At 47.2% G+C, this 60,948-nt stretch overlaps 2 protein-coding genes across 3 annotated transcripts; one reads left to right on the top strand and one right to left on the bottom strand.

Moving 5' to 3' along the window:
* Positions 1–2,658: 2,658 nt before the first annotated feature.
* PLAT (plasminogen activator, tissue type) lies at positions 2,659–25,885 on the top strand. Its single transcript, XM_060085787.1, has 14 exons — positions 2,659–2,754; positions 13,490–13,585; positions 14,601–14,649; positions 16,243–16,380; positions 16,736–16,846; positions 17,158–17,332; positions 18,001–18,092; positions 19,298–19,472; positions 19,915–20,000; positions 20,849–21,044; positions 21,137–21,273; positions 21,411–21,551; positions 22,445–22,611; positions 25,047–25,885. Exons 2-14 carry the CDS (start codon positions 13,511–13,513, stop codon positions 25,203–25,205), a joined length of 1,701 nt encoding a protein of 566 aa, XP_059941770.1. The 5' UTR covers positions 2,659–2,754; positions 13,490–13,510; the 3' UTR covers positions 25,206–25,885.
* A 3,868-nt stretch (positions 25,886–29,753) lies between these two features.
* Positions 29,754–50,182, bottom strand: AP3M2 (adaptor related protein complex 3 subunit mu 2). Of its 2 annotated transcripts, none has more exons than XM_060085848.1 (9): positions 50,126–50,182; positions 48,344–48,681; positions 44,236–44,407; positions 40,503–40,640; positions 35,186–35,271; positions 34,801–34,934; positions 32,984–33,191; positions 32,582–32,726; positions 29,754–31,426 (listed from the first exon to the last, which is right to left on the bottom strand). In XM_060085848.1, the coding sequence occupies exons 2-9, from the start codon at positions 48,614–48,616 to the stop codon at positions 31,326–31,328; spliced, it is 1,257 nt and encodes a 418-aa protein (XP_059941831.1). In that variant the 5' UTR covers positions 48,617–48,681; positions 50,126–50,182; the 3' UTR covers positions 29,754–31,325. The 2 variants fall into 2 exon arrangements, with proteins under 2 accessions (XP_059941831.1, XP_059941830.1); XM_060085847.1 differs by lacking the exon at positions 50,126–50,182 and adding an exon at positions 48,766–48,799.
* Between the last annotated feature and the right edge of the window lie 10,766 nt (positions 50,183–60,948).

The following is a 60,948-nucleotide window of genomic DNA, read 5'->3' as shown; positions in this document are numbered from 1 at the left end:
AAACTCTCTCCTTTCAATCCACAGCTCTTGGTCCACCTCAAGACCCCAGGCCATCCCGGGCCCAGCAGACAGCTCCTCCCTACTGGAGGCCACTTTGAAGGTTAACTGATCCAATTTGCATTTAATTGGGGCCTTAAAACCTAAGGGATCGTGTTTCTCTTTTTAATTTAATTTTTATTTTATGTTACAGTATACAGTAGTTGATTTACAATGTTGTGTTAGTTTCAGGTGTGCAGCAAAGTGATTCAGTTATACATATATCCATCCTTTTTCAGATTCTTTTCCCATATAGCTTATTACAGAATATTGAGCAGAGTTCCCTATGCTATACATTAGGTCCTTGTTGATTATCTATTTATATACAGTAGTGTATACATGTTAATCCCAAATTCCTAATTTATCCCTCCGCCCACCTTCCCCTTTGGTAATCATAAGTTTGTTTTTGAAGTCTGTGAGTCTGTTTCTGTTTTGTAAATAAGTTCATTTGTATCGTTTGTTTAGATTCCACGTATAAGTGATATCATACGATATTCATCTTTCTCAGTCTGACTTCTAAAAAAATTTTAATTAATTAATTAATTAATTAATTAATTTAGGCTGCGCCAGGTCTTAGTTGTGGCATGTGGGATCTTTTTTTTTTTTTTTTTTTTTAGTTGCAGCTTGTGGACTTCTTAGTTACAGCATGTGGACCCTTAGTTGCGGCATGTGGACTCTTATTTGCAGCACGTGGACTCCTAGTTGCGGCATGCCTGCGGGATCTAGTTCTCTGGCCAGGGATCAAACCCGGGCCCCCTGCATTGGGAGCATGAAGTCTTACCCACTGGACCACCAGGGAAGTCCCCTGACTTACTTCACTTAGTAGGATAATCTCTAGGTCCATCCATGTTGCTGCAAATGGCATTATTTCATTCTTTTTTATGGCTACGTACTATTCCAGTGTATATATGTACTAAGGAATCATGTTTCTAAAGGTGAAGTTGCAGGCGCCCTGGCAGGGGTGGGGGTGGGGTAGAATGGGGGGAGGACTCTCCCTAAGCCCTCTTTAACCACATCCTGCCCCTCATCCCCTCCCCAGGAGGGTCTCTGCCCTGGCTTTCTGAGCCCTTACCCAGAATGCTGTCTCTATGTGATCTAAGCATTTAAATGGGATCATTCATCCTCTACGGGAGCCCAAATTAAAGTCCTAGTACCACCTCCCTTCCACCCTGCTGAATAGAAATGCCAAAAAAAAAAAAAAACCTCCAAGCATCATCATGGCAAATCATGTTACAGGAAAGTAGACCGTCTCGAGGCACAGCCCCTTCTTACTGCTGCAGCTTATCCAATGCTTGTCTGCAGATAATGCTTATCTGCAGCTTGCCTGGCTCCAATGCGCCAGCGTACCTGACTCGGTCCCCCATTGCCCCTTTCCTGTAACAGCCATTGGCGGACCTATGGCTTGATAAAAATATGGAAAACCAGTTCAACGTTGTCTATGACTGACTTACTGTCCAACCTCGAAAGCAGCTCTCAGCACCTGACAAATACGAGCATAGTTAGGATCAGAATACAGGACATCCGGCCAGTCATCCCACACTTTCCTCATCCAGCCTCCTGCATCCTCTCTGGCACCCTTTCTCTTACTTTTCTCTCACCATAATGGTGCCTGGTGTTGGCTAGACATCGACATAACACATGCCACCGACTGCACCCTGGGATGTGCCAGGGATCTCGTGTGCAGTGTCTCTCTCTAAGCCATACATGACATCAGATGCGAAAGTGCAGCGTAATTGAAAAACTTGACTGAGGTCACATCCCTCATTCCTGATAGAGCTGATTCAGGCATGGCCCATTTCCCCTACACGGTGCGCCCTCATTTATGACTCCTCTGCAAGGGGTTACCAAGCCCAACGGGGGCATTTACATTTAAGAACAAACTCCTGAACACTGAAACGCTTCCCCGGTGTCAGGGGTGGGGGGGGGGAGGGGTGGAATTTCCGGCGTGCGCAGCCACGTTTAGGCAGAGCATCGACTCAGCGCCCCAACCTGTATCCACAGCCCAGCTGGAGAGCTCGGGAGCCGAAAAGACCTCAGCGACCACGGATTCACTTTACAGAATGATTTCCCCGAAAATGACAGCGCTGGGGAGTGGCTGATTCCAGGCTGAGCGCTTTCCACTGCAGGTGAGGAGGTGGACCCCACCCACCTGTTACCTGTGTCCCCACCCCCCAGGCGCTCCAGCTCTGGCATTTCCTCTGCCCGGAGGGCAGCCGGTCCGCCAGTGTAGCCGTTCCACCTCTTGTGTCCGGAGCGGTAGTTACTTCTGGAGATTCCAGAAGAACCCTGTCCCCTCCGCGGGTGTTTGTTTAGAATTGTAAACGCCTATTTTCCCCGTGGGGGTCTTAGAGCTAGCAGATCCTCAGGGTCCCTTTAGGAGTTCGAGACTAGGATTCTTCAGGTCCCGTCCAACTCCCAAACTGCTGTGATTCAAAGACATCAGAACAGTGAATAATCAGCCTGGCCTCAAGCCAGGATGGGCAGTGCTGCTTCCTTGGGGAATTCCTCCCCCTCTTTATACAAACAGGCCCGCCCTGGTTTGCCTCCTGTGGCCTTGTCCGCTGGGCATCCTCCAGCCACAGAGAAGCCCGCCCACCCGGGGCCACAGACCCCACCCCCTGCCTCGAAATTTAAAGGAGGCGGGAGCTGTGCAGGGGCCGCAGAGCCTGGGGCTGAAGAGGTCGCCTCTCGGAGGACGGGAGAAGGCTCGCGGCGGTGGTAGGTTGGATTCTGCGCCTTTCTGTACCCCAGCCCCTGTTCTCTCTCTTAAAAGTCTTTCTGAGCCAGTGAAGGAATGTTTACACCGAGGGGCCGACTTTGTAATTCAGGCCAAAAGGGGATTAGCTAGAATCCTCGTCCAGGGGGAGATTTCTTTTTGAATGTGCATCTCGTTGGGATGGGCTGAAGTGTTTGCAGGGGCCAGGTCGTCAGGGGAAGAGAGAAGATAGAACGCTTGTGTTTCCTGGAGAGGAAATCTCTGCTTGCAAACGGGAAAGTGAAAAGAATGATACAGAAATGCTCTGAATAGTCAATGGGCACACCTTGTGACTCACGGGCAAGAAATGTGAAGTGGGCTGATGGGGTCAGAGCCGGGAGGGTCCCTGGTGGTGGTGGGGGGCGGTCTGAGCCCATGGGGAAACTGAGGCTGGGCTGGGCAGTGAGTGAATCGCCCCCAGAGGATTTACCGGGAGGGAAGTGCTGGGCGAGAGAAGTGGAGGACAGTCCCGGGGAGGCCTCTGATCTCCCCCCTCGTCCACCACCTCCACGGCAGGTTTCGTCCTCTGGCTTTTTGCCTGGGGTGCAAGGGGTGGGGCTCTTGGAGGACTTTTCGATTACAGGGGAGAGTAACAGCAATGTCTTCTATTCCCAGAGCACTCTGCAGGGACCGTATCAGGCTCTCTAGGCTTTCAGTGCTATTATCTTTATTTTCATAACCTCCCAGGGAGGGAGGGTAGGAGGCAAAGGGAAAGGAAGGAGCTGTCAGGTAACTGAGGACACACTCAAGCCCAGAGCCGTGTGGTAGTGATGACCGATGTGGATAGCAAGGGTGGTCTCCTGCAGCAGCTGGTGGATGACAGAAAAAGATTACGTGTGTGTGTGTACGTGTGTGCAATCCCATGAAGAAATTCTGAAACACAACCGTTCCGTGGAATTCCCTCCAAAGGACTACCTAGCAATTCTTGCCAGTGGACAGGAGACTCATCCCGGGATCTAGACACTGACTGGTCCAGAATCAATAGATGACGGTCAGAGTGAGCTTCCGGGTAAGTGCTTCCTGTGAGAGTAAAGCCAGACGGGGCACCAGCAGAGATGCCGTGAATATTGAAATAGAAATAGCTCCGTCCTACCCATCAACTGAGTCCACCTAAAACGTTCTCAGAGACACCAGCCTTGAATTGCTCTTGTCACGAGCCAGTGAGAGGCTGCTCTCTGCCTGAATGGCTCAGTCTCTGTGCAGACGCTCCAGGACCGTCTCAGTTTATTTCGTGGATCCCCATAGCAGAGTCTCCCCGTGACGGTGCTGCTCTCAGGTGTTTCTGCACCAGCCTGGAAGAGTTCTGGCTTCGAGGGGAAGATAAATGATCCTGTTACTAGTTTTTGCTCATGGAGGCGGAACTCTTGGACCTGGGGACCTAGCATGTTGGTGAGCAGAGCTGGTGATCAGTATATTTCAGATGATTGTAACAAGCAACCCAGCCACACCCCTGGTGGTGTGACTTGAAGCCACCATCACCATGTAAGGCTTTTTGTAAATGGGTGGCCAGGACCACAGAGCATCTGGGGAAGTTACAGCCCAGGGGTCTGTCCCTAATCCACCTACAGGAGTTCCTCTGGTCCTGGGGTTTTACAGCAGTGTAAGGGGCCCTTTGGCTAGATGATCATTTGGGAGGCGTAGTGCTGGCTTTAGATCTTCCAAAGCTTCCAGAGTTTGGGCAGGTTATTTGGATCAGAGGTTGAGGTGGCAGCGTGACTCATGGCGTTAATAGTGGGCTTAGTTCCAGTCAAAATTCAAAATCCACGTGCTTCTCTGAATACCGAGTATCTGGTGGGGAGGGAACATTTGGGTTCTGAGCTAAAGTGTTCAGTTTCGATGACTCTTTGGCATCTGCAGTCTCAGAATAAAATTCCTATTTGCTACGAGTGATTTTCAGCTCTGTTCTGATAAGACGGCCAGGATGGACAATGAGTGACCAGAATATTCTGTCCGTCCCTTCTCTGGGACACTCGCTTTGCACAGAGAAAAATTCTTTCGCTAGTGTCAGGTGGTAAACCTCACCCTAGTCGACCAGCTCACAAAACCAAGTGGTGAGTCTCCAGTGAAGCCAGATAAAAAGCGAGGATGATTTAGACTCACGGAAAGTTCCAGCTAGAAAGAATCCTCAAGACCATCTGCCCTGGCTCAACCCCAAGTCCAGCTACATGGTCTCCTGCTGTTGGCTTAGGTGTCTATTTACATATAAGGACAGCACATTCTCTTAGTGATATTTTGTGCATTTTACATTCCACTTTCCTTCCTGGGAAAAGGACTTCTGTAGAAGGGTGTAGAGCGAAGGATAAGCCTTTTGATCTCCTGAAAGTTAAGACCTATGATGAAGGGAAAAGGAACCAGGTGCCGAGTCCATAGCAGGCATTTCATAAACAAGTTTTTGAAGGCACGACTCAGGCAAGCTCTGGTTCTGATCATGATTCCCCAGGAAATGCTAGCGGCTGTTCTTCTTGTGGAACTGATACAGTCAAGGGTCCTTAGCAGCTGCCCACACCGTCCACACCAATGGCCATGATCTGGGAGGTGAGTCTTGGCCATGGGTTCAGCTGAGCTGCCCAGGAGGGCTACGTGACGCTCCTGATACATACCCAGTGGCTTGGAGAGGTTTGGCCTGATTCCACCTGAAGCCTCTGAAAGACCACTTCAGGGTCAGGCTGAACCCAGATACTAGGAGATCTTTGTATTAAAAGCCTTTTTTGTTTCTTATATAGTCGCAAGGATTCCTTTAACTTACAGTTAGGCATTAGGGAATCCAAGTTGAACTCCTCTCCCAAGGCCCCTACACCCCTAGGACTCTTGGGCTTTCCAAGCCACACTTCCTCCTAGGGACACCCTCCAAGGGAGAGCCTGGGGTGTGTGACTCAGACTCCTTTGCCCAAAGAAAGGTGTTCGTGCTGAAGGTTAAGAGGCTCTGGCTGCCTGCTGCCGCTACCCGGGGCCCCAAACAATGGGCCCATCTTGGGGCTATGCTTTGCCAGCGACACCTCTCCAGTGCCTGGCTCACTCCTGCCTTTGTTCGACAAACAGCTTATATAGTGTCCATTCCAGAAAGCCCACTTCGACCAGCGCCCACCTCACCAAGAGTGACCTGCATCCCTTCCTTCACATCCCAGCAGGACGCCTTCTTCCTCTGTGTGCCCACCTTCCACCCACCCGACCCCCGCATGTCACAGCACCGATCTGCGGGGTGTGCTTGTCTAGTTACTTGTCTGTCCCCTTCCTAGACTATGAGGTTTTGTGGATGGAGCGTATGTGTCTTTATAGCACAGAGCCCGTGCCTGGTGCATGGTTGGTGCTCAGGTTTGTTGATGATACACAGAGTAAGTCATCACCTGTGAATTCAGGAAGAGAGGAAACCAGAATAAGCCAGGGCTCGGGTCAAGGTGGATGGGATGGGGGATCTGATGGAAACCAGGAGGATGGCACCCAGGTGGCTCTCAAGCCCCTTGGTTAGAGACCTCTGCAGAGGCAGTTCCTTGAAGGCGCGCGGGGAGGGGCTCGGCAGGATGCTAAACCCGGTATCCTACTATGAATAATGTAAAACAGAAAGCCCACCAATAACTGGTCTCTGCTGGTTATTCACATGTGGTCATGTTCACACAAAAGAGGAATTTGCTTTAATTTGCAGAAAGAGCCGGTGTCTGCCACCTGGGCTGCAGAGAGAAAGGGGAGATCTGGTTTGGTTTTGGTTTGTTTTCTGAGAAGCTCCAGTTTCCTTACTTTTCTTGCCTAATGTCTCTGGGTTTCAAACATTTGCATGGTCTGCATCAGACAGCCCTTATCAGCACTGAGGGCCTGACCTTCCAGCTGCCTCGGCCGCAAACTCCACCTTCCCCATAGAGGCCAGAGTGGCCCTGGTGTGTGTGGTGTAAGTAGGCCTGGGAAAGATGAACCAACAAACAGATTGAAAATCGGATAAAAGACATCACCCCATAATCCAGGAAATAAGGGCTCCAGTTAATACAGATCTGTGCACATAGCTGAAGGGCATGAAACTTGACTTCAGTCGTAAAGAATCCAGTTAGAGGTTATCGCAAGATCTCCAGATGATCTAGGAGACAGGATTTGGTATTAACACTTGACCTTGATGATGACCCCATAGAACTTGGCTTCCCTTCTAGTCAACGTTCCAAGCAGAAGCTGTAAACTTTGGCGCTCCCCCGTCCAAAGGGCGCTCCTGGCCGTAAGTATGGTACAGTTTACTCTGCTGTGCGCAGGCCAGCAACTGGGGGCTTCACCTGCTTCTTCGCTAGTTGTCATCATCACAGTCAGGCAGGGTGGAAAGGACTAGCCCATTAGAAAACCGGGAACCGCATACAGCCTGTAAGCGGTGGTTAGAGTTTGAACTAAGGCCCCAGAGGCTATGCTCCCTGAGTTCCAACCAGCAGGTCCGCTCCACAGCAACTCTGAGCACACAACACGACAGTCCGGCATCAGGACCCAGTAAGAGTCGTGGAAAGAGCGAGTGTTGGGTTTTCGGTAGAACCGGGTGTCTTGAGACCCTACTCCTCCCTTTCCCAGACGTGTCACGTCAGAGCAAGTTCCTTATACTTTTTTGAAGTTCAGTTCTCTCGTCCGCAAACATGAGATAACAACATTGACTTAAATGATTCAAGGGATGCCTGGCAAGGGGTCACAACTCCCATACCAGGTGAGTAAGTGGCATTCATCCACACGCGTTTCTCAAAACTATGCTAATCACAGTCACTTTCACGTGAGCCTCATAAAATGTGGACAAAGTTCCGCATGTAGTGATACAAGGAAAGCCGCTGATCATTTTTTCCTGATTGACGTGTGTTGAAATCTGGAAGGAGACTGAAGAATTATCAAATGATTGTGTATTTCATTCCTCGTAGTAGTGATGCTTGCTTTAGGGAGTGGAAGGAACAGGCGAAACTAGCTCATGGCTGAACAAGATCCTCCCTTAGATAACCATTCGATTGCAGGTTTGTTGAGATTCAGACTTGGGGATGACACGTCCTTGCACTGACTCGTGAAGTTAGCTTTGCCAGCTGAACCTTCTGTTTTCTTTGCAAGGGTCTAAGTTTATAAGGAAAGGACTTCTTTTGTTTTTACTGTACAGGAGGCAAGATGGACTTCTATTTTCCTAGACCCACAGCTGCACTCCCTGCGTTCCTCCAGATAAGCAGGGTTACCTGGCAGACGGTGGAGAGGGGAGACAATGGCAGTGATCAGGACAGATTGTTCTGAGTAGGCTGATGTCGTATAAAACTTGGACACAGGTCATGTGCTTATATTTTGAAGATGTTTTGCAGGGAATTCTGCTGAGTAACAGAGTGGAGGTGGGAGTGGATGGGAGGTGCCAGGAGAGTATTTTTATCCTATTTACCTCACTGGAATCAATCCAGTTAGATAAGAAACAGACTCCTCTCTTTTTCCTTAGTTATAAAGAGTTCTGTTCAGGAAGAGAAGAAATAAGCTTTGGCATATAGAAAATTACTTAAAAAAATTTTATTGGAGTCTAGCTGATTTACAGTGTTGTGCTAGTTTCAGGTGTACAGCATAGTGATTCAGTTTATGTATACATATACACACATTCTTTTTCAGCTTCTTTTCCCCTATAGGTTATTACAGAATATTGAATAGAGTTCCCTGTGCTATACAGTAGGTCCTTATTAGTTATCTATTGATATTTTATATATAGTAGTGTGTGTATGCTGATCCCAAGCTCCTAATTTTTCCCTCTCCCCTCCATGTTTCCCCTTTGGTAACCTTAAGTTTGTTTTCAAAATCTGTGAGTATGTTTCTGTTTTGTAAATAAGTTCATTTATATCATTATTTAAAATTAGATTCCACATGTGAGTGATATCATATGGTATTTGTCTTTCGCTGTCTGACTTACTTCACTTAGTATGATCATCTCTAGGGAAAAGCTAAGAATTGCTTCTGTGATGGCAGTTTTGGGAAATGGTTTTTATTCTGAGAGCATGAGCTCTATAAAAAGCAGGACCTGTATAGGTGGGACCGGTGGGACCAAAGCTACCAAGCTAACGGCTCCGGCCCCGGGCTCTGACGCTGGTCCAGACACAGGTGGGCTTTTCGGGGAGCTCAACCCCCTTTCCAAAGCCTGCTTCCTCCTCCCATCTCACTTCATCTCTTGCCCTGACTTAGTGACATGCCTTTGCTGTTCCAAGGCGTTCTGACCTACCGCTTCTTTTCTAATTTGTTGGCATCCCTCCTGGGCATGGTGGTTGCCCGGGGCAGGGGGGAGGGGAGGGCGGGTCGGGGAAGGTGTTGTTTGTCTTAAGGTCCTGAGTCATTCTGGAGTATTGGTGTCCTTGGAGACTGACTTTCTCTTACTCAGATTTCCAGAGAGAAGCTTTGCAAAGCAATAACATCCCAAGAATCCTCTTTACCAAAAATAAAGGTAGCAAACCTTGCACACTGGTGCAAAATTTGCTAACAGTTTCAACTTACCTTCATCTTTCCCTTGCAATTTCCATGGTCCTCCAGCTTGCTCACGTTTCTGCCTTTTTCTTGCTGCCAACAGTAGACACTGCAAGTCCTCAAGTTCTTTAACTTCCGGGCAATTGCACTGTTTGTACCTAGAATCACAGAACTCGATTGATTGACTGCATTGGTCCAGACCTTTATTGCAGGTCATGTTACGGGATGTGGTTGAGTGTTTACATGAAAGTACTTATCCCCATGTGTACATGTTTGACAGTTCACACAGCGTCTGTTCTCACAATAGAAACCACAGAACATCAGCCCTGGAGGAAGCCTTGAGAGTCTAGCCCTCTTGGTATTTGCATCCCTGGGAGCAGATTTGATGTCTCAAAATATAGATGCTTTTTGGAAGAGCAGCACATGCATTTTTACGCAGTCACACCATATGCGAATGAGCGTATCTGTTCTTTTCCTAAGAGCAGAAATTTCTAGGGGCAGGTGGACAGAACGGGTCATTGCAAGGGACAGTGAAAGACCCTGAGGACAAGCCTCCACCGCATTTCCCCAGACCCTTCCTCTGGCTGTCCTGCTGCCCTTCCCATGGCCTCACCACCCTCAGACTCCAGCCGTTACGAACTGGTGCCCATCAATCAGCATTCCCCGTGTCACCACTGCCGAAAGGAACCCTGTGCTTCTAGCTGGCGTGATTAGTTTCCCAGCCACAGTGGCACCCTTGGCTCCTAGAGACTAACCCTCCTCCCTGGTTACCACACTATTGTTCTCCCCTGGAGCAGTCCTCATTCACAGTTGTTCAGAGGTCAGAGAACAGAGTCACTTTGTCTCTGCAGCCAAGCAGGATCCAGCACCACTTCTAGGCAGGTCGGGGGACGCCCTGGAGGCAGAGGCTGCAGGCTGGTCCCACACAAGGATGCCCGCCAGTGCAGCCTGCGAATCCAGGCCACGCTTTATTTGCCACGTGTCCTGATGTTTCTAATTTGCGCAGATTCTCTGTCAACTTGCCAAGCTCTGCATCTGCTGAACTCCATCCGCTGAGAGGGTGCCTTGTGCAAATCTGCAAAACTTGACTTTATGTGCCAGGGTGGGCTGCCAGGGCTGGGGCCTTGGGAGCGTGGAGACCACGGGCCTTAGAATCATTCCATACTCCCCGCCATACAGTGATGCTTCCAGTGACTCAGGAATTCTAGTCCCACAAAAGTCTGTCATCCTCATGGTCTTCTTTTTCCTTGTCTTTCCTCCCTCCCTCCGTCCCTCCTTCCTTCCTTCTTTCCTTCCTTTCTCCTCTTGCTTCCTTACTTTTTTCGTTCTTTGATTCTGGGAAACTATTAAATACAGCAAAAGGAAAAGAGCACAGAAAAAATTACAAGTATTACAAGTATGTATAACGTGAACCTCCAAAGGTCTTCTTATGCTTATTCCTCAGATCCCCCGCTCCTACTGGCCTCACATGGGCAACCGGCGCCTCTCCCTTTGGTGGGAGCTTGCGGTCCAGGGTTGAGGTCCGCCCTGGCATGGGCCCCAGGGTCCTGGGTCCAGTCTGCTTTTCTGGGGTCACTTGTTCTTTGTCCAGGCGCTGCCCCCAGACCTCCACACCCCCTGCCAGCTCTACCAAGGCAAAACCAGGACACAGTTTCCCTCCTTCCCGCTCACTCCCTTGTCCTGGGAAGGCACTGCTTGTCTGCAGGCGGGATGACTCATTTCTTTGTCATCCTCTCACCCCACTTGGCCGGTCCAGCTGCTTCCATCCCCTTTGTGCAGTGAGTATGGAGCCATCATGTGGTTTGTGTGAGGCTCTTAGGCACTGGATCAGCTCCAGGCCCAGCAAGGCCAAACGAAGCAGGGGCCTGATAAGGGTTGATAGAAGAGAGACAGGCTCCAACTGTCCCAGAGCAGAAGACAAAAATACACTCCTTCTGCTGATTCTTTAGCTGCAAAAGGGTCTGAGGCCATGCAGCTGTTGGCGCCTTTACACGCAGCCCTCAGTGCATCCCTCCCCCCACCTGGCCCCCCTTCCCCCACTTGTCCAGGGAATGCAAATGTCTTAATGCTCCACTTGGCTCTTTGCAATTTTCCAACCTCTAGACTTGTGCTCCACTTAGGATGGCCTTGAGTTCTTGAAATTACACAGTAACTTGACGGGCATCCACCGTGTACGAGGGGAATGAATTTGCTGGAAGCCCCGGCTGGTTGGCAGGCGAGATGAAGAAGAATCAAATTCCCTGTTCGCGGGCTCGATCATTGTTTGATTCAGAATTTGCTCGTAAAGTCCTGAGAGGGCACAGCTCTCCCGTCGCCAAGGCTTGGCTGCGATAATGCAGCTGGGACAACCTATAAACGTGAAAAATGATTAACAGCAGGAAGAGAGAGGGGGAATGTGTTTAAGAAGACCTATTTTAAAAGGTTATAAGTACTGGGTTCAAATTAAGACAGGGAATTGAAGAGGAATTTGGGGAAATTTTGGCAAAGGGGAAATTCGAGGAACACTGAGCAAGAAATTCTGGAATGATGGCCTGGGATCAAAAGGCTCCCCCGCGGGCTCCTGTTCGGATGCCCTTGACCCCCTAGTTATTCCTTCTGAAACTGCCTGGAACCAGTGTGTCGCAGCAAGCTTCCTGCAATGAGTGAGAAAAGGGCCCCCAAGAAGCGCACACCGCCCTGCCCTGCCCGGGAAGGGGCCCTGGGCAGGCCACATTGGAACAAAGACCCAGATCCTGGCTTCCTTCTGTTTCCTTCGCAGTAGGGGAGGGGTGTGCTGCCTGGCAGGACGCCCTCTGAGCCCGAGGAAACTCTCTGCCCGGACTGTCCGGCCCCCTCCCCTCCCCCCCACAGCTCCGTGCCCTCCTCTGCCTGTCACCAGCGGCCCCAGAAGGTCACTGGGGCACAGAGCCTCTCCCACCATCTCCCTCTATGTTTTCATCCTCGCTCTGAAGGGAGCTTGTGGTTGAGGGGACTGCACCTCGGACAGGAAAGGAGCCCGAGCCAGCGCCAGGGTCCAAGTCCCGGATGTCTCTGAATCCGAGGGACCCTTCGGATGCTTGGGATGAGGGGGAGGGATGGGACCAGAGTTGTTGTGACTGAGGGGAAGTGAGTCAAGGGAAGAAAAGCCCTGATTTAATTCTTGCGGACGAGGGAGTGAGTGGAGCTGCCAGACCACAAAATAACACCCCAACCCACGAACCCACTTTGGGCTGCTGAGGGTGAGAGCACCAGGGCAAGGCACACGGAACCAGGGATGTGGGTCCAGGAAGATCTGAGTCTGATGACCAGACCAGATGTCACCCCTCCTTTCTGCAAAGCTGCACTTCACGGGCCCCGTCTATAAAAAAGAGGCCGGTTTCCCAATGGAGCCGGGGGGCTGGGGGGGAGTTGGTGGCGGGAGACTTTCCTTTGTTGGACGAGGAGGCGTGGATGTTCTAAGTGGGAGAGCTCAGGCCATCTGAGGCAGGCTGGCTCTGAGATGTGCCAGCAACAAAATTCCTATGGTTTCCTCTAAAAAAGTCAGAGATGAGACATTAGTCAACCCCAGGGCAGCAACTGAGTCCATCTAGTCAACCCCAGGGCAGCAACTCACTTCAAGGGAAACCAAACCAGCACCCTAAGGTCCCAGGCTGCCAAGAAGTGCCAGAGGTGGTCTCAGCCTTCAGCCCACAGAAATGTCTGGGCAAAATCATCTTCCAGCAACCCATGGCCATCATCAGATGGATGGATAAACAAGATGTGGTCCATGCAGATGGTGGCATATTATCCAGCCTTAAAAAGGAAGGAAATTCTGACCCATGCTATGATATGGATGGACCTTGAGAGCATTATGCCCAGTGAAATAAGTCAGACACAAAAGGACAAACACTATATAATAAGCCCATTTATATGAGGTACCTGGAACAGTCAGATTCATAGAAATAGTAAGTAGGATGGTAGTTGCCAGGGGAACAGGGAGTTCGGGTTTACCCGGTACAGAGCTTCAGTTTGGGAAGATGAAAGTTTGGAGATGGATGGTGGTGACGGCTGCATGACTGTGTGAAGGAACTTAATGCCGGTGAACTTACACTTAGAAATGGTTAAAATGGTAAATTTTGTTATGTGTGTTTTACCACAATAAAAAAGGTATACGATAAGAAGACACCATCCTTCAGACACTCGCCGTGGCCTCTCCTGCTGTGGGAGCCGACGCTGGGGGGGCTGGCAGACTCCTGCACTTCGTTCTCCTCTTGGTCCTCTCTCATCACACGGTTAAGGGTTTTTTCCCTCTTCTTCCAGAATTTAAGGGACACTGAGGAAATGATGAACGCAGTGAAGAGAGAGCTCTTGTGTGTGCTGCTGCTGTGTGGAGCTGTCTTCAGTTCACCCAGCCAGGTGGGTGTGCCCTCTTGTCTGTGCTGACACACACCTGGACACACTCCCCGTGGTGGACAATGCTTGGGATCCAGGCTTCCAGGGGAACCCTAGGCACTCGTTCTGACTTGAGTAAACACTGCCTCTCAATGCCTCCTTTGGGGCTGGGTTTTTTTTTTTTTTTGCGGTACGCAGGCCTCTCACTGTTGCGGCCTCTCCCGTTGCGGAGCACAGGCTCCAGAGGCGCAGGCCCAGCGGCCATGGCTCACAGGCCCAGCCGCTCTGCGGCATGTGGGATCTTCCCGGACCGGGGCACGAACCCGTGTCCCCTGCATTGGCAGGCGGACTCTCAATCACTGCGCCACCAGGGAAGCCCTTTGGGGCTGTTTTTAAAGGATGTGTCTGAATGAGTCCATAAAGTATTTATAAAAGACAGTACAGGTGCTGTGAGCCATGGAAGCAGGCCAACTGCCCGTGTACCGTGTACTATCTACTTGGGATGGAAGCTACACAACACACGTGCTCTCTGCAGATGCCTGGCAGCTCAGGGCATCATTCAGGCCATGTGAGCGATGCCCGCACAGCAGGATTTTAGAGAAGGGAGAGTCGGGGCAGCTACTTGGAGGGGATGGGATCGCGGGGGTGGGGGGTGCCTACAACCCCACTAACCCACATGTGCCTATTTTAATTTAAAATTAATTAAAGTTAAATAAAATTTAAAATTCACTTCAGTCACACCACATTTGAAGTGCTCAGTCATCACATGTGACCAGTGGCTACTGCACCGCACGGCCCAGATGTTAAACAGTTCCATCATTCAGAAAGTCCTTTTGGACAGGACTAGTCTAGAAGCGGGGAAAGAATTAGACAGGAAGGCAGGTGATGGACATTCCACCTGGGCCCATTATCTGAGGGGGATACTCTGGGCAGGTGGCCTCTGATTGGTGGGTTGATGGTGGTCTTCTGGTTTGACCACCCTTATTCCTAAGACACCCAGCATGTGCTGACTCTTCCTCCCCCCCCGGTTTCTTTGCAGGAAATCCACAGGCGACTCAGGAGAGGAGCCAGATCGCACAGAGGTGGAGGTGAGATGTCACTGGGGTGGAGGCAAGTCAGGCTCAAGGTCAGGGTCAGGGTCAGGGTGCTTTAGGCTCCAGCGGGGATTTTTTTCCACGTGACCTGCTTACTCAAGGTCCGTGAAGGTGAGACTCTGCTAAGATGCTTTTGTCCTGTCTCGCCACTCACACAGGCTCTGAGGGGACAGGAACAGGTCCTCAAGGGGTCAGGATGCCCGGGAGTCGCTCGCTGCTGGGAGCCTGCAAGCCCAATAGCACAAAAGAAAACGGATTAGAATATTACACCGATGAGAACAGAGCCCAGAGAGGCGGAGTGACTTGCCCAGGGTCACACAGCCGCCAGGCCACACGGTCCTGGTCCTCCAGGGCCTTTCCCTGGGCTGTGATCCCCACCACCTCGCACTCCATTCAGCATCTTTGTTAACTAGCTTCTCTGTGCCTCTGTTTCTTCGGTTGGTAACTCAGGGATGACTAACCTGGGGTGCTTCACGAAAGTGCTGTGGGAAGACCATCTCTGTGAGGCCGTGTCTAGAGCTGAGACTAGAAACCCAAGGAATGTTCCCACTAGGATCCCAAGAATAAAACGTGCTCACGACCCGATTGTCTTGACTCTGATCTAAAGAGCTGCAGGCCCCGCTGCAGGTCCCAGATCATCCCTCCTCCCTCGTGACCTACGTCTTTGGGGGCTAGAAGGCTCTGCAACACCCATTTAAGGTGGAAGTTTCCCCAGAGTGAGTCACAGCTTCACTCTCACTGCTTCCGCGGTCGGGTAGCACAGTGCTTCCTGCAAGCGTACCCTGGCCCCGAAGGCCCTCTAAAGGAACAGCAGTATTGTTGACAGGGAACGTATGTCACTGCTTCAATTCATTAAAAGTTAAAGATGTCTTAAGTTCACATTCTGGGTTGCAAACAGAGAGAGAGAAAAGGAGAGTGTATTAATGGGAGTACTTCAACTATTTTCATTATACCAAAGTACTAATGGAAGTAGCAAATTTTCTGCACAGACTAAAATGTCAGTTTTCTTTGTTTGGGACCAGAAATGCATCATCTCAATGTGGTAATGCTAATGTGGATCCAAAATTCTGGTAGGCAGTTGTGTACATGTGCATATTTTTGATGAACTAAAATGAAAACTTAGAGTATTACCTAATAAATGTGTTTTGATAGATAAACTCTTTCAAAACAAGGGCCCATCAGAGGAAAAACAATAAAAGGGGTCTTTTTTATTGTTTTTCATAAGTGTATTTCATATTTCATTGAAACTAAAATAAGGAAATAGTAGAAATACACCATTATATTCTATTATATATTTCAAGAAAATAACTGATTTTCATAGGAAATTGAATGCAAAGATCACACAGTCATATGGAAAGTAATATTGGCACTGCCCCCGAATAAATTGAATCTGAAATTGTTTTTGAAAGCTGAAAGGGGTCTTTGGTGACAAAATATGGGGTATTTGTTGTCTTCTGGCTGAGAGCAAGGAAGGAGTAAAGGACGGATTATCCCCAAAGTGAGCAGGATTACGGGGGGGGGGTTGGGGGGTGGCGTCAGTTTGGGGTGAGTCGGGCCCTAAAGAGGCTGGCCTGTCTGTCATTACAGTGACCTGCAGAGACGAGAAAACACAGATGACGTACCTGCAACATGAGTCCTGGCTGCGGCCCCTGCTCAGGGGCAACAGGGTGGAGCACTGCTGGTGCAACGGTGGCCGGGCCCAGTGCCACTCGGTGCCCGTCAACAGTACGTGTCCACCCAAGCCAGGCTGTGAGCCCCGAGTCCAGTCTCACGGCCCCAGCCCTGTCTGTCACGGTCCCGGGCCTGTCTACCCTTCAACTGGGGCTGCAGTCACGCTCTGCCCTAGGCCAAGGTGAAGGTGCCGAGCAGAAAGCCTGAGGCTGTGAGCCTCAGTTTGCTCATCTGTAAAATGGGACAACAGTCGTTCAGACTTCGTGGTCGGCTGTGAGGAGTCAATGAGTTCGTTTTTGTGGAGTGCTCGGAATCGTGTGTGCATGCAGACAGCACGCTTCAACTTTGACTCATATATTCTTGGGCTGCTTGGAAAGTAATTAGGGGTCCCCTTGCTTCTACTTGACAGGTTGCAGCAAACCTCGGTGCTTCAACAGGGGGACATGTTGGCAGGCCCTCTATTCCTCAGAGTTTGTCTGCCAGTGCCCTGAAGGGTTCTTCGGGAAACGCTGTGAAATAGGTGAGTGATAGGTGGGTGGCTGTGAGACAGGGACCCACCAGGGTGAAATCCCACCTGCAAAGCTACCGAAAAAGGAAAGCAAGTGTGCAGTGATGGGGGAAGGATTGGGGTGGGATGGGATGGATCATCCGAGGGTGGTTAGGGCCTCGGGCACAAATCTGGAGCCTGGCGCGGTCCCCGTCAGCGGGGTGACCCAGTCACCCAGGCAGCTCAGCAGCTCCTGCCTCGGTGGTTTGAGGTGAGACCCCCTTTGGAAACTAAATGAAAGGAGGATTCACACGGGAGGTGTTGTGTGTCCGGTTTCCCCTCAGATGCCAGAGCCACATGCTACAAGGACCGGGGCGTCACCTACAGAGGCACGTGGAGCACAGCGGAGAGCGGGGCCGAGTGCGTCAACTGGAACAGCAGCAGCCTGGCCACGAAGCCCTACAGTGGGCGCAGGCCTGATGCCATCAGGCTGGGCCTCGGGAATCACAACTACTGCAGGTGAGAGGGCCGCCTGCCCCGCCCTGGAGGATCTTCTCTGCTGAGAAGCTGCCACAGTCGGGGAAAGACCTGCGTCAGCTCTGTCAGGGTTTCCAGAGAAGTAATAGGAGATGTGTATACATAAAGAGATTTATTTTAAGGAATTGGCTCGCGTGATTGTGGGAGCTGGTAGGTCTGGAATCTGTAGGCAGGCTCCCCAAGCTGGAAACTCAGACCCGAGTCGATACTGCAGTCCTGAGACAGAACTTCTTCTCAGCTTTTACTCTTAGTACCTTCAACTGATTAGATGCAGCTCACCCACACTATGGAGGAGAAACTCCTTTACTTAAAGTCTGCTGACTGCAGATGTGAACCACATTGACCCAGCCCTTCCCAGCACCACCTAGGTTGGTGTTTGATCAAAAACTGGGCGCAGTAGCCAAGTTAACCCATAAAGCTCACCATCACGGTGCACCCCTTGTCAACGTGGCAGCCACGTGCACCTCCGTAAACCACGCTTAATTTCCAAATAAAGACGACTGCAAGGTCGTACCTCCACCCAACACGATCTGACTCTCCTGTGTACAACAAACACGCGTAACTCTATCCCCGGAAGAGGTGCAGAGCCCTTGGCCCGAGAGGCGGGCCTCAGTCTTCACCTCCCCTGGCTTTCCTGGCTGATTTTTCAGAAACCCAGACCGAGACTCAAAGCCCTGGTGCTACATCTTCAAGGCAGGGAAGTACATCTCCGAGTTCTGCAGCACGCCAGCCTGCGGCGAGGGTAAGTACAGCCTCCCCATGGCCTCTGTGGCCTCACGGGGGGAAGGGTCTGGAGGACAGCGCTGACGGTCCTTCTGCAAACGAGGAAACAAAGGACTGGGCTGGTAGTTAATCATTTCGGTGTCAGAGGGAAGGAAGTCAAGAGGCTTAGGTCCTCGCCCAAGCTTGGCATCAAACTAGCTGTTTGACCTTGAGCTCATCTCTGCACAGCTCTGACCCTCTGTTTCCTCATCAGCAGAGAAGACGGGGCTGTACTGGTGATTTCCAGTCCCTTTGAGAAGGCATGGAGGTTCTCTCTTTTTTGATTAATGGACCTGTTTCTCAAGATCTCTCTCTGTCTCTGTAAAGACTTTTAATGTGAGAAAATTTCCCAGATTGAAAAAACACTCAGTTACAAAAAGGTACTGTGAATTCAGTGGTGCTTTTGCAAATGACGATAACTGACTATTTATCACAATAGTAGGGAAAATGTGTTTTAAAGTTCTAAATATGCATTTACAAAAATTGTGTACATTCAGTCTACAGGTGACGCTGATATTCCTGTGAATTTGAGAACTCTTTAGAGTAACTCTAAAGCATCCTCCCCACCCCCCAGCTCTGGTATAACTTGGGAGTCACTGGTCCCGATGATGTTAAAGGTCCCTTATCACTATGCTATCTGTGCATGGTAGTATACTTTGTCAGTTTCAAGTGGGGAGAAAAGAGGGTAAAATGGGACAAATACGCAGCATTTGAAGGTTCATACTCTCCCTTCCTTCCCAAGTGCAGCAAATCCTTCAGGTCCCTAGCGGACAATATCTGAGAAAACTAGGTCTGCCCACGTGTCCCCCCACTGAAGCACCCAGGTTCCCAGCAGCCTGTCAAGTATACACAAGGAAGCCCCTAACTGCTTTCCAAGCAGCTCCAGGAATAATCCCTGCTAGCTGCACTCAGCACCCTTTTCTGCCGAACCTGAATATTCCTCAGAGTCTCTCTTAACACAGCCATCAAGGAAGCCACAGCCCACGATGGAGGCTGGGCTGGCACCGGATGGAAGCCACTTACCACCCTGTGTGAAAGGGCTTGAAGGACAGAAAAAGGGTGGTGGGCCGGCTTGCCTTGGGCGTCCCAGGCCGGCAGCTCTGCTTTAGGCCCTGCTGCAAACCCCACTTGCCTGCTTTAGCATTTAAGTGGCTTTGTTTCAGTTTGAGATTTCCTGTGTTCCAGAAAAAGATGGGGAGTGCTACCAGGGGAAAGGGCTGGCATACCGCGGCACCCACAGCCTCACCACGTCTGGGGCCTCCTGCCTTCCGTGGAGTTCCATGATCCTGATGGGCAAGATTTACACCGCCTGGAAGAGCAATGCACAGGCCCTGGGCCTGGGCAAGCACAATCACTGCCGGTGCGCAGCACAGGGTCCGGGGCGTCTGCGCAGAGGGCGGGGTTGGAGCGGGTTGGGAGGGGTCTGATGCTGAAAGTTACATGAAAGACCCAGTGGGTGGGAGGGAACCATGGATGTGACCCAGCCCAACCTATTCATTTGCACCTGTCGTGAAAAGGAAAGTCCTCCGGTTTCTTGACCCAAATCCCATGTTAGAGGGTCTGTCCTCATCTGTGCTGTCCTCACGTGGCCCCTTTGTTCCGTCCTAAGAGTCTTCTCCCGGCACAGCTGGGAGATGAAGACGTAATGTTAATGACAGAAGAAAAATGTTACAGTCATTTCCCTCTGGTGGGGTCTGTGGCTGAGCCCAGCCCGGGGCTCAGGGTCCTCCTTCCCAGCTGGGCAGCCTTCCCCTCTTCCCTGGCTTGTGATGTGATTGGAAACCTTCCCTGCTTATGACTAGGAACCCAGATGGGGACGCCCAGCCTTGGTGCCACGTGCTGAAGGATCGCCAGCTGACGTGGGAGTATTGCGACGTGCCCCAGTGTGGTAAGGCCAGCTGTGGCCACCTCCCCGTGCCCAGCCTCACTCCTGACCGTGTCCTCTGCTGCTTCCCGTGTCTTCCAGGCTGCTCTCCCGCCTTCTCCCAGAAGCCAGTTAACACAGGGGGAGGGGGTTACCCAGAGGGGGTGGAGACCGAGAGAAATGCAAGTTGGCACACTTTGCTAAAAAGTGAAACTTTAGAAATCGGCTGAGAACCGATTGTTAGTACTCGGTTCCTGTGAACACACAGATCAGCCAGACTGTTCCTCAGGGCACATAGAGTTTAACTGGGCAGGTAAGACACATAACCCAGGTCACACACGGCGCATCCTCAGCGGGCAGTACCGGTGGGCTGGCAGTATTAGGAAAACTTCGTGAGGGGGCAGCCTGTCCCGTGGGCCTGGAAGGATGGAGACGGCTGAGTCGATGGGAAAGCCATGGGGTAGACATTCCCCGGGAAGAAGCTGCAACGCCTCGTTGTTTCTTAAGCCAGGAAGTGGCTGCAGGAGAAAAGCAGAGGTAACAAAGCATCGCAGAAAGACCCCCGGCTGTGGAGTCAGATCTGGGTTCTAATCCAGGTGCCATTGCGGCCTTGGCAAAAAGGTCCCGGCCTCTCTGAAGCTGAGTGCTGTGAGGGTTAAGGATAGTGTCTATACAGTGCTTAGCTCGTCCTGGATACTCACCGCATGCAGGCTCTGGATTTATTGCCGTGGGGATGGCTCCATCCCTCTGTTCAGCCTGCAGAAGTGCATCGGGGGTAGAAACCTGGGTTCCAAGTCAAGACACCAGGATGGGGCTCAGGGACCTCGCCCAGGCCCACAGGTCTGACCCCGGCTCTGCACTTCCCTCCCCAGTCACCTGTGGCCTCAGACAGTACAAGCAGCCCCAGCTGCGCATCAAAGGAGGCCTCTTCGCAGACATCACCTCCCACCCGTGGCAGGCCGCCATCTTCGCCAGGAACAGGAGGTCCCCAGGGGAGCGGTTTCTGTGTGGGGGGATCCTGATCAGCTCCTGTTGGGTGCTGTCGGCCGCCCACTGCTTCCAGGAAAGGTAGGGATGAGAACCCGGCGGGCCCTCCTCCTCTCTAAGGCCTTAGACCAGGCCCATTAGAGAAGAGCATCCTCGAGCCGTCTCTCCATCAGGTATCCTCCCAACCATCTCAAGGTGGTCCTGGGCAGGACGTACCGGCTGGTCCCTGGAAAGGAGGAGCAGACGTTTGAAGTAGAAAAATACATCGTCCATAAGGAATTCGATGATGACACTTACAACAATGACATAGGTAAGATGTCTGGCTCTCCCTGCTGCCGTGCGAACTCCAGACCCACGCGTGTGCAATCCCACCTCCTCCCCCCAGACCCCCGCCCCCTCCCTCCTCTCTCCTGAAACCCTCGCCCTCTTCCTCGCCCCGCCTCCCAGCGCTGCTGCAGCTGAAATCGGACTCACCGACCTGCGCCGTGGAGAGCGACACCGTCCGCACCGTCTGCCTCCCGGACGCCGGCCTGCAGCTGCCCGACTGGACAGAGTGTGAGCTGTCTGGCTACGGGAAGCACGAGGCCTGTGAGTGGGAGGACGTCTCGGCCCCGGCCTGTCCGTCTGGGGGTGGACCGGGGCACAAGCGCTGACCAGAGGGAGGAAAGAGTGGTCCCACAAGTGTCCACCCTGGGGACAGGCTCCGCCGCCGTGACCGTGACCGTGAGGGCAGGTTCCTGCCTAGCGAGGCCCCAGCGTCTGCCCTCCCAGCCTCACAGGGTGGCCGTGCAGGTCAAGAGGGGTCTGAGTAGCACAAGGGTTTTTTTTTTTTTTTTTTTTTTTCCACAAGGGTTTTAAGAGCCTAAGATTTCAAGGAGGTTCTGATAAGAAGTGGAGTGAGCTTAGTTAAGGGTGGGGTGCCTGGACTCTGCCGTCGGGTAGCCCTGAGTTCAGCTCCTTGCCCTGCACCTTGCAAGCAGTGTGATCCGGACATGGATCTTTATTCCATGGTGCTCCAAGCCTCCGTTTACTCAGTGGCAAGAAAAGGGTAGATGATGGGGTTTAAATAAGATACTAGGTTAAGCCGGTGGTTCTCAACTGGGGTGATTTTGCCCCTCAGGAAACACTTGGCAATGTCAGTTATTGTGACAACTCAGGATGGAGGTTTATACCAGCCTTTAGTGAGTAGAAGGTAAGGACGCTGCCGAACATCTACAATGCACGGGACAGCCCCCCGCAAAAACATTAACTGGCCCCAATGTCACTCGTGCCGCTGTTGAGAAACCCTGGGTGAAACTCTATGAAACTGCTGTTTCTGTAGGTCAAAAGAAGAAAATATTGGCCATTTCATAGGATTCAACTTCATACGTGTAAAAGGTTGATAAACGTTAGCTCTTATTGGAAAGTTCGGCTTTCTCTTTCCAAAAGGTTTATAAATAACTTTCCGTAAAACCACAAGATGCCTTCCTCTTCTGTTTCAGCTTCTCCATTCTTTTCCGAGCGCCTGAAGGAGGCCCATGTCAGGTTGTACCCATCCAGCCGCTGCACTTCCCAGTATTTGTTTAACAGGACTGTCACCAAAAACATGCTGTGTGCCGGAGACACACGAAGCGGTGGGGACCAAGCAAACCTGCATGACGCCTGCCAGGTAAACACGAGCGTCTCTCCTCCCCTGAGCCTCCCCCTCCAAGGGCAGAAGTGCTCCTTGGCCGACAGGTTCTTAACCAAGAAAGAAAGTGATAGCCGGAAAGCAGTGATTCATCTCAGTGAGGTGCTGGGGATCTAGATGAGGACCTCAGAGAATAAAGCAACTGGAGCAAGATCAAAGTCACCCAAACTCGGGGCTTCCCTGGTGGCACAGTGGTTGAGAGTCCGCCTGCCGATGCAGGGGACACGGGTTCATGCCCTGGTCCGGGAAGATCCCACATGCCGCGGAGCGGCTGGGCCCGTGAGCCATGGCCACTGAGCCTGCGCGTCCGGAGCCTGTGCTCCGCAACGGGAGAGGCCACAGCAGTGAGAGGCCCGCGCACTGCAAAAAAAAAAAAAAAAAAAAAAAAAAGTCTCCCAAACTCAAGAAATTCTAAGCTGCAGGAAATTTCCCCAGTGTCCGCACCGGAACCACCACCTGGTACAGGATTTCCTGTAAGCCCAGGCAATTAAAAGACTATCAAAGTGATGGATAAAGCAACACAAATTAAGACATCTTTGACTTCTGTGGGTGCTGGGGAACTGGAGTCCATTGTGTGGAGGGGGAAAGAGGAATGGCAGCTTCCTGGGAAGGAGGACACAGATGATTTGTGAGATAAGTTTTAGGAACTCAAGTTCAGCCCTCAGGTGAGGGGTTTCCCCTGGGAAAGCACACTCTTTTGGGGTCTCTGTGTTAGCATCCCTATCAGAGCTAGTATGTACTTGTATTTCCTGATAACTGGGTGTAAGACACAGACCAACCTGTGTACTTAGGACCTAAATAGAGCCAGGGAGCCATCCATGCTGGGCTGTTTTCGTGCCCACAGTGTGCCGGGCTCCCCACTGAGGCTGGGGAGCAGGGGATAGAGGCAGCAAGGCCGGGCTCTTGCACTGAGGACTGTAGGCTTAGTTCTCATGCGGAGACCACACCAGCTTCTCCCCCTCTTAGCTCCTTGACAGCCTCTGGTCCCTCTTTGAAAGGTTTTTTCAGACACCTCCACCACCTAGCTCGACAGTCACAAAAGGTTGTATGCAAGGTGAAACCGTGATCTATCAGCTAGTGTTACCCACCGGGTGCTTGGCCTCCTTAATCAATGGAAATTGATCAGAGGCCTGACAAGAAATTCAGGCAAGGCTTTACTGGGGACCCTGCAGCTGCAGGGGGGAGCGAGAACAAACAACAGGTTCCCTTGCTCGCTTGCTCGCTGAGGCGGGGAGAGCTGGTCCCTTATAGGAGGAGAGGGTAGCGTCGGGTCCAGGGGTTGGGCAGGAGGGGGCACTTAGGTGGTCTGCCCACCCCTTAGGTGGTGTTTTGTGCAGGGGGGCATGTGTAGTACCCTGCTTTTGCTCCCGGCTCTTCAGAAGTGGCCATTGAGTTTTTTGGTCTTTTGTATCTTTTTGTCTATAATTTGCCCCAACTGTGCATGCACACAGCTATTTTTAGTCCCATACAGTTTCTTTGTATTTTGTTGCTCCAGCAGAGGTGTATCCAGATGCAGGCATTGCAGCAAAGGGTCCCCGGTCCCAGCCTGTCTCACTAGTAGCAAGTTAAAAACGAAACCAGAAATCATTTCGATTCAATAGGACGACAACAGCTAACAATTACCAGGAGTTTTACTAATGCCACACGTTGTTCTCAGAGCTTTTCAAACTTTCTCTCAATTAATTCCCACAACCTTACAAGGGAGGCAGTATGATTTCTATTTTAGATTATTATTATCCAGTATCATTCAGGTAAGAATACTGAAGCCCAGTTAGCCTGGGGCTGCACAGCTAGTAAGTGGTGGAGTTACAGCCTGGGTGGGGACCTGAAATGTACAAGCAATGATCTCAATTCCGCTTTACCATGTAGCTACAACCTGATTCTGTAAAGGCCCAAGGTCACGGAGATAAAATTTCCCTCCCCGAACTGAGCACTTTGAAGAATACATAGGAAGGGCTGCCCTGGTGGCGCAGGGGTTAAGAATCCGCCTGCCAATGCAGGAAACACGGGGTCGAACCCTGGTCCGGGAAGATCCCACATGCCGCGGAGCAGCTAAGCCCATGCGCCACAACTGCTGAGCCTGCGCTCTAGAGCCCGCGAGGCACAACTACTGAGCCCACGTGCCACAACTATTGAAGCCCGCGCGTCTAGAGCCCGTGCTCCGCAACAAGAGAAGCTACTGCAGTGAGAGGCCCGCGCACCGCAACGAAGAGTAGCCCCCGTTCGCCGCAGCTAGAGAAAGCCCGCGCGCGTGCATCAACAAAGACCCAACGCAGCCAAAATAAGTAAAAATAAAATAAATAAATTTATTTAAAAAAAAAAAGAATACATAGGAACACTACAAACATTCACCCTAACCTCCCCCCAAGGAGTCTGCATTTTTGCAAAGAGCTGACCTGTTCTCCCTTCTGCAGGGTGACTCGGGCGGCCCCCTGGTGTGTATGAAGGACAACCACATGACCTTGGTCGGCATCATCAGCTGGGGCCTCGGCTGTGGCCAGAAGGGCATTCCGGGCGTGTACACCAAGGTTACTAATTACCTGGACTGGGTTCGGGACAACACACGACCATGACCAGGGGCACCGGTTCCCTGCATCACGGAGACCCTGCTTCCTTCACCTCCCAGGATGCACTGCGGCGGGGGCGAGTTCTTCACGCAGCACAAGCGGGGGAGGATGGATTTCCATAGGTACTTTCCGTTTTGGAAGTGTTCAGGGCTTCAGGTCTGAAACGTACTCTGTCAGACGGGAAGAGGGGTACACGCCAGCCCCTCCTGGAATCCCAGTCCCCAGGGCAGAAGCCCACCTCCTCTGTCCACGCGAGCAGCTTTAGAAACGGGACCGCAAAGGTGAAAGCGTGTGTCAGTAGGCAAAGATAACTCGATCCTTCAAGAAGGAAGGGTTAGAAATATTCTATTAGGAATAGAATGTCTATTTCTAGTCACAAGGAAGCCCAGCAGGAGCCTCCTAATAAGGGATGGGCTGGCTGGCCACATCATGTTCCTCAAATCCAGCCTTCAAATCAAGGGTCGGGTTTTCCCTTTCTCCGGCTGTAGCTCTTGGAAGGAATCCTGTTGTGTAGGGTGTAATTTTTTTTCTTTATAAATTTCATCATAGGACAGGAGACATGTATCATTTTAATAACTAATAAACTAGGCTCTAGCATATTTATATCAGTTCATTTTTGTTTACACTCTGTTGGCACACCTGTATGATACTGTACTGGAATAATAAATTGATATATTTTTCACATATTTTCTCCGAATCAGAGTGGAATCGTCCTGTTACATGCAGTATCCGACAGCTTTTATTCATGTTACTTGTGTCCACGTTCTTTGACTCGTTGGAAATATTTCCTTTCATTCATTCAGAATAGCTGCGGCATACAAGGCCCTGTGCCGGGTGATGTAATGGTACAAAGGGGGAAGAAAGGAGCTCTTGGTTTGACAGGAAGATAGGGATTTAGAGAAATAAGAAGGCTGAATGGAGATGGACCACAAAATAGCAGACAGAAAGTTTTACTGAAATTCATTTGCAGGAAGGATTCAAGAACCTTTGAATTCTTGAGACGCAAGAGGGAGGAGATTATATGTATATGTACAGCTGATTCACTTTGTTATAAAGTAAAAAAAAAATTTAAAAAAAATCTTAAGGAAAAAATAGAATTAGGTAGGCTTTTCAAAAACTGGGCAAGATTTGGGCTGGTGGAGAGGGGTGGGAAAGGCATTCTTTTTAAAATTTTTTTTGAAATTCTATTTTATTGAAGTACAGTTGATTTACAATGTTGTTAATTTCTACTGCACAGCAAAGGGATTCAGTTATACATATATACACGTTCTTTTTCATACTCTTTTCCATTGTGGTTTGTCATAGGATATTGAATATAGTTCCCGAGGCAAGGAATATCACTGCATGAAAATCTAAAGATCTGGAGGGCAAAACAGGCAGGGGGAGTCTGGGGAGGAACTGAGTTATAGTTTGTCCAAAGTGAAGTTCATGAGGAAGCATGTAGGCTGGAATTTAATTACGGCGCTTTGAATGCCAAGCCGAGCTTTGGACTGAATTCTGTTGGCAACAGGGAACCACAGAGGCTTGGGCTAGGGGAGTGATGGACCGAGCGAGGCTCGGGGAAGTTAGCCCTGCGAGCAGACTAGGTAGGGAGACGCCCTGGGTGGGATCCAAGTATAAAGGAGGAATGAGGGGTAAGAAGATGCTAAGCATGACCTTGTGGACACAGCGACATCCCAATTGTTAGTCCAGACTAGGAGCTAGTATTAGGGCCATTTTTTCCCAGTCCATTTTGCTTTTCTGCTCATTAGAAAGAATTCACTCCCAGACCAGTCCACACAAGTATGTTACTTAAGTAATGCTGCTTTCTGACTCTCTTAGACTTTCTTAACTACATTAGAAAGAATTCACTCCCAGACCAGTCCACACAAGTATGTTACCTAAGTAATGATGCTTTCTGCCTTAGACTTTAACTACTCTTGAGATGCAACCCATACTCCTGGCTGCTGCCTGACAGTTTTTGTTATCACTGACACCCCAGATACAAGCATAAATATGATGCCATTCTTGCTGTTGGGTAAGTGCCGACTGTTCCTTGGAGCAAACGTGGTCATAGCTATCTCAAGATCTTGAGAGGCTGTCAAAACTGCTCAGCTTAGAGGTTCTTAGAAGAAAAGTAGTTTCAACTCACAAAGGAAAGAGACTCTCTAAAGCCCAAGAGCTTGGTTCAGGGGGGAAAACACCAATTTCCCTGAAATGCTAAAGTCCCTGGACCAGTTCCATAAACGTGGGTCACAGGAATGTAAGTCACAGATTTCCTGACTTCAGCCTGATGGCTTACAAGTTCCCCTGTGAAAGTGGCAGGTTTTGTCTTAGACAGATGTGCATCTTAGCCATTTCGGGAAAATCACTGCTGGAGGACAGCAGTAAGGAAGACCCCGAGCATCTCTGGCCAGAGTTGAGCTGGTTTCAGCCCCTCCCTCCTTGCAGGACAAGCTTTTCTTTGGGTAGTTGGGTTAATGAAATGAACTGAAGCAGTGAGGGCTCCTTTGATGGAAATGCAAAGTTAAAAGGCCCCAACATTCCTCTGAGTGAAGTCCTGGAAACCAAAGGCTGCATAAAGACAGGTGCTCAGCAGAGGCCAGTGACTGAGCTCCAGGCAGAGTCCCAGCCCTGCAGGACTGATTCATGTGGATGAGGCTAAAACACACTCAAAGCACAACACATCATTACCCGGTGTGGGTGAGAAAAGTCAGGGTAAACTGTCTGGGACTTGTCGGGGGAAGGAAATGGGTATAAGGGGAAATTAAGTAGTATTTCTTTACTATCCCCAGCTGGTTCATACTGATAAAACAGATAGATGCTAATAGACCCAAAGAACAAAAAAGATTCTCAGATAATTGTGCAAATTGTTTTAATGGGTAAAGGCCTAGAGGAACTCAAATGATTGAAACTCTGACCCCCCTGGAGCCCCAATCTTAAGTCAGGTTGTCAAAAGAGTGTCACAAACTTTGGTTCCACATTTAACTCTGAAAGCCAAAGACCCAAAGTCCCCAGTACTTGGGATCTTGGGGGAAAGTTTAAGCTTTTCAAATTCAATTCCCTTTTAAAAATTCTAACCATTAGAAAAATTAATGTCATCGCTGGCACTGAGTCACCACCTACTGGCCACAGAGGAAAGTACAAATGTTATAAAATGTCCCCGGTCACACGACAAGGTTAGGGAAGCAGCCCGACCAAAGGAAGAGACGCGAACGACTGAAACAGATAGGTTGGGGTAGTAATAAACACTCAACAACACTTGTGGTTAGAAAACAGAAAGAAGTCTTAGTCTCCCCCAGGCCACGAGGGACCTAGAGAAGGAAATCAGGACAGACGTAGGAGAAGGACCCTTGTCTACACTTCACAGGAGACTCCGGGAAATCTCCACTACAATTAGGATGACTGGGACCTCGGAGCCCTGTTTCACGCCCTGATTAATCAACCCAGGAAGATCGAGAGAAAGGGAAAAACACTAGAATAGACGCCAGCAGTTTGGATGGTTTTGTCTTTCACACGCTAGGCGGGACATAACTTGATGGCTCTGGACCTTTGTTCTCACAACCTTCAAAATGACATATGGCTTCAGGTCTGCTGGTTGGAAAGTGCAGAAGCAGTGAGATCACCATGAACTGGCTTCTTTCTTCCTGCTTCCACTGGGGCGTGTGGGCACGGCATCACCGCTGGTCCTAGTAACAAGACCCTCAGGACATGAAGGACTGTTAACACTCAACTTAATTAAACATTTAAACACAGCAGATGCTTCTGCACGTTAAACACATATGGAACCGTATGGAACCGAGCGGCTCAGCAGAGGCGCCCGGCCCCGCCTATGCTAACACACCACCGGCTGGAGGGGGTGGCCAGGGGTCTGCAGCCCAGGGGTGCCTCCCATGCAAAGGCCTGTGGGTCCCACAGCCCCGGTGCTTTATTTCTCCTTAAGTTCTTCCCTTGAAATTAGGATGAGCTGCCCTGGAGGGACAGCTGGACTTATAAACCTAAGAATATTCAGGGACCAATACTGGTTGTTTCCTATGACCGAGGAAACCCTGAAATCCTCCAGAGCCCTCGGGAGAAGCAGCTCCGGTATTCTGGAATCCACAGGCAGAGGCGTCTCCCTTCCATGGCAGGTGTGTATGGGACCTGGGAATCCAGGACAAATTCTGGAGTGATGGTGTATGAGACCCATGTGCTGGTTGTCCACAGCACAACTGACCCCAGAGGAAAACCATAAAGCAACGGTATTCTGCAGCAAAAACAAGTCCAGGAAGTAGGAAGAGAAGAAAACTAGAACAAAAAAATTGCTGAAGTATCTGCAAACAAGGTTTTAGAGAAAAATTGTAGGGTTTGGAGAGTACAAGGTCTTCATTTTCCTCCCTGCACGAAGCCGGGTGCAGTATCGCTCCTAAAGGGATAATCTTAAAAACCTGTCTTTTCTATAAATATTTCAATGGGTAATGGGCCTATTACACTAGAGTAAAAATTCCCTGCTGGGGACACCTGAGGTCTGCCTTCAGTTGCCCGTGTTTCTTAAACCAGGCTACACAGGATCAACACAGCCCATCTTCCTACAACATCAGTTTTATTCAACGATTCAGGAGATTTTTTTGTCTTAAAACAAAAACCGACTGGTCGATATACATTGTTAATACATATATAGTAGAGACTCCGAGGAAATCACTTTCCTGGGCAGCTCCCAGGACTGGCCGTGCCCTCAGCGGTCAGCATCCTTTTCACTTAGGGTCACCACTGGAAAAGCTGCAGACGGGAAGGTTGGACTGCAGCACCAGGGCGGCGCTGACAGACAGGAACAAGGAACCACTGGGTCACAGAGGTGGCATGAGGGGGCCATCTACACTCCGATACCATGACACACAACCTGCTGCCCTGGGGGTGATGGGACCGGCTTCTCTGAAGCGCTCCTCGGGGAGCAGGAATTCTGTAGAGTGAAGTGAGTGGAGCCGTTGGGGGGTTAGGGAAAGAGGCATTTCAGGCAACACCCCCTGGAAGAGGGCAGCTCATCCTCGCTGAAGATGCCAGGCCACGTGCTGGAGGCATGCAGCGGTCAGTATTGGAAAACCGGTCGGAGAGCACCGTAGTCTTTAAGGGAAAATCGGATTCTCCTGGGGTTTCCGAGTCAACGGTGCACTCGAATTTAAGAAGTTTCCAGTGCATTTCCAGAAGTACGAATTTTTATGTTTGTATGAAAGCAGATGGGTCAAAAAGAAAGTCACTCAACCCTGTTCCTCCCAGCCGCCCTGCAGGTGGAGCTGGACAGCTCCTCCCGCCTTCCTCACTTCAGTGTGCGGTGCGCACGTGTGCTTCACGCCGCCCCGAGAACAGAGCCTTCCTCGGCCCTTCCTTGGCTAACGGTCCTTTTCTTCCAAGCTTGCTCTTTCTAATCTTTCTTCCCAGCTTGAAATACAAAAACAGGACTTGCCTGGTGATGCGGTGGTTAAGAATCCGCCTGCCAATGCAGGGGACACGGGTTCAAGTGCTGGTCCCGGAAGATCCCACATGACGCGGAGCAACTAAGCCCGTGCGCCACACCTACTGAGCCTGCGCTCTAGAGCCCGCGAGCCACAACTACAGAGCCCGTGTGCCACAACTACTGAAGCCTGCGTGTGCCTAGAGCTCGTGCACCACAACAAGAGAAGCCACTGCAGTGAGAAGCCAGTGCACTGTAATGAAGAGTAGCCCCTGCTCGCCTCAACCAGAGAAAGCCCGTGCGCAGCAACAAAGACCCAACGCAGCCAAAAATAACTAAAAATAAATAAATTAAAAAAAAAAAAACTAAAGACGTCTTTCCTTGGCTTAAGATAATTAAAGCCAAGCGAGTTAACAAATGCTGGTCTCTTCCTGTGGTAACCATGTCACAAGTAGTTACATACGGCATCAAGTACCTCCCCCTGCATCGCACGCCTCTGCTTTGAGAACTGACTTGGTGCTGCTGGTGTGTGGGTTCTGCGCAGGCCTCCCTGGCGGCCTGGCCTCCCTTTGTTAGCTCCGGGGCACTGAAGCTACGGGAATACAGGAGCAGGTGGTCCAGAGTGGGCAGTGACCTAGGAGAGGGCTGACAGTTTTTACTTTTAGACAAGTAAGCAATGAAAAAGTGTTCGTGGCTGTTCCCTTTGCAGAACTCTCCCTTCAGGTTCGAACTTGGAACTTGCCAGCTTTGGTCATGTATTTTATGCCCTTAAAGGGTTTGTACTTCTCTCCATACATATCCAGACGATTCACTTTGAGTCCTGGAAGGAAGGAAGAACAAGACATAAGCATTATTCAAAAGAAGCAGGTAGAAGAACTGTTTAGGTTCGTTTCAACTCAAAGAGATCCGTGGGCTAGAAAAAGCTGCAACAGTGAACTGGAAAATACCTGCCCTTACTTATATCACTTAAACGCAGCCGACAGATACTTCACTCTTGGTATACAGGCTGAAAATAAAACCCTGCCCCAATGAAAAGCTAGCCTATTCGGAGACCTATTCCTCAAGTGGAAAGGGCAGAAAGTTACACGCAGGCTGAAATGAGGGTAAGGGAAAATGAAGACCGCTCCAGATTTTTCTCAAGTTATGGGGTTGAACATATGAATTAATAATAACAAAATTAACAAATTCATAATCAAATAAAGGTATAACTAAATGAATAAATTAATGATGAAAAGTGATGAATTAATACCTGGTGCTTGCTAAATATTCTCACTATACTAAGAAAGGAACATTTTATACTGTGCAGAGCTTTAAAGTTTATTAAGTATTTTAAGATGAAAGAGCTTATCATTTAAATGAATTCTAATCACTTAAACTAGACAAGGCCCGTTGGTAAAAAAAAAAACAGGAACTTCATATAAAGCTGAAGTCATCTCCTATCCATCTGAAAGGGTTGGTCTAAGGACTAAATAAGAAAATAGATGAAAAGAGCTTAAACGAGTGCCTGGCACATAGTAAACGTCCGCTAAGGGGTAACCTGCGGGGTGTAGACTATAGTCAATGACTCGGATTGGCCCGAGGGTTCCCAATGATAACAGCACCTGTGAAATCTTCTGAAACTGGGGGAAAGGAATTCTTCTTTCAGTCACCAGCTGAGAATGCGGACACATGCCTCTACTGAAAGCCCTGGGACCCCAATCAGCAGGCCCAGGGTGACTCAGCCTCGTCCTGTGAACGCTTCTGTCTCCGATACCGTTTCCTTCTCACATGTGTCTCAGACGCTTTTATTCACGTCACTTAAGCCAACTTTGAGGTGAGGATTACGGACTTTCTCCAGAAATGTGCTAGGAAAGATCTGCCTAAAGATCACGTATCCGGTAACGAAACACAACTCTGCAGACAGGGAGGCTTTGTGATGTCGCTCGCTGCCTTGGCCACTTGCCCGCCCCACAACCTTGGGCTGGGTGTCACTCACCAGAAATGGCCAGCTGCTGGATCTTAAACTGCAGGTTAATCGTGGGGTTCTCATCGGGTTTGGAAGCTCCAGCCTGAAGACTCATGGTCCCCTTCAAACTGGGGAGCTTTTGGGGATTTATTTTTCCTACATCCCAAGACAGCATCTCCAAAGAAACAGGAAAGAAGTTAACAGTGGAACCTTCATCTGAGGCGCCGGAGCTCAGGGTGTCTGTTCACAGTTTTCCTAGCGGCCTCCAGGGTGTTTCCCAGCAGAGGATACTATTTGTTACCATAAATTATCTCAGTGTCCTAAACCACGTCCCTCTGATCCATCTCCCCTTGCCGCAAGATATAAAGGGATCCTGCAGAGTTCCTGCTATTTATAACAAGGGCAGCTCAAGCCTCCCGCTTACTCTCCTACCTTGGTGACCGGGTCAAACGTGTGCGTGCCCTGAGACGGCGTGAGGCTCATGTTCAGGACGCCTCTGGGCATCTGGCTGCTGACCGTCACCCCCTCGATGGTCTTCCCCATAGTCTGCTTAGGGCCCACCGTTATTTCAAAGCGGCCGAGAGAACTACTGTCCCGGAAGCTGATGTTATGTTTGACATAAACTGGAATCGCCACCAGGCTGGAAAAGAGAGAGACAAAAAGCCCGTGTCGTTAATGTACCGGAAAAATGGCCACACTTCCCTTTTTTTTGCCCCGCTGGCAGCCTTTCCTCCCTCACCTTACAAAGTAAGCACAGAAAAACCCTCTAGACATCTTTAATTATTTTCTTTTTGTAAAGCTAAGATGCTGACTAGTAAGTAAACTAATTCTTCTAATGACTCCTTTTTTTTTTTGCGGTACGTGGGCCCCTCACTCTTGTGGCCTCTCCCGTTGCGGAGCGCAGGCTCCGGACGCGCAGGCTCAGCGGCCATGGCTCACGGGCCCAGCCGCCCTGCGGCATGTGGGATCCTCCCGGACCGGGGCACGAACCCGTGTCCCCTGCATCGGCAGGCGGACCCTCAACCACTGCGCCACCAGGGAAGCCCTCTAATGACTCTTTGAATGATATCAACAAAACCAAGGCGCAGACCCTGCAGACTATGAGAAAAAGGCGGGGCAAACAAAAACCACGTTTCTGTGTTTTACTTTGTGACATGTGACCAATAATTATTTGTACTTGGGAGGGTAATATTCATACCTCACGGAGCTTTTACAATTTCTAGAGAGTGCTTTTACCTGACTTTGATCCTTAAAAAACCCTAAGGGGTAGGGTTGTCATCTGACAGAAGAGGAAACACAGAAGCTACAGGATGATACTAAAGTTGTAGCCATCCTTAGCATCTGTGGAGCGCCTCCTACGGCCAGCGCTACTCTAAAGGTTTTCTCTCTATTAGCTCATTTAATCCTCCCTGTAAGTATGAAGCAGGCACTGCCTCTGTCCTGATGTCATGAATACTGACATCCTCATACGTAAGTGAGGTTAACTAACTTGCCATGGTCATATATCATAAGCACTACGGGTGGGGCTTAAGTGTGGGCAGTCTGATTCCAGAGCCTCTGCCCTCAGGCGCTCAGACATTTCCCTAAATTATTCATTCCGAATCCCACAGGAAGGCTTCAGTGGCTGTGAGGTCCCACAGCTCTCTTCAGTCTGCATACCTTCTACTATACACCTTCCCCTAAAAGCCCTCAGACTCCATAGTAAAGAGAATGTGCAAGACCAAAAAATCACTGGATTTTATGGTTTTTCATAGCACCATTCATGGCTTTTTTGAGTGGAGGGGATTGAATACAGGTGTTCTCAGATTCCAATCTGAGAAAAGAAAAAGTTCCCATATATATATGTAATATATATAATATATATATATAATATATATAATAACAATATAATATAATATATATTATATATATAATAACAACAATAAAACTTACAGCAGTAAACCTAACGAGCACTTACTTTGTGTGAAGCACTATTTAGAGTCTCTTCTTTAACCCACATAACAAGGTACTTTTATGATTTTCAACTTACTTATTACTGCATTACTTATTACTTCAACTTTCTTAGGTAAGAAAACAGACACGGAAAGGATAAGCAAGTCGCCTGAGGTTACCCAATTAGTTACCCGGAGCCCAGGGAACTCCAGAGCCTGAGTTCTTCATCACCATGGACACTGTTTCCAAATACACACGCACATGCACGCACACGCACGCACACGCACACTCCACCCTGTGGTTCGATGGCTGCTTACTTCTGTGCACTGACGTGGTACGAGAGCAGGCGGAAGTTGCCGTCGGGCGGGATGAAGGAGAGGATGCGCTCGGACTCCCAGCGCTTGAAGCGGACGCAGGGGTGGAAGCTGACGTCATCCAGCAGCCTGGGGTTCTGGGTGACAGGCAAGGGAAAGCAACAAGCAGGAATTAAACACCGCACTTCTTTCAGGAAAGTAACTCAGATGCTGTTCTCACTGAAACACACACACACAGATTCTGTCATTTCTTTTAGGAAATTCAAGCCCAACATGAGCTTTGTGGTTGTCCTTGATCACTTCTTCGGGTCCCATCCCCTTCCCACCATTCTGTCATTCCAGAAGCATCTCATTTCCCAAAAACTAAATCTCTGGCCCAGGATTTTACCATGAAGGAAAGTGTAAGGTCGGGCATCCCGGTCAGCTTGACGCAGGCATCGATAACCCCCTGGATCTCGGCAGTGATTGTGGACCCTGAGACAGAATAAGACAGAAAGAAGGTAAAACCCTCTCTGTCCCTCCCAACCAACATCCCTCCTCCCTCCTCCTTCTTTAACTTTCTCTTTTTTCTCCCACCCTATTTCCTCCCTTCCTTCTTCCTCCCCTCCCCCGCTCTTTCTTCTTTCCTTCTGTCCATCCATCCATCCATCCATCCAAATCACATACCCAGTCCATCTGTCCTCCTTCTAAACCTTCATCGACTGCATAACAAGCGCAAGACACTAATGAAGCAGTGGGGATAAAAGATTGGTGAGACAGTTACTAGCCTAACGGAGTCTTCAATCTAGTGCCAGAATCAAACAGAACACCGCTACCTTAACCAATGGCTCAGAACACTAAATTCATACCAGAAACTGCTCTCCCTAAGGGCACCAAGGAGCTTTGCCACCAGATGGAATGGATACTTTTGGTCTTCACCCTGCAGGCTCTCCCCGCTGCAGGGCCCTGTGCCCACTTCCTTCTTTCAAGTGTTCCTTTCTCCTAACCGCTCCTATTTCCTGTTTTTCTAGCTCTTCTCTCTCGTGCCTTCCGCAGGTTTCTTTGGACATCCTTTACATGTCCCCATCTTATCACAGTTCTGAACTTCTCTTTTCTTGAACTTGACACGGTCTCCTTGGGTTACTTTACCTCCTTCCTAAGGCTTCCATTTCCACTGATGGCCAATTATTTCCTAATCCTTTTTCCAGTTCAGCCTCACCCCTGCCAACGGGACTGCTCCACCTGCAGAGGCCTGAGGCACTTCAAGCTCCACGTGTCCAAAAGCGAGTCCCTTATCTTCAGTCCTGGATCTGCAACTTCGCTTTTCCTTCAGCTTCATGATAAAACCATCTATCCTGTTGCCTAAGCCAGAAACACGGATGCGTCCTTGATGACTTCCGCCCCCTTGGCGTCCATATCCCGCCAACGCTCCATCCCCTCTTTCCGTGACTTCTCCACTCCTCTCCATCCTCACTACTATCACGGAATCTGTACCTTGGCCTGGACTCCACCACAGCCTCCCGCCTCCCTGCCCCCAGACTCCCCCCAACTCCACACCACACTGCACGCAGCAGCCAGTTGGACACTTCTCAACGACAAACCTTGCCAAATTATTCCCAGCTTAAAACTCTTCCATTGCTCCAAATGGTCCTCCTTAAAATGGCATACAAGATGCTTCACCATCTGGCCACCTAGAGCTTCTTGGGTTTGGTTTTTTTTACTTTTTTATTGAGAGCAAACTTGGAGTAAAATGCAAACATCTTAAATGTCCAGCCCAGGGCTTCCCTGGTGGCTCAGGGGTTAAGAATCCGCCTGCTGATACAGGGGACACGGGTTCGAGCCCTGGTCCTGGAAGATCCCACATGCTGTGGAGCAACTAAGCCCGTGCGCCACAACTACCGAGCCTGTGCTCTAGAGCCTGCGAGCCACAACTACTGACCCCACGTGCCATAACTACTGAAGCCCATGTGCCTAGAGCCCATGCGCCGCAACAAGAGAAGCCACTGCAATGAGAAGCCCGCGCACCGCAACAAAGAGTAGCCCTGCTCACTGCAACCAGAGAAAGCCCGCACACAGCAACGAAGACCCAACACAGCCAAAAATTTAAAAAAAAAAATGTCCAGCCCAGTGAATTTTTAAATATGTTCACACCTATGCAGATACCACCCGCGTCAATTTGTGGACCCTCACGGCATCCCTGCACACTCCTGTTGCCCATTCCAGTTCACCCAAGTCCCTAAAATCCTGACTTTTATTACCTTAGATTAAGCTGCACGTTTTCAAACGTCATAGAAGTGTATATGATCTTACGCATCTGACTTTGCTGCTCAATACCGTGAGATTCATTCATGCTGTCAGGTGTACCTGCCATTCTTTTTCTTTACCGTAGAGTATTCCATGGTGTGATCATATCGAAATTTCTTTATCTTTTGTATTACTGATGGACATTTGGGTCCTTTCCAGCTTGGGGCTAATATGAAAAGCTGCTGTGCCTACTTTGTTTTAAAGCCCCATCACTTACTTTTCTTTTTTGAACACCTCTCAATCCAATCACACTACTTTATTTCCCCACAATATTTTACTCATCTTATAGTGTTTGCACTGCTTTGCTCCCAAATCCACGTAGGTGTTACTAACTCCTACTCATTCTCCTGACAAAGCGTTGGTTAGCTTTACAATTTGCCCTGGGTGGGAGAGGACCTCTCTTATGCTCCATCTTTTTCCCTTTCTCTCTCCCTCGCTAGACTTTCAGGAAGCTTCCTGCAGCCACAGACCCTGTCTTAGTCACCATCACATGCCCATGATCCGGCACTCAGGTACAGCACCACTGGTTCTCCGTAAGCACTTTCTGGATGACTGAGTTCACTCATGTGAAGAGAACTTTCTCTAAATTTCTAAGCTCCAAGGACTTGTAGTCACATCAACCTATCCCAATGGATAGAAAAGAAGGTTCTCTGAATTTTAGTGATTACAACTGTAGTTCTGCCATGAGAATTGAGAGTCAAATACCTCCAAAAGGAAATCTGATCAACAGGAGATCAGGTTGTTACTTTTCTTTTTCACTCGAGAGGATAAAACCAGTGGAAGTGTAAGCTGAGCACTGGTCTGCATCACGTTTTTCTTATTGCTTTTCTTTCAGCTTTGTTGAGTTATAATCAACAAATAAAAAGTGTATATATTTAAGGTGTACGACTGGATGTTTTGATACACATATACCCTGTGAAGTGACCACCACAATGAAGCTCATTAACATATCCATCACCTCACACACTTAGTTAGATTTTCTTGGTGGTGAGGGCCCGTAAGCCCTGCACTCTTAGCAAATTTCAAGTAGAGGATACACATGTGAGGCGATGAAGGGAATCCTTTCACAGTGTATATGTATATCAAATCACCATAATGTACATGCTAAGTATCTTAGTTTTGTCAATTACAGGTTTTTTGTCAGTTACACCTCAATAACACTGAAAAAAAAAGTACTCAACTGTAGTCACTGTGCCATATACTAAATCTCCAGAACTTTTTCATCTGTGTAAGTGAAACTTTGTACCCTTTCACCAACATCTCCCCACTTCCCTCTCCCCCAGTCCCTGGTAACCACCATTCCAGTCTCTGCTTCCATGAGGTTGACTACTGCAGATTCCACATATAAGTGAGATCATGCGATATTTGCCTTTCTGTGCCTGGCTTATTTCACTTAGCATCATGTCCTCCAGGTCCATCCACGTTGTCACAAACGGCAGGATTTCCTTCATTTTATGGCTGAATAACATTCCTGCGTGTGAGTCTATCTCACATCTTCTTTATCCATTCATCCATCAACAGACACTGAGCTTGTTTCCATATCTTGCCTATTGTGAATAATGCTGCAGTGAACACGGGGTGCAGATTATCTCTTTAAGACACTAATGTCACTTCCTTTGGATCTATACTCAGAAGTGGGATTGCTGGATCATAAGGGAGTTTTAATTTTTTGAGGCACCTCCGTACTGTTTCCATAGTGGCTGCACCAACTTACATCCCCCCCCAGCAGCGTACAGGGTTCCCTTTTCTCCACATCATTGTCAACACGTGTCATCTTTTGTCTTTTTGATGTGAGGTGTGAGGTGGTATCTCACTGTAGTTTTTTTTTTTTTTTTTTTTTTTTTTTGCGGGACGCGGGCCTCTCACTGTTGTGGCCTCTCCCGTTGCGGAGCACAGGCTCCGGATGCGCAGGCTCAGCGGCCATGGCTCACGGGCCCAGCCGCTCCATGGCATGTGGGATCTTCCCAGACCGGGGCACGAACCCGTGTCCCCTGCATCGGCAGGCGGACTCTCAACCACTGCGCCACCAGGGAAGCCCTCTCACTGTAGTTTTAACTTGCTTTTCCCTGATGGCTGGTGACACTGAACACCTTTTCATATGCCTGTTGGTCATTCGTATGTCTTTTTTTGAAATATGTCTCTTCAGATCCTTTGCGCCCACTTTTTTGTTGGATTATCTGGGGTTTTTTGCCATTAAATTGTATGAGTTCCTCGTGTATTCTGGATATTAACCCCTTATCAGATACATGGTTTCCAGATATTTTCTCTCATTTGTAGGTTGTCTTTTCCACTCTGTTGACTGGTTCCTTTGTTGTACAGAAGCTTTTTAGCCTGATGCAATCTCATCTCATCTATTTTTCCTTTTGTTGCCTTTGCTTTTAGTGTCATATCCAAAAAATCACTGCCCAGACCAGTGTGAAGAAGCTTCTTCCCTATGTTTTCTGCTAGTAGTTTTATGGTTCCAGATCTTATGTTTAGGTCTTGTATCCATTTTGTATGTGGTGTGAGATAAGGGTAACTTGATTCTTCGACATGTGAATATCCAGTTTTCCCAACACCACTTACTGCAGAGACTAGCCTTTCCCCATTGCACGTTCTTGGCACTCTTGTTGAAGTCCAGCTGGCTGTAAACACATGGATTTATTGCTGAGCTATCTATGCTGTTTCACTGGGATACATGTCTGTTTTTATGACACTACCATACATTTTGGTTTCTGTAGTTTTGTAATATATTTTGAAATATAGAATTGTGAAGCTTCCAGCTTTGTTCTTGCTCAAGACTGCTTTGGCTATTTGAGGTCTTCTGTGGTTCCATATGAATTTTAGGATTGTTTTTTCTATTTCTGTAAAGAATGCCATTGAGATATTTCTGTGGATAGCATTTGGGATTTTGATGGGGATAGACTGCTTTGGGTATTACGAACATCTTAACAATATTAATTCTTCCAATCCATGAACAAAGCATGTCTTTCCATTTATCTGCTCTTCTTCAATTTCCTTGATCAGTGCTTTGTAATTTTCAGTGTATAAGTCTCTTCGGTTAAGTTTATTCCTAAGTATTTTATTCTTTTTGTTGTTATTGTAAATGGGATTGTTTTCTTAGTTCCGTTTTTGGATAGTTCATTGTCTGTGTATAGAAACACCACTGATTTTTGCATGTTGATTTCGTATCCTGCAACTTTATTGAATTTATTAGTTCTAACAGTGTTTGGTTGGAGTCTTTAGAAGTTTCTATATGTATGATCATGTCATCTACATCATAACACTTCAGTCCAGTCCTAATACACAATGCTTGACACAAAATAGCCACTAAGTTAAAATGAATGACCTTGAATGGGGGGTAATTCTGGTACTAGCTAGCACTATCTAAAAGGGGCCTCTTTGTATTTTCATAGTTCTGTGAACAAGCCGAAAGCACTGACCTGATTTATCAATGATGGCATCAATCTCTTCAATCACATCAAAATAGGCCTCATTGTTGGTATATTTCACCCCAGTTCGTCGCCAAGGCACCACAGACAGCTGCCCGGTGGGAAGCTGGTCACCCACATTGGTGCTTCCTGAGACAATGAATATTTGATAATTAGATGTAACTGATTATCCAACAACCAGAGAACACTTCCCCAAAAGTTTCTATACATCCGCTATGCATGCACTTAATTGAAGAATTTTTCCAAGAAAAAGATTATAGCTTTCCCAACTTCTATCTTGGTAACCTAATCTATTTTAAAAACTTTTCACCAGCTGGTCTGCCTCCTCAAGCAGAATAAAGGTTAACAAGTTACCTGAGAAACAGATATCATATTTTGGTTTTGAAAGTAACCTGAACTTGGTCTCTCAAATTGCACAATAGCTTGCAGCTTAAATAATGCATTGTCTTTCGGTAGGGATGGTAATCTACATACTGATATAAAATTTTCATGGGTAAAAACAGTATTCTACTTTGAAGCAGGTTTTTAGATACATTTATGCCAGGTATTAAAATGTATACATAAACATAATCTCTCTTATACCAATACTGGAACTTAGGAAAAGAATATAAATCAGATCGTTCCCTGTCTGTAAGAATTGTAAGTTGATTCCTTGATTTGTTTTTTTCCCCACAGGTATTAAATTTTTTTTTTAATTCAAAGGTTCTATACTGAAATTCTGAAATAGAACTAATTTAAAATCTATTTTCTTCTAATGTAACCTGGATCTTTTTAATATAAAGAAGGAAACATTAAACACACATATAGTCAGCAGCTTTACAAAACAATTCAACTAAGAGAGCTGGTTCTCAGAGATCTTTTCTAGATTTAAGTGAGATTCAGGAAAATGACTTCACAGTATTTATAAGTGATTCAGTCACTAACAAAGCTTTTAAAGTTTTAAATGAGCCCAGAATATTGAAAAACCTGACAATGTGTTTTCTTAAAAAGAGGCACTATGTATTAAAACATATCAACAAGCTATAATAATTAAAACAGTATGGTTATAAGGCAGGAAAGCCTAAAAACAGACCAAAAATCCAATAATGACTTAGTGCAAGATAAAAATATCATTTTAAAACGAGGAGGGCTTCCCTGGTGGTGCAGTGGTTAAGAATCCACCTGCCAATGCAGGGGGCACGGGTTCCAGCCCTGGTCCAGGAAGATCCCACATGCCATGGAGCAACTAGGCCTGTGGACCACAACTACTGAGTCTGCTCTCTAGAGCCCTCAAGCCACAACTACTGAGCCCACGTGCCACAGCTACTGAAGCACGCACGCCTAGAGCCCGTGCTCCGCAACAAGAGAAGCCACCACAGTGAGAAGCCCGTGCACCACAACGAAGAGCAGCCCCTGCTTGCCACAGCTAGAGAAAGCCTGTGTGCAGCAACAAAGACCCAACACAGCCAAAAGTAAATAAATAAAATAAAAATAAATAAATAAAATGGATGCATGCATACTTAAAAAAAAAACGAGGAAAAGGGGTAAAGTATTCAATAAATAGTGCTAGGGAAACTTGACAGTTTTGGAGAAAAAAACACAGAGCCTTACTTCACCAAGACAATTTCCAAATGGATTAAAGAATTAAATCTAAAAATAAAATCATAAAAGAACTAGAAGAAAATGTATTTTTTTAAAAGAAAGACTTTCCCTTCTTTGAGATCAAAAAGACATTTTCCAATATTTCCTTCTAACAATTATAAAGTTTCTTTGTGTTTAATTCTTGATCCAGCTAAAATTTATTTTGTATATACAGTGAGTAGGGGAACTTCATTTCTTTTCTGTATCAAAGTTGACTGCCCTGATACAATATATTTAACAACTGGCCCGCAGTCCATGGATTTGATATATGAGCACATTTATCTATACCAAATTCCTATAAAAGGATCTGTTTCTGGACTTTCTATTTTATCCCAATCATCTATTTGTCTATTAATGGGCTAATACTATATCTTAAAAATTACCTAAACTTCATAATATATCTTGATTCTGATAGGACACATTTTTTCTCTTGCTCTTTTTAAAAAAATATTTTTCCCCCAAACTGTCTTGGCTCTTAAAGTATATCTATTCTATGAGTTTTTGTCTAATGTACCAAGTGAACTTAAATATGTCTTGATATTTGACAGGGCAAATTCTTCCAACCCCTCTGTAATTACTTTTTAAAATGTATTTTTCATTCAGTTTGTCAAATTCCATAAAAACTCTTGTTTATATATTAAGCAAGACCCAAAATGTAAAACCTTAATGAAGCAGAATGATTATTTTGACTACATCAAAAAACTTTAAAGGTGGCTAAACAAACACCACCTTGAACAATGTTAACTGACCAGGGGCAGGATGTGAGAAAACATCTACAACAGAGCATTCAAAATACACAGAGACTCCTGCAAACTAGCATGTGTATTTACAGTATATATGATAGTTTAATATCCTTAAATGAAAGGGATACTTTTCAATTAGTAGGAAAAAAGAAAAACATTTCAACAACGACAACAAAAAAAAAAACGGGCAAAGGACATGAAAAAGTAAATCACAATAGAGGAAAAACAGTCAGTGAACACTTGAACAGGTTTTAACTTCCTTAGTAATAAAAAACAAGTTTGGAAATAACAAGATATCACCAAACTATCCAATTGCCAAAGTTGTAAAATAATTAATAACGATAATAATAGAGTTGGCCAGGATGCATAATTGCTACTGAAAGTATAAACTGACGTAACTTCTCTGGGGGGCTATATGGCACAATGCATTAAAGTCCTTAAGACACGCACACCTTCTGATCTGGCACTTCCATTCCTAGTACTGAAAAGGTATCATTCTAGATGTGCACAAAGATTTAGGCATAAGAATGCCAATTCCTTGCCATTTAAAAGAACAAAAAATCAGAGACATCATAAACAGGGACACAGTAAATGACCTGGGATCTATTCCATATGGCAGAAAATTGTAAAGTCACCAAAAATGATGTAGATGAATATTTATCATATGGGAACATGTTCACAAAACAATGATGAAAAGTTAAGTTTAAAAATATACAACAGGGCTTCCCTGGTGGCACAGTGGTTGAGAGTCCGCCTGCCGATGCAGGGGACACGGGTTCGTGCCCCGGTCCGGGAAGATCCCACATGCTGCGGAGCGGCTGGGCCCGTGAGCCATGGCCGCTGAGCCTGCGCGTCCGGAGCCTGTGCTCCTCAAAGGGAGAGGCCGCAGCAGTGAGAGGCCCGCGTACCGCAAAAAAAAAAAAAAAAAAAAAAAAATATATATATATATATATATATATACACACACAACAGTTGTTTTAAAAAATTCCACCTGTCCATCTATTATCCTGATGTCTAGAAAAGATAAAAGATATACACCATATGTTAAAAGTGTGGTGGGACTGAGAAATTTTCATGTTTTTTGTGCTTTTCTGTGTTTCTGACATTCCTACAATAATCATGTGCTACTTCTGTAATCAGGCAAATTATTTTTAAAGGAGAACAGCTCATTCTATCATTGAAGTCAGAATATTTTCTATATAACAAAAATATATTTCATGTTATATTCCAAGACTGTAAAGAATAAAATTAAAGCACCTGGACATTTGAGATCCCCAAAGACAAGCACTCAAAACAATGCACAACAGCAGGCTAAGCCACACCCAGGATGGTGGCAGCTTTCCCTGGGGTCCCCCTCGTACCTGTGATGGTGTTGACAACGGTTCGAAGGATAGTGGGCGGCTTTATCAGTTCTTTGAGGATGTTCGACTCGGTAGCCAATGGAAACCCGTTGTCAAGCATCTCTTCCAATACCTCATAAACCACAACCACATTGTCTTTTATCACTGGCTCTGAACAGACTCCAAAATAATCCTGATGAAAATACAATACGTGTATACATTTGTCACTCAGAGACTGTGATGAGTCAAGGAATGCTCCCAGAGAACAAGGATCGAGCCCTGCCCACACGTGTTTACTCTGTGCTTCTGGCATCTTCTAAAATAAGTGAATGAAGCATAACCATGGTTCTCTTAGGCAGGCCCAGTTTGGTGGAAAGAACACCGGACTGGATTTTTCCACAAGTGTCATTAATAACTTTTCATAAACTCGAGTAAGTCATTTACTCTCTTTGGGTTAGTTTCTTCAACTAATAAAATATGAAGAATACAAAACTGAATCTAGACTATTATATGTGTTTATGAACATGAATTTGAAAGAAATATGCAAAGTGATAATACCTGGTATGACATACATTGGACCTGAAAATTTTTTTAACCCTTACTGTTGTGCTATTCCTTAACATTCATGCAGCAAGTAAGAATTGAGAGGGCTTCCCTGGTGGCGCAGTGGTTGAGAGTCCGCCTGCCGATGCAGGGGACACAGGTTCGTGCCCTGGTCCGGGGGGATCCCACATGCCGCAGAGCGGCTGGGCCCGTGAGCCATGGCCGCTGAGCCTGCGCATCCAGAGCCTGTGCTCCGCAACGGGAGAGGCCACAACAGTGAGAGGCCCGCGTACCACACACACAAAAAAGAATTGAGAGAGAAACAAAATGAAATGAGGGGGTGAACTAGCACACCTGAAAATCTCTTTGGATCCCCTTGCTCCAAGATGCTAGGATTCTAGGAACACTTTGTCCTTTTATTAACAAAGGTTAAACTTAGATACTAAATTGTCTGGGTTGTGGAAAAAGCACTGGATTCCAAATCAGAAGGCCTGGGTAATAATCTTAATTGTCACCTACTAGATTAAGTCATGCTGACTAATTTGGGTCTTGATTTCTCTCATAGTATAATCAGGATAATAACATGGGATGCACAGGGTTGTAAAAACTCAGCCTGATGGATGAACTGAGAACATGTATGAACATGCTTTGTAAACTACAAAGCACCATGTAAACTGTGGTGCGCGGCAATGAAATGATGCAGAGAGAAATGCTGTCGCCTCTTGGCGTGCCCCTCCTGGCAGTGCCAGCAAATCTGCTGCTGGGCCTCTCAGACGCCCTCTAGGGCTTCATCCACTGAGGGAAATTCACCCCTTTTGAGAAAAAGCCCATTTTATTCACGGGTGGCACTGACTGTTAGAAAGTTCCTTCTTTTGCTAAACTGAAATTTGCTTCGTAGGTCTGCCTTACAGAACAGGTTTACATAACAGCCCCACAGTGATCTAGTGATCTGAAGACCAGGACAAGATGTGACTTGCATTTTTCTTCACAGGGCCGAACTCCCTGACTGGTCCTCCCACTATTCGTGCTACAGTAAGGTTTCTAGATGCTTTCACTGTCTTGCCATTTCTTTGAATTTGCTCTAGTTTTCCAATAGTCTCCTCAAATTATGACATCCAAAACGGAACACAGACTCCAGATATGACCTAAATTACATCAGATGATGTCAACGGTCAGAGACATTCCAATATCCAAGAGCAGTTAGGAGTCAGGAATGTGTTTCTAAAACAAAGAGATTTCTTCTTTAAAAAAATGAGGATTGTAGGGGGGGAAAAGTTATACATTTCCTTCTCAAGAATGATTTTATTGTGAAAAATAAATAAAACACCTCCCTCAAGAAAAGGGAACTCTCCTACATTGTCAGTGGGAATGTAAACAGGTGCAGCCACTATGGAACAGTACGGAGGGGCCTCAAAAAACTAAAAATAGAGCTACCATATGGTCCAGCAATCCCCTCCTGGGCATATGTCCAGACAAAACTATAATTCAAAAAGGTACATGCACCCCTAGGTCCATAGCAGCACTATTCACAACAGCCAAGACATGCAGCAACCTAAGTGTCCACTGATGTATAAATGGATAAAGAAGATGTGGTATATATACATACAATGGAATACTACTCAGCCATAAAAAAGAATGAAATAATGCCATTTGCAGCAACGTGGATGGACCTAGAGATCATTGTACTAAGTGAAGTAAGTCAGACTGAGAAAGACAAATACCATATGATATCACTTACATGTGGAATCTAAAATATGACACAAAGGAACTTATCTATGAAACAGAAACAGACTCACAGACATAGAGAATGGACTTGTGCTTGCCAAGGGGGAGGGAAAGTGGGGGAGGGATGGACTGGGAGTTTGGGGTTAGCAGATGCAAACTCTTATATAGAGAATAGATGGACCACAAGGTCCTACTGTGTAACACAGGGAACTATATTCACTATCCGGTGATAAAACATAATGGACAAGAATAAGAAAAAATGTATATATGTATATATATAACCGAATCACTTTGCTGTACAGCAGAAATCACCACAACATTGTAAAACTATACTTCAATAAAATAAACTTTAAAAAACACCTCCCTCGATTTTCTAATCAGGCAGAATGTAATTTTCTCAATCAGCAGCTGGCAGAGACTGGTGAGCAAGGCCCAGCGCCACAGCAAAGTGCGTGCACTTCCATAGCGGGAGCTCTTTCCACTATGAGGGAAAGAACGCAGCCAGAGAACACACATCAGATAAGACATTAAAATCAGGATGCGTCCGTTTACTTTTAACAAATGCTTCCAAAATGGCAAGCTCTGAAGTCCCAGCCTTCCAAAGTAGCCACTTGATGTTTTCTCCAATTCCTCTGTGGTTTCAACTAGATTAAGCAACATTCCTCACTTCCTGCCTTGTAATAAGTTACATCATATCACTACGGAGATAGGGAGCAGACTGTTAACGGGGTAAAGCATCCCTGTGGAAATCCTAACAAGGCCCAGCTCAAGCGGCTGAAGATCAAAACTGCTGGGCTCTTCTAGTTCTTCCACGTACTGGGGTTTATCATTCTCAGGTTTTCACTGTGTGATGGAACAAGTATGCCACTGGAATCCCAGAGTAGAACTACCAGAAAAGAATTTGGGGAAAAAAATATAAATATATGTATATTCTTTGGGGATGAAACTGTTCTAAACATGTGATCTATATCTGAGGGCAAATGAAAGGACTCTTTGACTTGCTTTTTAATTTTTATCGTAATGTCTGGGTGCTTGTTCTCTTCTTCTCCAATCCCACAATTTCTGTATTCATGTGACCAATTCCAGGCCTCACATGACACAGAAGTTAACCCAAAGGGCCCTTGATTCTCATGGATCGTTGAGTTATGCAAACAACCACAACCGTTAGAAGTTGAGCAATCCTTTTAGGGAGAGAATGTCTGAATCCAGAGTCTGGGCAGCCTAAAATCCTGTGCCATAAAGGGTGTTGACATCCTGGTATGACATACCTCCCCACGCCCCAAGATCTCCAAATCTATTCCTGAAGGAAAAACTCGAAATGAAAACTGTATCTTGGAAAATGTGTCACTTAAGTTTTTACAGGTACAGAAGATTTTCCAATGTTAAGTTTGCAAAACAGCCCGTCACTGGTACTCATATGCTGTGGATGAGCACCCCAAATTCAAGCTGAAGAATGGGTTCCCAAATTATCCCTGCCAGGGTGAGTGAATCACTTTTTGATGCAACTCAAAGCAATGTCGTTAACGATGGTTAACATCAAGTCTACCATAAATAAAAAATCGAAACTCCTCAGCTTTGTGAACAAAATGTAAGACAATTCCAATCTCTAGAACTGAAATGACTGTATACCATCATACCAAGTAGGGTGGCTTTCCCAGGCAATGGGTTCAAAAGTATACAACCTGTCATTCTAGATGCAGCCCGTTCAATAAATAGAAAGAAGCGTCTTACCAGATGGGAGAGGAAGTGAGCAATGTCAGAGTTTTAATTTCTTTTTTAAGTTCCTTCACTGAGGCTGAAAACAATGGAAACAGAACTATAAAGACACTTTGTAAGGACGAACTTCCTCACATTCACGCACCTGAAACGTGTCCACTACTCGGTGAAGGAACTCAATGACAAACAGAGGTGGCACCTCCGTCTGGATCACAGCCACAAAAAAGATCTTGTGACGGTAAACACTTAGGAGATAGTGGTGAGGGGTGGAGATAACTGGAGGCACATTTTCAGCCTCAGTTGCTCGCTCTTGTGCCTCGAAAAAGTAATCGCAAACAGAACGGCTGACCACACTCTTCCAGTGCTTCTCCAGGAAAATATCTCCAGAGGAGTTGATCAAGAAAAGGCTGTGAATCATGGTGGAGACTGTCAGTGAGAGAGGAAAGTCTTTTTCCGTCCGACAGCCTCTGCAAATGCTCAACTCTAAAAACAAGAGAAGCTATGATCAGTTCCAGTCAACCAAAACCCCCTCCCCATCTGTCCAGCAGCCCAAGCCTTCTTACCCACCTTTCAAGACGAGACTCAAGTCTTCCGCTACTGCAGGAGCCCTTAGTATCCCTCCCTAGAATTCCCAAGGGTAATTATCAGCCATCTCATTTGTCAGCTAATCATATACTGTCATCTCTACTACTGCCTGAATCATATCCATTTAAAATTCCACTTAATTTTTGAGTGTCTATTTTCTCAACTGGACTGGGAGCTCCTTGAGAAGAAAAGCCCCTGCCTCATGTTTTTTGTTGCCTCCTTGTAACAAGAGGGCTTCAAAGAACACTGATGAGTTTCATGTATTTGGCAACAACACACACTTATTAGAAATGGTTATGGTTGTGTAGTCTCATACAGTAGCCATAGGACAAATGGGGCCACTGAGCACTTCAAATGTGGCTGGTCCAAACTGAGATGTGCTGTGAATGTAAGACACGCACCGGATTCTGAAGGCTTTGTATGGGAAAAAAAAGAATATAAGATAGCTTACCAATAATTTAATATCAATTAATTAAGTCAATTAATAATATTAAATTAATATGGATTATACTTAATATTGATATTTTGGATATACTGGGTAAATAAAAGATATAAAAATTAATTAACTGGTTTATTTTTTTAATGTGCTTACTAAAACATGTAAAATTACATAGTATGTGGATCGCTGCCTATTTCTACTGGACAGCGATGGTCCACGGAATAGAGCTGTCGTTGTGGTCTTGATTTATCCAGTCAGAACCCATTCTCTAAGTACATGTTATGCACAAGGCTCTACATTGGATGCCTTTTAAAAAATCTCTCTGGGGGATCCCCCAGGTCCCCCAGGCGGCGTCATCTCTACGGTGCCAGTCCCCAGAAACGAGGCGGCCGCGCGGGACCCCAGCTGTGGCCACTCCGCGAACTGGTCCAGGTGGCCAAATCGCAAAGGCCTGTTGTACCAAGTGCCGCAGGGTGAGCTTAATCCCTCTGCCGGCGACGAGACTGCGGGAGGGAGAGGGGGTCGGGGAGCCACGCTGTGGCGGCGCAGAGTCGGCTGCCAACGAGGGTTATTTCTGCGCTGGTCGCAGGGAGGATGGAGGCCGCTTGGGGCGAGGTAGACGCGGGCGGATTAAGGTGTGCGCACGATCCGGGGCTGAAAAGGGTCGCACGTCTGCGCACCTGCGTCGCCATGACAACAGTGTCCCCTCCTCCCCCAGCCCTCCGGCCGGAGCAGGCCACCTCCCCAGACCGGGACTCAGCCCCTCACCTCTCCCTGCCGCATCACGCAGCTCGGAGGGTCGGTCCGGCTGCACCCCGTGGCCCCGCCCCTGCCCCGCGCGCCCCCGCCCAGACCCCCGCGCGCCCAGCCCCACCCGGGACCCGGGTCATCAGCCCTCCTTACCCCACTTGCTCTTCGCAGCGCCCACCGTTCGGCCGCGCAGACAGGCCCCGCCCCCAGGCGCCCCACCCCGCGCCCGCCGGCCGCCGCTCGCCCGCTGATTGGCCGGCCAGCGGGACTCTCGCCAGCACCGCCCGCGACCGAGGTCTGAAGGCCGCTCATTGGGCATCGGCGATCCATTGCTCCCCTCTGATTGATCGCGGTCCGCCGCTCACCCTGTTCTGGAGCCCGCAATTGGCCCTTGTTCAGGCTCCGGTAATCTCTGATTGGTGCAGCTCTGGGGCTCTGAGCTCTGATTGGCTGTCATGAACAGTCAGCGGACCGCCCGGCCCCTAGCCACCCAGTCACAAAAGGCCCGGGCGTCTCCCCTGCCACCTGCGTAACCGCGGAGTGCGCCTCGAAAGGGATGCAAAAAGTGTGACTTCCAGGGCACGATTTATCGAAGAGCATATCATGGATGATAAATCCTGAGCAGTAATAACTACTGTCCATTAAATAAGTGCATTTAAAAAGGGACGTGATGCTTTTTCATTTACGTGCATTGAGTAAAGGTGATTGGCTGTAACGGCGTCCTGTCAAGAGCTCTGAACCTGGGTTCAGGAGGCCTCTTTCAGCTCCAGCTGGACCACCACCTGCTCGACCTTGGGCAAGGCACTTAACCTTTCAGAGTCTCAGTTCCCAGATCTGAAAATGAGGGGGTTGGGCAGGTCTCTCTCCAAATTGCAGTGGAGCTCTGATGACTATTTTAAGTTTGAGTCAAGCCACTGTGACTCAGAAAAGCATGCAGTAGAAGTCAAAAGACAAGGTTAAACCTAGTTGTTAAGTGGGATGGGGTGTGGAAGGGGTTTGCCGCGGTGCCTGGACATTGAATATGTTCAATAAAATGGTAAGCTGTGGTGATGATGGTAATGATGCCCCAGACAAGGAGCGCGTCTCCCTACCTGTGCTGTGGTTTTCACTTGGAGCGGCAGCTCCTCCTGACACAGGACCATGATAGGTGTTTATTGAAGGTGGCATGGATTGTTCTTTGCCATACTTGCTAAGGGCAGATAGTTGGCTAATTTTGAACGAAGTCCGAGAGACAACCGCAAATCAGAATGGCTGAGTCATGAGGCATCGTCCTGTAGGGTTAGGGGCTCTGGTGCCAGACCCCCGGGTTTGAATCCTGCTCCAACACTTTACCAGCTGTGTCATTGAGAAAGTATCTTAACTTCCCTAAATGTCAAGTTCCTTACTTTCAAATAAGGACACTAATAGTACCTACTTCAGTACCTACTTCGGAAAGTTGTTGTGAGGATTGAGTTAGAAAAGTGTCAGCGATTGTTACTGCCTAAGAAGCAGCACAAGATACAATTACACACGGTTACTAAGCAATGTGTGTCTAAGGTGCAGAGATGCTATCACTGCTGTGGGCATTTCTCACTCATTCACTGAATTAACCTTTGCTTGAGAGCCTCCTGTGTATGAAGCCCTGTGCCGGGCATACTGCAATGACCAACATCACAGGTAGAGTCTCTTGTCAGAGAGCCTGGCTGAGAAGACAAATGAGAAGCAATTACAAAACAGTGTGATGAGCAAGGAGCACGTGGGGGAGCGGGGCGTTGCTGGTGGAAGGGGCAGACTTAGAGTCAGGAAAGTCCATCTAAACTGAAACCTGAAAGAGATTCCAGATTCCACTGGGGAAAGGACAGAGAAGAGTACACGTGGAAAGCTCTAGAGACGAGAGAGGAAACTAGAGCTGAGCTAGAACAGGAGAAAGAATGAAGACTTTCTTCTTCTTTTTTTTTTTTTTCCTAAACTGAGATTGGGGGGGTAAGTAGGAGCCAGGTGGTCGTGAGCTTTGTAATGATTGTTGTTGTTTTTTAAAATTTATTTTATTGAAGTATAGTCGATTTACAGTGCTGTCTTAATTTCCACTGTACTGCAAAGTGATTCAGTTATACACATGTAGACATTCTTTTTCATATTCTTTTCCATTACGGTTTATCACAGAATATTGAATATAGTTCCCTGTGCTGTACAGTAGGAACTTATTGTTTACCCATTCTGTATACAACAGTTTGCGTATAATAATTGTTAATTGTTATAAAACACTGCACCTCTAGTAGCCATCCAAGTGGAGATGTTGGGAAGGCAGCCATATATATGAGTTTAGGGTCTGGGAGAGAGGTCTGAACTAGAGAGACATAAATTTGGAGTTATCAATATATATGGATATTTAGTCATGGGACTAGTTGAGATGACTAAGAGAGTGACCACAGAGAGAGGAGAGGCCCAGAGTTGGGGGACTCCAAAGTTAAGGGTTCATAGAAGAGGGAAAGACCCAGGTGCATTTCATCCCCCCAACTACCCTAAAATGAATCATTGCTATGACCCCCTTTTTACAGATGAGAAAACTGCAGGGAGTGCTTAAGTAACTTACTGAAGGTCAAGCAAGTAGGTGAGTGGCAGAGATGGAATTCAAGCACACAGGGAGGTCTAAGCAGTGCTTCTCGAAGTGCCACCTCCTGCCTCTCTCAGAAGCCTGAAAGCCCCCTAAGAGATGTTAAGTGGGAGAGTGAAATGCCTTCAGGCTGACATTTCAGAGAGACCATGTGTATGGGATGGATTAGGGAAGGCCGAGCGTGGGGGCAGGGAGAGCATTTAGACTACTGCAGTAATCCACATGATAGATGCTTGTGACTGCAGCCAAGATGGGGGATTGGAAAGAAGTGGACAAATTCCAATGATAGGTAGAAGGATAGAGATCAGGGACTAATTGAAAGTGAGTGGTGAGAGAGACTAGGAATCAAAGTTGATTCATAGGTTTCTGATTTGGGCAACCATGTGGATGGAAGTGTCTTATGTTGAGATGGGGATCCCAGGAAGAGAGGCATGTTGAGGGCAAGGAGAGGTGGCATGAATTCAGTCATAGTGATGCCCAGGGTCACTAACAAGTCGACACGCAAATATTTCTTGAGTTGAACCAAACAATATAGAACTTGGGAGCTCGAATAGTACATTCCCATGGTTTTAAGAGAGACCACAGGAAATCATGGACAAATGGTGAGTCTATTTCAGGCATGAAAATCTCCAGAAGGAAATTCCCTGGTGGTTCAGTGGTTAGGACTCTGTGCTTTCAGTGCTGAGGGTTTTGGTTTGGTCCCTAGTCGGGGAGCTAGGATCCTGTAAGCCACCGTGCGGTGTGACCAAAAAAAAAAAAAGGAAGGAAGGAAAGGGAGGGAGGCAGGAAGGAACAAAGGAAGGAAAGAGAAAGGAAGGAAGAAAGAAAGGAAGAAAGGGAAAGAAAGAAACAAAGAAAGAAAGAAAATCTCCAGGAAAAGATTTTCTAAAGCTGCCACTGATGAACCATCCTAGCATTTAACAGCTCTTGCTGCTGCGAAGTTTTCTACCATAAAAAGCCAATCCCAACCCTCCTACACTGTTGGTGGGAATGTAAATTTGTACAGCCATTATGGGGAACAGTACAGAGGTTCCTTAAAAAACAATATAGGGCTTCCCTGGTGGCGCAGTGGTTGAGAATCCACCTGCCAATGCGGGGGACACAGGTTCGAGCCCTGGTCCAGGAAGATCCCATATGCTGGGGAGCAACTGAGCCTGTGCACCGCAACTACTGAGCCTGTTCTCTAGAGCCCGCGAGCCACAGCTACTGAAGCCTGCGCGCCTAGAGCCCATGCTCCGCAGCGAGAGAAGCCACCGCACGGAGAAGGCCGTGCACCACAATGAAGAGTAGCCCCTGCTCACTGCAACTAGAGAAAGCCCATGCACAGCAACAAAGACCCAACACAGACAAAAATAAATAAATAAAATAAATTAAAAAAACTAAATATAGAACTACCATATAATCCAGCAATTCCACTCCTGGGCATATACCCAGAGAAAACCATAATTCAAAAAGACACATGCACCCCATGTTCATTGCAGCACTATTTACAATAGCCAAGACATGGAAGCAACCTAAATGTCCATCGACAGAGGAATGGATAAAGAAGATGTGCTGCATATACAATGGAATATTACTCAGCCATAAAAAAGAATGAAATAATGCCATTTGCAGCAACATGAATGGACCTGGAGATTATCATATTAAGTGAAGTAAATCAGACAGAGAAAGACAAATACTGTAGGATATCACTTATATGTGGAATCTAACAAAAAATGATACAAATGAACTTATTTACAAAACAGAAACACACTCGCAGATCTCAAAATCAAACTATGGTTACCAAAAGAGAAACGTGAAGGGAAGTGATAAATTAGGAGATTGGGATTAACACCTACATACTACTATATATAAAATAGGTAACTAACAGGGACCTATTGATTAGCACAAGGAACTCTACTCAATATTATGTAATAACCTATATGGGAAAAGAACCTGAAAAAGAATATATATATATATATATATATATACACACACACACACACATATATATACATATATAGACAGAGCTGTATCACTTTTCTGTACACTGAAACTAACACAGCATTGTAAATCAGTTATACTCCAATAAAAATTTTTTTTAACAAAGTTAAAAAAAAAGCCAGTGCCAGCTCTCAGGGGTTCCTGGTAATGATTAATTAATTAATTAATTTGGGGACCTGAGATGAGAGATGCCTTGCTCACTGAGAATGACATTTGCAAGGGCTTCTCAGTGGGGCCCCAACACTCATCTCTGGCTTGACACTTCCACCTCCTGTCCACACACGCTACCCTTGCACTGGTCACCCCCTGAAGAAATGGGATGCCTCCCCGCCATGTCTTTGTTCCCACTGATCCTCTGCTTGACATGTCTTACTCATCCTTTCTGTGGAAATTCTCTCCAGCCCTCGAGCCCAGCCATATGTTCTCTCCTCCACGAAGTCTGCCCCCAGCTTGATGCCCCTACACTGGAAGTAGTTCCTCTGTGATCAAATAGCATTTCACAGCTCTGTCAGGTAACCTACAGCGCTCTTGTCTCTCTGCCGTATGTCGTGTACAAATCTGGTCCCCATCACTGAACTGTGAACGCTTTGAGGATCACAGGGTACATAGCTCAATGCTTTATATACATTCATTCACCTATGAAACTAACAGTTATGGAGGGCCTATTACCACCTGGACACCGAGGAGCAAAGACAATTAAAGCATGGTTTCATGGACCTTACAATCAAACGTGGGGAAAAAAACTCTAAAGAAAAGACCAGATTTCGCTAAAAAAATCAAAACAGGTTTCTTTAAGCCTGGCTGTAGAGTGAGCCTGTCCCTGTGGAGAGGAGAGCTTGAACTTGACACCCCTGCTCTGGAACAAGAGACCCATTTCTGTCTTAGGGACCTCCCACTGCTGGCTGCTGCCCCCACCATGCTGAGCTTGGGAGGCTCCGTGTCCCCAACTCTTCAACACCAGGGTAGACACACTCGTTTTTGTTTAATTTCCCATAGCAGAGCTGAGACTAGATGGACACAGACAAAGCATGTCTAAAGATTTCGGGATAATAATGGGGAATGAGCAGAAAGAGTAACATGCAACCAATAATGCAGCTCACAAGATGTGACATCATCGGGGTATCTTGGGATGCACACCTGCTTCCAGGGGGCAGAGGTTCTCTGTCACTCCTCGTACTTGGGAGCCCCAGCAAAGCCCTCTTGAGGTACTGAGACCCAAACAATGCGTGACAAGAAGACAAGCATCCCTCTCCCGGCAGCCCCAGGAGCCCACTGACTTGCATCTCCTGGGGGAAGGAATCATCGCACCAAATGGCCCCTTCCCTACGTAAGTAACCCCAGGAACACCCAACTGTGAGGCCCCACTCGCACCTCTGGGGTCCGGGCCTTCTTCTATGGCTTCTTACAAGACCCTCCTCCATTCTCTGCCTACCTGTCTAGATGACCTCATGAGGGTAAGTCCACTTTGAATGATGTACTCATTTTTAAAAAAATTAATGTATTTATTTATTTATTTTTGGCTGTGTTGGGTCTTCATTGCTGTGCACAAGCTTTCTCTAGTTGTGCCGAGCGGGGGCTACTCTTCATTGCAGTGTACGGGCTTCTCATTGCGGTGGCTTCTCTTGTTGCGGAGCATGGCCTCTAGGCATGCGGGCTCCAATAGTTGCGGCTCGCAGGGTCAGTAGTTGTGGCACACGGGCTTATTTGCTCTGCTGCATGTGGGATCTTCCGGACCAGGGCTCGAACCCATGTCCCCTGCATTGCCAGGCAGATTCTTTTTTTTCACATCTTTATTGGAGTATAATTGTTTTACAATGGTGTGTTAGTTTCTGCTTTATAACAAAGTGCATCAGCTACACATATACATATATCCCCATATCTCCTCCTCTCTTGTGTCTCCCTCCCACCCTCCCGGCAGGCAGATTCTTAACCACTGAGCCACCAGGGAAGTCGCTGAATGATGTACTCTTGATTTTATGCATCCAATCTCAAACTTTTAACAGACCTCCAGACGCACATATCCAATTGCCCACTTGACTTCTCCACTTAGGGGCCTGCCTTACAGACATCTTAATAGGGCAAAAAGGAACTCTTGAGTTTCCCTCCCAAATCTGTTCCTTCCTCCAACCCTACTCCAGCTCCAGTTTTCCCCATCTTAGTAAACGACAGCACTATCCATTTAACTACTCAAACCGATACACTAAGTCCCCTACATACGAGTGAGTTCTGTTCCGAGAGTGTGTTCGCAAGTCCAATTTGTTCGTTAAGTCCAACGAAGTTAGCTTAGGGACCCAACTAACACAATCGGCTATATAGTGCTGCACTGTAATAGGTTTATAATAGTTTTTACACAAATAATACATAAAAAACAAACACAAAAAATAAAACATTTTTAATCTTACAGTATAGTACCTTGAAAAGTGCAGTAGTACCAGCTACATCACTGCTGCTTTTACGCTTGCTTCCAGACATCTTGGGCTTGAAATAAAGATACTGTACTACTGTACTCTATACAGTACTGTACAGTAAAGTACACAAAAGCACAACCACTTGTAGAGGATGCACGCATGTGACAAGGTACGCCAGACATGTGAACTAACTTAAGTGATTGGACATGCGAACACATGTTTGCATCTTTGAAAGTTCACAACCTGAAGGTTCAGTTGAAGGGGACCTACTGTACCCATGATCATCCTTAACTCCTCCATTACCCTCTTGCCCCAACAGATCCAGAAGCAAGCCATGTGGATTTTATCTCTAAAGTATATCAGGAATCTTTCTCCTCTCAACTCCACCCTAGTCCAGGCCACCATGGCCTGAACGACTCTAAACCACCTCCAGACTGGTCTCCCAGTTCCACACTCACCCCTTGAATCCATTTTTTTTTTTTTTTTTTTACAGCAGCGAAAGTGAGCTCTTCAAGCTGTAAATCGTTACCTGCAGCTCAGATGCCTTCAATGCCTTCCCGCGGCATTCAATCCAAATGCATTTACCACCGTGCTATAGGCTAAAGGTTTGCGTCCCCTCAAAACTTGTGTGTGAAATCCAAATGTCCAATGAGACAGTGGGAGGTAGGGTCTTTGGGAGGTGGTTAGGACGTGAGTGTGCAGCCCTCATGAGTGGATCGCTTAGAAAAGAGACTCCAGAGACCAACTTGGCCCCTTCTGCCACGTGAGGACACAGAGAAAAGACAGCCGTCTTCTGAAACAGGAAGCAGGTCCTCACCAGACACCAAATCTGCTGGCACCTTGACCCTGGACTTCCCAGGCTGAAGAATGGTGGGAAATAAATGTCTGTTGTTTAAGCTGCTGAGCCTGTGGTATTTTTGTTATAGCAGCAGAAATGGACTAAGGCACATCTCTGTTATCTTATCTCCTCCTGGGTCTCCAGCTGAATCTCTTGCCATTCCTCATCCCCGACACACCCTGCTTTCTAGGCCCTAGACTATGTTGTTTCCTCTGCTTGGAAAGCTCTTCCCCTGGTCTTCTGTAGCTTGCTCCTTTTCTTCCTTGAGGTCTTCCTGGATCGCCTTCTCAGAGTCTTCCATTATCGCCTTATGTAAATCCACCCCCATCTCCCTCTTCCTCTGCTACCCTAGGCTATTCTCTGTCTATTCTTTATAACACCTATCGCAGCCCGTGATGACTGCATTCTTTTCTCTGCTGCCTTTTTCTTTGTCAGTCTTCCTCTCTAGAGCATGTGAGTCTTGCTGTATCCATCTTGTTTACCCTTATAGCCCTAGCCTAGCACAGTACCTGGCACCCAAGAAGTCTTGATAAATGTTTGTTGAAGAAATGGACTGTTCTGAGCACCTCCTATTCACCCGGCCCTTAATAGTATGAGATGGCCAAACACATGACACGCAACACTGGGCAGATGACCCTGACAGCAGTTTATGAGCGACAAAGGCTCACAGCCTGGGGAAAGGGGACATCTCACAGCACGCAGGGCCACATGGGGGCCGCAGCCTGGAATAGAGTGAAGTGACAGGGACAGTGGGATGCAACCTTGTAGTGACAAGAGGGTGGGATGACCCTTGGTTCCTGCAGCGCTACATGATTGGCTTGCTTGAATAATTTTGAGAACCGAAAAGGAGGCAAAATCCAGTAATTTGAGGAGTGCGTGGAGTGCAGGTCCAGCTGTAGGGGAGCTCATCATGCAGGGAGACTTTCCTGCTGATGGGGACATATCTGGCGAGGACTTTGGGCCCTGTGATGCTCAAAGACGTCAAGGCAGCACTTGAAATTTTAGGTCTTACAACACATGGACCTAGCTTCTGGACAAGAGACACGCACATATGTAGCCAGGGGTAGGGAATACAGGGAGGAGATTGTTTCATTGTATGAGTAAGTGAATGAATTATTATTATCCTGTACGCCCTGTGATGGTGTATGTAAGTTCTATATGAGCAACTAGTAAGTGTTCAAAAAAGGATCATTCAGTAAAACTGAATTCCTACGTTGTTCTTATCCTAAATGGGAGCCAGTGGAGATTATGTCAGCTTCATGTAAAAGAAAACCCAAATAACATTAACTTAAATAAGATAGGGATTTATTTTTCTCTCCCATTATGAGAAGTCAAGAAGTAGGAGACCCAGGGCTGGAATGGCAGCTCCACATCAGGCTTCTCTTAGCTTGCCCCATTCCACCATTTCTAGGGTGGAGCTTTCACCCTCATGCTCACAATATTGTTGCTGTTGCTCCAGTCATCAAGCTATATTCCAGGCAGAAAGAAGGAGAAAAGACAAAGAGCAAATGGGCATGAGTCACTGGAGTCACTTGCCTTTAATGAGCTTTTCCTGAAGTCCCACTTGTGCTCTATTGCTCAGAAGTAAGCTAAAAGAAGTCCTGGGAATGTTTAGTTTAGTTTTGTTTGCTTTTTACTATGTGTGTGTGTGTTATTGTTGTTGTTCTTAGGGTTTTTTTGTGGTTTTTAAAAATTGAAGTATAGCTGATTTACAATGTTTCAGGTGTAAAGTGTTTCAGATATATACGTTCATGTATATATATGTTCTTTTTCAGATTCTTTTCCATTATAGTTTATTACAAGATATTGAATATAGTCCCCTATATTGCTATAGTGCTATACAGTAGGTCTCATTGTTTACTTATTTGATCTATAGTAGTGTATCTATTAATCCTAAACTCCTAATTTATCCTTCCCGCCCCCCAACCCCAGTCCCAGGAATGTTTTTACCTGGGTACATTACTACCTCCACCCCCAAAATGGGACTCTGTTTATAAGGAAGACAGGAGAATGGATATTGGATAGACAACTAACAGCCTGTCCACAGCCAGTGGGAGTGAATAGCAGCTACAATCAATGAATAGACTGGATATTTTAAATAAAGTCTGGAATTGAAGGCCTTAGGCAAGTCAGACTAGAAAACAGGAAAGCTCCACAAGATAGCTTTTATTTAATCTCTACAAGATTAAGATAAGACCAAAAAACACGTCCATAGTAACAAGAAGGTTCAGTAAGTGACAGCCAGGGAAGGGGTAATGTGGCCAGCTCTGGTCTGAAAGGGTTGTAGGAAAGGCAAATGGTCACAGGGTCATAAATAGCCACAAACAGATGGCTTGATCTTGGGCAGGTTATCTAGATGAACTCCTTGGATCTCAAGGTCCTTATCTGTAAAATGAGAGGATTGGACTAAATTATCTCCAAGATCTTTTCAACTCTAAATTTCTTTTGTAACAGTGGTCTTTTTTTCTTTCTTTTCTGGCAGTGAAATCTTTCAGACAAATGAAAGCTTATGTAGAAAACTAATAAAGCAGAGCTGCTGTGAAGGACCAGGGATTGGAACCCTGGAGTTCTGTCCACTTGGCCTCAGTTTTAATCCCCACGATGGCCCCTGAACTCCAAAGAGCACATTTCTACATAGTTCCATGTGTTACTTTAATAAAACCAAATGATGTACTTATTGGTATAAATCAGATGACAGATATAACCATGGGAAAATTGCTTTTACTTGTTACTAACAATCTTAAAGACTTTCTAAAACCCATGAAATTAAATAACTAGAGTTTCAAATTGTGACACTTTATTATGACTCTCATTTGAAAGCACTGGGGAAATATTCATAAAATCTCACAGAAAACTCGACAGAATTTCCGGCAAAATTTATTCAGCAGTGATGGGGGGGGGGAAAGGAGCTTGGATTATAAACAAAAGTTTTCAGAGTAACATACTTATTATTTTCTAGGTAGTTATTTAGATAAAAATGATTCTCAGAGAAAACAAAACAAAACAGACCCTTGTTTTGCAAATACTTGTTTCCTGTGTGCCAGGCGCGGCTGCTTCCTGTTTACCAAAAGTAATTGTTGGCAACTGGAAGCAAAGACCAGAAAAACGCACCTCTTGTCAGTCACCTGCTGAACTTCCTTTCCCTTACACTTGT

Source organism: Mesoplodon densirostris, chromosome 20 (genome assembly GCF_025265405.1).
Source record: "Mesoplodon densirostris isolate mMesDen1 chromosome 20, mMesDen1 primary haplotype, whole genome shotgun sequence".
Classification (NCBI taxonomy): Eukaryota; Metazoa; Chordata; class Mammalia; order Artiodactyla; family Ziphiidae; genus Mesoplodon; species Mesoplodon densirostris.
This window is presented reverse-complemented; position numbering and strand designations above follow the sequence as displayed.

What these genes read in the sequence shown, in the direction of transcription:
- PLAT (XM_060085787.1), top strand. Translation starts at nt 13,511, where the DNA reads ATGATGAACGCAGTGAAGAGAGAGCTCTTGTGTGTGCTGCTGCTGTGT. An exon ending in TCTTCAGTTCACCCAGCCAG is followed by an intron (nt 13,586 to 14,600) that starts GTGGGTGTGCCC and finishes GTTTCTTTGCAG; the next exon opens with GAAATCCACAGGCGACTCAG. An exon ending in ACCTGCATGACGCCTGCCAG is followed by an intron (nt 22,612 to 25,046) that starts GTAAACACGAGC and finishes TCCCTTCTGCAG; the next exon opens with GGTGACTCGGGCGGCCCCCT.
- AP3M2 (XM_060085848.1), bottom strand. Translation starts at nt 48,616, where the DNA reads ATGATTCACAGCCTTTTCTTGATCAACTCCTCTGGAGATATTTTCCTG. An exon ending in TACCACGTCAGTGCACAGAA is followed by an intron (nt 33,192 to 34,800) that starts GTAAGCAGCCAT and finishes TCTCTTTTCCAG; the next exon opens with CCTGGTGGCGATTCCAGTTT. An exon ending in CGTTTGACCCGGTCACCAAG is followed by an intron (nt 32,727 to 32,983) that starts GTAGGAGAGTAA and finishes GTTTCTTTGGAG; the next exon opens with ATGCTGTCTTGGGATGTAGG.